At 63.8% G+C, this 68,957-nt stretch overlaps 1 protein-coding gene across 3 annotated transcripts; it reads left to right on the top strand.

The window, feature by feature from the left end:
* Positions 1 to 16,220: 16,220 nt before the first annotated feature.
* Positions 16,221 to 62,376, top strand: EBF4 (EBF family member 4). Of its 3 annotated transcripts, none has more exons than XM_030564384.1 (11): positions 16,221 to 16,299; positions 20,974 to 21,091; positions 28,319 to 28,452; positions 29,036 to 29,162; positions 35,495 to 35,583; positions 47,905 to 47,970; positions 50,757 to 50,934; positions 53,941 to 54,126; positions 55,646 to 55,849; positions 57,993 to 58,063; positions 60,250 to 62,376. In XM_030564384.1, exons 1-11 carry the CDS (start codon positions 16,285 to 16,287, stop codon positions 60,343 to 60,345), a joined length of 1,284 nt encoding a protein of 427 aa, XP_030420244.1. In that variant the 5' UTR covers positions 16,221 to 16,284; the 3' UTR covers positions 60,346 to 62,376. The 3 variants fall into 3 exon arrangements, with proteins under 3 accessions (XP_030420244.1, XP_030420245.1, XP_030420246.1); XM_030564385.1 differs by having other exon boundaries at positions 57,988 to 58,063; positions 60,250 to 60,338; XM_030564386.1 differs by lacking the exon at positions 57,993 to 58,063.
* Positions 62,377 to 68,957: the final 6,581 nt, after the last annotated feature.

Raw genomic sequence — 68,957 nt, 5'->3', positions numbered from 1 at the left:
TGGGCTTGGAGGGGCCCAGGGAGCTTTGCCACTGACGTCAGTGGAGCCCGGCTTTCACCCTGGGGTGCGTCTGGGCGCGGACCATGAGAGGCAGCTGGCTCCTGCTGGCCCCAGGCTGGATGTCTCTTTGGAGTGATCTGTCCAGGCTCCCGCTAGCGTATCCTCTGCTGGGTTCTTCCTGCCCCAACTTGTCCCAGGGAGGGACCTGCCCATCAGTAACGGGGACCAGGCAGTGGAGCACCAGACATGCAGGGAGCAGCCAGGCCGCTGAGCCCCCCCGGGCTGGCACTAGGGAGGGGAGTTGGGGAAGATCTGATGCACCCTCAGATGCCCTGGGGCCGGGCATGGGATGCGGTGCTGGTGCTGTGGGTAGGGGCGAAGCGTCGGACACTCTGGAGTGGTGACTCAGTTCCTAGAACAGCTGCCCCTACAACCTTTCCCAGGCTGGAAGATCAGAACGTCACGCTCCCTGCCCCAGCTGGTGTACGGCCCTCGGGCGCCCAGGGCCCCCAGCCCCATCCAGTGTACGGCCCTCGGGCGCCCAGGGCCCCCAGCCCCGTCCGGTGTACGGCCCTCTGGCACCCAGGGCCCCCAGCCCCGTCCGGTGTACAGCCCTCTGGCGCCCAAGGCCCCCGGTCCCGTCCGGTGTATGGGCCTCGGCACCCAGGGCCCCCAACCCCATCCGGTGTACGGCCCTCGGGCACCCAAGGCCCCCGGCCCCATCCGGTGTATGGCCCTCGGGTGCCAGGGCCTCAGCCTGGGTCCCAGTGAGGCCTCGTGTGCACAGGACAGAAAGCTCCAGGCCTGGCACTGACGCGCCCTCTTAGCAGCAGCCGTGGCCCTGAGGCCAAGGACTGAATGGCCTGAGGAGTCTGAGCTGCTCTCTCGCCCCTGCAGGGCAGGGCTGATGGGTGGCTCTGGGTGTGGCTGGGCGTGCGTCTCCCTGTCCTCCTCACTGTGCTGGGCTCCAGCCTCCAGCACTGTCCACCCTAAACCTCCCGTCAGCCCAGCCTGGGGGCAGGCTGCATGGGAGACCCTCTGAGCCCCTGGCGACCCAGGCGATCCCCGCCCGGCAACACAGGGGAGCAGCCTCATGCTGCTGTCATTGCTGGCGGCTGCTGGGTGACCTGAGCACCCGGTGAGCCACTGCTTTCCTGACACAGACACGTGCGAACGAGACGTGGGCCAGCTGCGGGAGGAGATGGAGTCGAGCGCCTGCCCGCCACAGCCTCCATGGGAAGATGCTCCCAGCTGACTGGAACCAGATTTCTGACTCCCACCCCTCTTCCCCCTATGTTCTGAGTCAAGTGGATGCTGGCGGGTCTCTGGACACCCTGACACACAATAACAGCAGCAGCATCTTCTGCAGAGGAGAGGTTCTGGAGGGGGACTCAGGAATTCAGCATTGGATCCTCAGTTCCCTTGTCACCGTGCTGCAGCTCCCGGTGTCCGGCGGGGTCCTGGCAACCTAGGATGCGGGAAGAGAAAAGCTCAAATGGCTCTGAAGTGCTTGGTACCATGGCAATGGGAGCCGTTGAAGCACGGGATAGACAGATCTGCACCTTCATCCCGGAGGAAGGAGGCTGGTGGTGGATGAGCCGCATCCAGGAACGTCCACGCCAACAGCCAAGCTTCGTGTTCTCGGCCTGTGAGCCTTGGGGTGATGGCATCTGAACCTCACTGGTGCTCTTGGGAGAAAAACTACATGAGAGCCTGCTCACGCTGGCTGGGCTTGCACGCTGGAGCCAGTCCGGGAGTAGAGACAGGGCCTTGTGGTTGTCTGGCCAGTCACAGAGAACCGGTGCAACTCAGATCTGGAAAACTAGAAGTGCCCACGAGAATCCTTGGAGTGAATAAAACCATTCAAAAAGGTGTGTCTGATGAGGAATCAGTGAGAGAGAATTGCACCTTCCCCTTAGGCGTAGCAGGGCCACAGGATCCTCAGGGATCACACCTCTCAGCCACCAGTGAAATGCAGCCACTGCTGGGCTGGAACATGCTATGAAACCACCTCCAACAGGAAAGGAAGAATCCCAAGAAGACAGGAACTGGGTTTTGGCTAAGACATGGGTTGATATCCCTGCTCTTGGGTGGTTGGTGGGATGGTCATTTCCAGCACAACGTCCACCAAACCCCTGCCGGCCTTAGGGAAGTTACTGTGGCTGTGTGCCAGTGGTGGTCCCATGGGAGAGGCTCTGGGATCCCTGACGTGTTATCTTGGCCTTCCGCCTTCCCATTGGAGTAAAGACAAAACCCTCTGCTCTCCCTGGGGGATGCCATCCCATCTTCCCCCCGCTCGCCATCTTCTCCCTCACTCCGCCATCACCACCTCGCCCGTTCCCTCTGGACACTGCTTCCAAGGCATTGGTGACTGGGGACATTTTGGCCTCTCTTGACAGATGAGAGACTCCGTATTGTCTCTTGCATTGAAGATGCTGGGTTCCCTTCGGGGCAGGCCAGGGCAGGGGGAGCCACCTGACCCATCTCTTGTTTTGCGTCGGGCTCTCTCTTCCCGGGTCCAGATTTCTGTGCAATGTTGCTGCATCATTACAGTTCCTCCCCCGCCCCCCATCTTCATCTGGCTGTTCTGGCTTCTCCCCCTTCCTCACCAGCTTCTTCATCTCTGCACCATGCTCTTTGTCCTGCCCCATCCTCTGCACATCCTCACTCCCAGCGAATGAGCGTTGGGTCTGGGGCCAGAAGGGCTCAGTGCATGGGGCCAGGGTTTCCTGGGGGAGACGAGAGCCTCTGGCAGATCTGTAGGGGTCAGGGTCTCGGACCTCTAGGAAGGCCTAACAGCGAAGCAAACTGCTCTCGGCCCAGCAGCGATTCCCCCGTAGCTCGAGGGATCCAGTGGCGAATCCCCCGTAGGCGAGGGGCCCGGCCCGGCCCAGCAGTGATTCCCCTGTAGCTCGAGGGGCCGGCGGTGAATCCCCCGTAGGCGAGGGGCCCGGCCCGGCCCAGCAGTGATTCCCCTGTAGCTCGAGGGGCCGGCGGTGAATCCCCCGTAGGCGAGGGGCCCGGCCCAGCAGTGATTCCCCTGTAGCTCGAGGGGCTGGCGGTGAATCCCCCATAGGCGAGGGGCCTGGCCCGGCCCAGCAGTGATTCCCCTGTAGCTCGAGGGGCCCAGTGGTGAATCCCCCGTAGGCGAGGGGCCCGGCCCAGCAGTGATTCCCCTGTAGCTCGAGGGGCCGGCGGTGAATCCCCCGTAGGCGAGGGGCCCGGCCCGGCCCAGCAGTGATTCCCCTGTAGCTCGAGGGGCCGGCGGTGAATCCCCCGTAGGCGAGGGGCCTGGCCCGGCCCAGCAGCGATTCCCCTGTAGCTCGAGGGGTCCAGTGGCGAATCCCCCGTAGGCGAGGGGCCCGGCCCGGCCCAGCAGCGATTCCCCTGTAGCTCGAGGGGCCGGCGGTGAATCCCCCATAGGCGAGGGGCCCGGCCCGGCCCAGCAGTGATTCCCCTGTAGCTCGAGGGGCCGGCGGTGAATCCCCCATAGGCGAGGGGCCCGGCCCGGCCCGGCCCAGCAGCGATTCCCCTGTAGCTCGAGGGGCCGGCGGTGAATCCCCCATAGGCGAGGGGCCCGGCCCGGCCCAGCAGCTATTCCCCTGTAGCTCGAGGGATCCAGTGGCGAATCCCCCGTAGGCGAGGGGCCTGGCCCGGCCCAGCAGCGATTCCCCTGTAGCTCGAGGGGCCCAGTGGTGAATCCCCCATAGGCGAGGGGCCCGGCCCAGCAGCGGTTCCCATGTGAACCGGATGGGGAAATGTTCCGGCGGCAAGAAGATCTCCTGGCTCTGCCTGCGCCCAGACTCACAGACTCATAGACTTTAAGGTCAGAAGGGACCATTATGATCATTTAGTCCGACCTCCTGCACAACGCAGGCCACAGAATCTCACCCACCCACTCCTGTATCAAACCCCTAACTTATGCCTGAGTTATTGAAGTCTTCAAATTGTGGTTTGAAGACTTCAAGGTGCAGAGACTCCTCCAGCAAGTGACCCATGCCCCATGTTGCAGAGGAAGGCGAAAAACCTCCAGGGCCTCTGCCAATCTGCCCTGGAGGAAAATTCTTCCCAACTGCAAATATGACGATCAGTTAAACCCTGAGCATGTGGGCAAGACTCACCAGCCAGCACTCAGGAAAGAATTCTCTGCAGTAACTCAGATCCCATCCCATCCAACATCCCATCACAGACCACTGGGCATACTTACATGTATCCCCTGCCCCTCTTTGCCCAGCTCCAGCCCCTATGGCCCGGCGGGAGCGACACTCCATGGCCAAAGGGCTGGCGCAGACTTCGGCCTCACATTGCTAGGCCTTCCCCAGGAGGCTGCGGTGTTCCCCAGCAGGGCAGGGCTCCGGGACTCCTCTGGCCACTGGCCCTTCCGGGGTGTCTGACTTGCTGCCCCTTGGGAGGCTGGGGCGCTTCAGTTCCTTCCTCCTCTCCCCACTGCATGCCTCCCTTTTTCCTCCCCTTTGTGCCCCTCACCAGTGCTCAGGCCCTGTGGGGCAGGGATCCCCTCCTGCTGGGCGGACCCCCCGCCCCTTGTTTGGGGGTAACGCTGCGGAGAAGGGCCATGGAAACCACTAACCTGGAGCTTGTGAGCGTGGGGCTGTAGCCTTGGAATGCTGAGTGAAAGGGCATTTCCCTAAAAGGTCCCTTCAATAAAGCCTGGCCCCTTATTTTTTGCGCGAGTTTCCCTTCGTTCCATCCAGCATCAGTGGTCACCATCAATCCTTCCAGCCTCCTGTCTCTCCCCGCCCCTCTCCCTCCATCCCTCCCCCTCAGGTCAGCTGGGGGGCAAGGATCTCCCCAGCCCACCCCCTTCCTCCAGCCTCGCTTCCCCTTTCCGCCCTGCTCCCGCGTTCCCTGATGCCCAGCCCCACTGGTTTAGAGAGCCCGATAAGTGCCCTATCAACATGTTAATCAAATTACTTAGGAGCTAAAATTGACGCTTTTCATTAATTATACAAGATTATTCTAATTGCAAATTCAAATTTATGCGCTCGGAACAGAAGGTGTTCGGCAGCGTTGCTGGGAATTTGCATATTAAATGGGGAGTGCTGTGTATTATAGATGCTAATTTATGCACATTGTCTTTATTTTTAACTCCCGGGCCCATATGTGCGGCTGCCTCTTAAGGAGGTGAAGATGTCCAACATGGTTTTATTATTATTTTCCCCCCCTCTCCTCTTACTCAAAGTCGGCGGTGCCTAGGGGGGTGGGAGCAGCCATGTGGGGATTCATTGGGGGATCAGAGCTCACTTGCTTGCTGTCAATCTTGGATCCTTCCTGGGACAGGGAGGGGGAATAGTGTCCCCCCCCTGCATTTCCACATTCCTTCCTGTCTTTGATTACCACCTGGGACGGTGGCTGGGCCTCCTAGAAACAGAATCCTTACTTAGGTGCCCTTCTCTCTTTCTGTTGCTCTGTCTTCCACGTTCTTGCGTTCTTGGAGGTTATCTCCTGGCCCGATTAGCCTCAAGGCTGTGTTATTCTTTATTTCTTTATTCTGGGAGACACGATGAGAGATTTTCTCTCTTTCCTTCTTTTGATTCCCTGAGACAGTTTTGTATTTTCGACGCATTTAGTTGGACTGATGGACTTTTCCCAGGGAGGAATCGCCCGCTTGCCTGGACCCTGCCTCCCGCTGGCATGGGGGAGAGCCATGCAAGCAGGGCCAGACAGTCCTGATTGAACGCGGGAGGGTGGTTGCAGCTCAGGGAGATGCCATGTGCGTAAGGTTGAGACTTTCTTAGAGGTGCTGTCCAGGCTGGGGGCAGAGCTGAGCCGTTCTAGCGTGTGCACGGAGGAGCTCCAGTACGTGTTTTCATGTGGCTGATATAGGTTCTGGAGCATCTTCTACGGGGTTCTAGAGCAGCAGTGTGTGCTAAGGACTCTAGATCGTGGTTCTAAAGCTGTGGTATGCACCAAGAGTTCTAGAGCACAGTTCTAGAACAGTGGTGCATGGTACGGGTTCTGGAGATGGTTCTAGATCGACAGCATGTGCTCTGGGTTCTAGACCACTCTCTCCAGGAGGCAGATGTAGGACTCCTGCTCTTTGCACTGGGTTTGTCTGAGCTCATTCTGCATGGGAACGTTCTTTGGCACAATGTCCTGGATCAGCAGATGGGGATACAACTCTGCTGTGGCCGGGTCTGGATTAGTGTCTCCGGGTCAGGAAGCCCCTTGACCAGGGAGATATTGAGAAATGCTGAGGGGTCCGAGAAGAGCCACGAACACGCTCGGGGGGCTGGCGGAGCGGAGTTGTTTGACTAAGCAATGACTGAGGAGAGACTGGAGAATTGTCTGCCAGAGCCTGATGGGCAGTAACCCTCGGGGAGAGCTCAGGGTGCAGCTAAGAGGCTTGGGGCAGGTCCCATTGTGCTGAGCACGGCGCAGGGCTAAGCAGAGACATGGTTCGTGCCATGCAGCTCTCATGGCTAATTAAACCCAGCCCCTTAGCTGGTATCGATGGGGGTGGCTGACCCATCACCAGATCACACTTGCTGGCGGATCGGCCCAGGGAGGTGGGCACGGTGTCACAAACCGCAAAGTGACGGGGAAGGGAGGCGGGGTCGTGGTAATGAGCATGCAGGTCTGTCCGCTGCCAATTAATTATTCTTTGTACAGTGGTAGCGCCTAGGAGCCAGAGTCCCAGAGCAGGGCCAGGCGCTGGACAGATAGAGCAGAGAGAGTCCCTGCCCACAGGCCAGGAACCCACAGGAGGATCCAGGTGGATGGGGGGCGACAAGGGAAGGAGGAGCTGATGCTGGGCACTGTGGGCACAGCTTGGTGGTTCCAAGGCATTTCAGAGTGAGGGCGTGGGGGGGGTAAACAGACTAGATAGGGACTGGCAGCCCCCCCACCCCTGGCCGGGATCCCTGCAGCTATGCTGCCCTGCCATGATCATAGCAGCTGGGGGTCTCATCCCAGGGCTTCCCACACTGAGGGAGGTTGAGAACGGGCCACCCTGCCCTTCCCAGCTGGCTAAATGGAGGGGCTTGTTCCTGGCTAACCAGGAGGGGATCACGGGGGGAAGGGTGGCACCCCAGGCTTTGGGAGCAGTGTAGAGGAGCAGAGAGGAGTGGTGTGGTCAGCACTGTGGGCCAGCAGGACGACTGGAGCATGTTGAATGGAGTTGGGGTGAGGCGCAGAGGCCTGGAACCTTCTGCAGCCCCGACGCCAGGTATGCAGCAGCCCCCAGTACCCCGGTGGTGAGACACGACCCCCGCTGGGATGGTCCCGTAGAGAGCGGCCACGCCTGAGCGCTCCGGTGTGGGGTACGCAGGGTGTTGGTGGGACGTTGCTTACGACATAGACTCCCTCTCTCTGCGCTCCGTCCAGCGCTGAGCACACTCAACAAGTCGTAGTAACGACTGCGGGGGCCTGCAAGCACCGTCATCTGCGTAGCGTGCCCACGGGGAATCCGGCAGGCCCTGGGGTTGGGGACGTGGGGTGTGGCAGGGATGGGGGTACTGGAGTGCTGAGTTTGTGGGGAGAGATGGTTGTGAGGCATGGGAAGGCAGGGTGTCGTCGAGGGGGAGGATGGGGGCTGCAGGGTGCAGTGTGTAGAGATGGGGACTGTATTCAAGTGCTGGGGCGGGAGTCCTGCTCCTGCTCCATCCCCAGCAAGCTCTGGGCCACGGGCAAAGGGCAGGGAGGGCGGCTCTGGGACTGTAGCCACATCTCTGTCTCCAGGGTCCTGGCAGATGTGGCAGGGGAGCCCCACAGTAGCAGATGTGGGATAATCTGCCTCCGGCATTCACAGACAGCCTGGGCTGGAAGGGACCTCGAGAGGTATCTCCCCAGCCCCGCGTGCAGAGGCAGGGCCAGGCACAGCTAGACTATCCCTGACAAGTGTCCATCCAACCTGTTCTAAACACCCCCAGTAACGGGGATCCCCAGCCCCCCTTGGATGGCTGCTCCAGAGCTTCCCTCCCCCGAGCGGCTGGCAGCTTTTCCCAGGACCTGACCTGATCTCCCTGGCTGCAGGTTAAGCCCGTTACTTCTTGTCCTGCCTGCAGTGGACACGGAGAACAATGGATCCCCCTCCCCCTAAGAACAGCCCTGCCTGCTGTTATCAAGTCCCCTGTGGGTGTCTTTTCTCAACACTGAACACGCCCCATGTGTTTAACGTTCCCTCTCAGGTCAGGTTTGTGGAATCTTCTCTGTTTTGTTTCTCTTCTCTGGACTCTCCGATTTATCCGCCTCTTTCCTACGTGTGGTGCCCAGAACTGGCTGCGGTGCCAGTGCTGAGATGGGCGAGACAGTCATCTTCTGTGTCTTACTCACGGCGCCCCTGTGACTACACCTCGGAATATTAGCCCTTCTGGGGACTGCATCCCACTGGTGGCTCTTATTCAATTTGTGCTCCACGACAGCCCCCAGAGCCTTGTCGGTGATCTGCCACTAGCCAGCGAGGTCCCAGTTTGTAGCCGGACATTTGATTTGCCCTTCCACACTGAAGTCCCTGTGCACTTGTCTTGGTAGAATTTCATCTTGTTGATTTCAGACCAATTCTTTAATTTGTCTGGGTCCTATTGAATCCTCATCCTGTCCTCCAAAGGGCTTGTAACCCCTCCCAGCTTGGCGTCAGCCACAGATCTGATACACATACTCACTATTCCATTGTCCAGGCGCAGGCCTGAGCCCAGCAGGACCCCACCAGATGTGCCCTTCCAGTCTGACAGCAAACCATTGACAGCTCCTCTTTCATCCAGCTGGGCACCCACTTTACAGTCATTCAATCTAAACCACAGTTCCCTAATGTCCTCAGGAGGATGTCCCCTGGGACTGTGTCAAAAGGACTAAAATCAAGATATATCATGTCTGCTGGTCCCCCCAGTCCACTAGCCCAATAACCTGCCAGAGAAGGAAATTAGGCTGCTTTGGCATGATTTGTTCTTGACAAGTCCGAACTGGCTATTTCTGATTGCTCAATCATTGTCCCAGTATCTTTCCAGGTATCAGAGTTAGTCTGTAATGCCCCAGTTCTTTATCCCCATTTGTAAAGACTGGCACAATGTTTGCCCTTCTCCAGTTCTCTGGGACCTCACCCGTCCTGCCTGAGTTCTCAAAGACCATCTCCAACGCTTCCGAGATTGCATCACCTAGTTCCTGAAGGACCCTTGGGTGGCTTTCCGCAGGCCCTGCCGACGAGAATCCATCGCACTTGAGCACGTGCAGAGCTCAAGTATCCACGGTTGGCCGAGGCCCTGAAGCAGGAGGTGTAATACCCTTCTGAAACTTGGGGGGCTAGTTGGGATCACCCGGGATGTTCTTCTTATCCATGGGAAAGTCCAGTCCCTCTTTGGGTCTTGTCTCCCCGAGAGGAGAGTGGGGAGAGCTGGAGGCCAGCGGACGACCTGAGGTCGTTCCTGTGGGGCACACGCCTTCCTTTCCCGTCGTCGTTCACATGAGCGGTGATACCCTCGGCCCAGCCCCCTCTGATCCTTTGGGGGAGTGTCGCCATTCCAGGGGGCTGCGGGGCCTTGGCACAGATGTGGGGAGAGGAGTGGGGGTAGCGAGGCCTTGGAGAACGGCTGCATTTGCTTTGGGAGCAGGTGGGGGAACCGGTGAGATCTTGGAGAAGGTGCTCTGCTGCGTGCCAAGGCTCTGCTGCGTGCCCAGTCCTGCGTGCCCAGGCTCTGCTGCGTGCCCAGGCCTGCCAGGAAGGGCTCCGGTGAGGGGCGTGGGCCGGACACTGGACAGGGAGGGCCAGGCACCCAGGGGAGCAGCCTGCCAGCGAGGGCTCCTGGACAGGCATCCACAGCGAGAGGGGGAGCGTGCTGGGGGCCGTTACCTGTGTGTGTGGGGAGGAGGGGGTTACTTCTTTACTGAGAGCCTCTCCCTGTGTCCAGTCCTGGGGAAAGGAGCCAGGCTGTCAGGACAGTGGTGGGGCCAGCTCCCCCCACATGCATCCCCAGGGCCTGTCCGGCTGATGGGGGGGCAGGAGGTACCCATGGTCTTTGAGGTGCAGCCGCCCGTCCCATTGGGAGCCAAACTGAGACCTCCCCGCTTGTCTCCTCAGGTGACAGGCCCTGTCCCCTGAGCCATCCAGTCCCCCCAGAGCCTGGTGCAGCCAGCTTGGGGTGCTGGCAGGACCCAGGGGTCTCTGTACCTGGGGGGTAGGGTGGGTACAGGGCTGGCACCAGGCCAGGGAACAGCTGTGCCCTGGCCCCCGCTGCCCCCTGTGACCTGGCCCCGCTGCCCCCTGTGATGCCACCTGGCTCCTGCGGGTGCCTCTCTGGGCCCAGAGACACCCCGATTCTCCAGCTTGCTGCAGTGACCCCCGCTCCTCTGTGCCCCTCCCCTGTACTCCAGACTCGCTGCTCAATCAGCGGCTAATGGGGCTGCTGCTAAGTGGGCTCCTTCCCGCTGCGGCTCCTCTTGGCTGAGTCAACCCCCCACCCCCATCAGCTGCCTTTGCCTCAGCCCCCTTCCCCCATCTGCCCTTCCACCAGCCCCCCCTTCCTGCGCCGTCCCTCGCGGTCCCCTGGCCACATCCCCCTTTCTCTCCTCACTTCCTTCCCCCCAGTCTGCTCTGCTCCCCTGCCCCAGCTCTGCCCCTTCCTGGCAATGGGGCAGGAGCAGGAGGAGGGCTGGGATGGGGTGAGGAAATAGCTAGGGTTGGAGCAAGGTGGGATTGAGGAGCATTAGCAGGGCTGGGGAGGGCAGACGGGCTGGGATAGCGGGAGCTGCGGGTCAGGATTGGGGGGGATCGGCAGGGCTGGGGGCAGACGGGCTGGGATAGCAGGGACTGTGGGTTGGGATGGGGAGGGATTGGCAGGGCTGGGGGCAGACAGGCTGGGATAGCAGGGACTGTGGGTTGGGATGGGGTGGGATTGGCAGGGTTTGGGGGATCCCAGGGATAGAGTAGCAGAGGTTGCAGGTCGGGATTGGAGGGATCAGCAGGGCTGGGGGGGGGGCAGACAGACTGGGATAGCAGGGGCTGCAGGTTGGGATGGGAGGGATTGACAGGGTTTGGGGGATCCCAGGGGAGGGGTAGCAGAGGCTGCGGGTCGGGATTGGGGGGGATCGGCAGGGCTGGGGGCAGACAGGCTGGGATAGCAGGGACTGCGGGTTGGGACGGGGGGGGATTGGCAGAGTTTGGGGGAGACCAGGGGAGGGGTAGCAGAGGCTGCGGGTCGGGATTGGGGGGATCGGCAGGGCTGGGGGGGACAGACAGGCTGGGATAGCAGGGACTGCGGATTGGGATGGGGGGGATTGACAGGGTTTGGGGGATCCCAGGGGTGGGGTAGCAGAGGCTGCAGGTCAGGATTGGGGGGATCGGCAGGGCTGGGGGCAGACAGGCTGGGATAGCAGGGACTGCGGGTTGGGATGGGGGGGATTGACGGTTTGGGAGATCCCAGGGTGGGGTAGCAGAGGCTGCAGGTTGGGATTGGGGGGATCGGCAGGGCTGGGGGCAGACAGGCTGGGATAGCAGGGACTGCGGGTTGGGATGGGGGGGGATTGACAGGGTTTGGGGGATCCCGGGGTGGGGTAGCAGAGGCTGCGGGTTGGGATTGGGGGGATCGGCAGGGTTGGGGGCAGACATGCTCGGATAGCAGGGACTGCGGGTTGGGATGGGGGGGATTGACAGGGTTTGGGGGATCCCGGGGTGGGGTAGCAGAGGCTGCGGGTCGGGATTGGGGGGATTGGCAGGACTGGGGGCAGACAGGCTGGGATAGCAGGGACTGTGGGTTGGGATGGGGGGGATTGACAGGGTTTGGGGGAGCCCAGGGGTGGGGTAGCAGAGGCTGCGGGTCGGGATTGGGGGGATTGGCAGGGCTGGGGGCAGACATGCTGGGATAGCAGGGACTGCGGGTTGGGATGGGGGGGATTGACAGGGTTTGGGGGATCCCGGGGTGGGGTAGCAGAGGCTGCAGGTCAGGATTGGGGGGATCGGCACGGCTGGGGGCAGACATGCTGGGATAGCAGGGACTGCGGGTTGGGATGGGGGGGATTGACAGGGTTTGGGGGATCCCGGGGTGGGGTAGCAGAGGCTGCGGGTCGGGATTGGGGGGATCGGCAGGGCTGGGGGCAGACATGCTGGGATAGCAGGGACTGCGGGTTGGGATGGGGGGGATTGACAGGGTTTGGGGGAGCCCAGGGGTGGGGTAGCAGAGGCTGCGGGTCGGGATTGGGGGGATTGGCAGGGCTGGGGGCAGACATGCTGGGATAGCAGGGACTGCAAGTTGGGATGGGGGGGATTGACAGGGTTTGGGGGATCCCGGGGTGGGGTAGCAGAGGCTGCGGGTCGGGATTGGGGGGATCGGCAGGGCTGGGGGCAGACATGCTGGGATAGCAGGGACTGCGGGTTGGGATGTGGGGGTTGGCAGGGTTTGGGGGAGATAAGGACTGGGGCTGCAGGTCGGGATTGGGGGCACAGCAATGAGGCAGGGATCCCAAGGCTGAAAGCATCGGGGCTGCCAGTGTGGAACGGGGGGAAGCGGGGAGCCGCCCGGGTCCCAGACCTAGCCCTTCCTTCCATGGAAGCTGCTGGGTTTGTGCACATGGGATGGGATAGCAGGGTCCCAGGAGGCACGTCCTGATCAGTGAGCTCCCAGCCTCCGCGCTGCGAAGGGGGGGGGCTGCGCTTCCAGCCTCACATGGCCCAGGCCACGGATAACCCCTTGGAGCGGAGAGCAGAGCCCCGATCCACAGCTCGTGCGCACACACATGCACACACACACGTGCACACCCGCATCCCCCCATGCACGCGTTCCCCCCACATGCGCACAGACACCCATGTGCACGCACACGCACACTCTCATGCATGCACACCCCCATGCACACATGCACATACCCCCATGCATGTGTGCGCACAGACACATACATGCACAAGTGCACACACTCCATATGCATACACACATGCGCACACACACACGTGCACATGCCCCCCATGTGTGCACGCACACACATACGTCCACATGCCAGATCCAGGTGCGCGCACACACACACGTGCACACACACTCCTTTGTGCGCGCACACACACACACAGATATGTGCCCACACATGTGCACCCCCCCATGCACACACTCGCACAGGGCTCCCTCCGGCACACTCCCTGTATGAACACCCGGGTGGTGCCACTGCTGAGCGGAGAGGGGAGCTGGCCCCTGTAGCCAGGCAAAGCTCCTGCTCCCAGCCCTGGCCATGTGTGCCCTCCCGATCCCAGCTGCGGGTGCTGGCAGTGGGCTCCTAATGCCAGCCCCGGGCACTGGCAGGGGCAAACCCCCCTGCAGCCAATCAAGCCTGGAGACGGAGCAGACTTACCAGGCTCATATCCTGGGGCCAAGGGGGGAGTGAGCACCCGGTGTCTCACCTATTGGCTGTGGGGGGGTCTGGAAGGAATCGCTGCCGGGGTCCTGGGCCCCCACTCGCGACTGATCCTCGGGTGAGTGCAGGGGGCTCCAGGGTCCCTGTGCCTCCCCGGATGCAGGGGCTGCTCCCGGCTTGTGTCTGGCTCAGTGAGGTGGCCATGGAGCGGCGGCCGTGACCGGGGGCTGCCTGCAATGGGGGCGCAGTGCCCTGGCTGGGGCGGGTGTGTGCAGATTGATTTATTGGGAGAGCAGGGTTTGGATCCCAGAAGCGTTTAGAGGCCTCCGCTCAGATCAGGGCCTGGTAGGCCAGGCGCTGCGCAGACACATGGTGAGAAACAGGCCCTGCCCCAAAGAGCTCACAGGCTCAACAGAGCAGGCAAAGGGTGAGAGGGGAAACTGAGGCACCGAGCCGGGCTGGGACTGTGTGTTTGTGCAGCTGGCGGTGAGGAGTGATCTAGGACACAGGGTGGCTGGTTCTTTGAGGTGCGGGGGGGGGGGCAGACTCACCTGTGACTGATAGCGAGACAGGTCCTGATAGCCAGTCAAGCGAGGGTAAAAGCCGGGGGGAGCTGCCAGGAGCAGGCAGGAAGCCCCTGAGCCTGGAGGGGCGGATCCCGGCTCTGGGAGAAGCCTGGGTTCACATGTGGAAATTGCACTGAACTGTTTTACCGGAGAGAAAAGCGCTGAGGGTCTGGCCCAGAGCTCGACCTGGGGCTGGGCAGTCAGGTCAGATCACGCAGCGGCTCAGTGGGCCTTAGCTAGAGGTAGCCAGAGCGTGACTTGGGGCGCGTGCCCCTGCTCCAGCCAGATACTCTTACGTCTGATTTTGGGGGCACTGGCTGACAGGAGTGTCCTAAATTCAAAGCCTGGCTCGTTCAGCCATATGTCCCTCCCCCACTCTCTGCCTCAGTGTCCCCATCTGCAAAATGGGGGTGAGAGTCCTGTAAATGGGTAAGTGTATGTGTGTCACTGCTGCCCTCTGCTGGGCGGAATCAGAACTGGCCCACCCTGTCTCATAGGCCCTACGCTGCTAGCAGTGAAGATTCTCCTTTAGCTGCCGTGAAAGGGGCCTGAGCAGTTAGATCAAGGGATTGAAGTTCTATCTCCCCTCCCACCCCCACGGGGTGCAGCATGGGGCCCCCCACATAGGGTATGTCACTCCTGCGGGTCCTTCCACCTCCTTCCTGGTGCCTGCAGCCAGGCAGGCAAGTTCCCCCGTCTGCCATACCCCTGAGTAGGGGGCCAGCTGTGCTAGCAGGGAGCAGGGATGATGAATGATCCCCTCCATGTGTCTGGTTGTTGGTAGGTCCTGGGTTCTCCATCTGTGCATATTTGCAGGTCCCAGAGTATCTGAGTGTCGGTAGGTCCTGGGGTGTCTGGCTGTGCATGTGGGTAGGTCCTGGGGTGTCCAGCTGTGTGCGTGGGTAGGTCCTGGGGCATCCAGCTGTGCATGGTGGTAGGTCCTGGGGTGTCCGGATGTGCGTGTGGGTAGGTCCCGGGTGTCCAGCTGTGCATGGCGGTAGGTCCCAGGCTGTCCAGCTGTGTGTGTGGGTAGGTCCCAGGTGTCCGGCTGTGCATGGCGGTAGGTCCCGGGTGTCTGGCTGTGCATGTGGGTAGGTCCCAGGGTGTCCGGTTGTGTGTGGCAGTAGGTCCTGGGTGTCTGGCTGTGCATGTGAGTAGGTTCCGGGGTATCTGGCTGTGCGTGGCAGTAGGTCCCAGGTGTCTGGCTGTGCGTGTGAGTAGGTCCCGGGTGTCCGGCTGTGTGTGTGGGTAGGTCCCAGGGTGTTCTCCCCCTATGCCAGCCCCTGCACGAACACTGCTGTGGCCATTTAATAATTGATGGTGTGATGGCGATTACGGGGCCTGTACAAGCGTCCTGAATATTTCATCAGGCCGCGATGCTGCTGGGAATGGATTGGGCTCCCTCCTCGTCCGCCTTCTGCAATGGGCTCAGCAAGTGCTCTTTCCTGCTGCTGCCTCGGCTTCTCCCTGGGGGGCCGGCCTGGGCTGCCCCACACTCCTGGACTCCTCTCCCCTTCTCTGGCCCAGCACATGTAGGCCTGGGGCTCTCACCCCCTGCTCTCCAGGCTGCTTCTCCGAGGGGCGTCCTACAGCAGCCGAGGGAAATGGCTGGGCCCCCACAGCCCTCGGCAGCGCTCCCCGCTCTCCCCTCCCCCCGGCGGCTCCTGGATCCCCCGGCTCGGTTTCCCTGATTGATCGGCTCTGCAGCAATGAAACCCATTAGCTGCCAGGGAGGGCTCAGGCGGTGATCGATACCCAGGGCAGCCGGGGAGAAGCCGCCGGCAGAGACGGCTGGAGACGTGTTAGTGGGGACCGACGGGCCGCGGGCGGGCGGGGGCGTCTGCACACGGGAGTTGTGGCAGGGCGCTCTAGCCGGGTGCTGGAGGGCGTGGCTGTGACTGGCGCTGAGGTGGGAGGGGAGCGTGTGGTGGTTCACGCAGCCGCCCATGGGTCTGCCAGCCGGCGCCACCCCCCACTGCCATCTGACCAGCCGCCCGAGCTTGCTGCCCCCCTGGGGGGCGGAGGAGAGACCTGGCATGGCATCCTGCACGGCCCCCACCAGGGAGCCAGGGCCCTGGGAATGGGGCTGGTTCCCCATGTCACCCCAAGGGTGCTGGTCTGGCCCCAGTCGTCTCCCCAGGACATCCCCACCCCACGCCTGGGGGCAGAGACACCCAGAGCTCGGGGGGGGCAGCGGGCTCTGCCCCTGCTCGGTGGGCACGGATCTCCCTAGGGGCCATGTGGGACGGGGCGGGCAGGGTGGGATGGGAGGAGATGTGCTGGGGGGATGGGATGGGGAGCAATGGGGGGGACCAGCAGGACAGCTCCCCCCCCACATTAAATATCTGGATTTCTCCTCTTTTCTCTCAGGTTTTTCCTCAAGTTCTTCCTCAAGTGCAACCAGAACTGCCTGAAGAACGCGGGGAACCCGCGGGACATGCGCCGCTTCCAGGTGAAGCCCCTTCTCCCGGGACGGGCCCCGGCCCAGCACTGGATCTCACCCAAGGTGCCGGGGCTCGGTCAGGCCTCCAGCCAGGCCCCCACTGCCCGCTCTGGCAGTGTCCCCTTATGCCACCCCTGGGTGGGGGGAAAGGGGCCGTCAGGCTGGGGAAGGGCCCCCCGAGCCCCCCAGCAGGTAACTACGAGCGCAGCCCGGGGTGGGCCTGGCGGGGAAGGGTACAGCCCCGGGGTGTTCCTGGCACTGAGATCGGGGGTGTGGAGGGGAGGGGAGGGTTGGGGGGTCCATCGCTCTGGCCATGGCTGGACCAGGTCTGGCGGAGGAGCAGTGCCCTGGCTCGCAGGGGCAGGTGGCCTGGCTGCCTTCTCCATCTCCGGTTGCCTTGGGGGCGGCTGGCTGGCTGGCTCAGCCCGTGCCCCGCGTGGGAGCTCCGGGGCCTGAGGGAGACCAGTCCTGTCTGTGGGCAGTAACCACTGAGGGGGGCCACATCTGAGCCCCCGGCTGCTCAGCCTCCTCTCGGCCCGCAGCGAGGGGAGAACCCGCTCCCCAGGGGATCCCCCCAGGTCTGACGTGGCCAGGGGGCAGGGGCAGCCTGTGTCCTCACTCATTGCAGAGCCTGCAGCCAGGCCTGCGCGGGGACCCCCGGAGAGCCGGCACATGTGGGGCTAGGAGTGATGAGTCCTCTGCTCTCTGGGCCACAGCCGGCTCCTCTCGCCAGCATGAAACCCACCAACAGAGCCACGCAGCGACGGCTCCCGGCCCTGCACGCGGCCTGGGGCAGGGAGGGGGTTAAAGCCCAAACCCCATCAGGGCCATTTCCTCCTTCCCCGGCCAGCTGGGACGCTGCGGCCCCGGTAACCCCTGGCCGAGGTGGATTCCTGGGGCTTGGGGGGCAGGACATCAGCTCTGACTCTAAGCGGGCTCGTTAAGCCCCAGTTGCTGCGGAGGGAGCAAAGCGAAGCGAGATACAGCGCCCTCTCGCGGGTCTCCCCCATTGCTGGCTGTGTGCACCGGGCGCAGCCCCAGGGGACACGCTGGCGGGCCGAGAGCCCCACCGGAGCGGGATTCGGTTCTCCACTCTCTGGGGGGTTGGTCACCATGACATCTGAACACCTGAGAGCTGTAGGAGTTTCTGAAGGGCCTAGGGGAGTTAGGAGCAATCCCATCCCGGGGTGACTCCACTGCCTGATCTGGCTGGATTCTGGCACCGTTGCTCTCCTTGGAGCTGATGACCTGCTCCCTCACCCAAGCCCAGATGGGAGCCAAAAAGTGGCACCTTCCCCCTTCCATTAGCGCCTTGGGCTGTCTGCTGGGGGTATGGTTTGGGGACGTCTCTGTCTCTGCTGGCGTTGCGTGGGGTTGGAGGGCAGCATTGTGGTGTTGGAGGCAGAGGCAGTTGCCGCTGCACCAGTGGGCCGTTCTCCGGGGTGGGGAGGGGGTTTGTCTGTCTGCCTGTCCCCTCTGAGGAGTGCCATAGTGATTGTGACATTGGAGACCTTGTGACTACCAGCCTGGCACCATCGCCAGCTCCTGCGGGCATCGGGGGGCCTGCCAGCCCAGGGCACCTCAGGGTCTTGGGAACCATGTGTCCAAGGCCCCAGCTGTGCTACCAAGCTCACCGGACTGAGCCGCCTTGTGCCGAGTGGCTGTGGCCCAGCCTGCAGGAATGGGGCAGCCAGGAAGCTGGGTTCTGGAGGGACCAGGGCTTTGGCCCAGGCAGGCTGTGGTTCATTGGGTAGGACTGGGGCAGGCAATTGTATCGGACACCCTGGAGCAGCTGTTCCTGTTCTACCATCCCCACTGTGTCAGGCAGCCAGGGAGCTGTAACCCCGAAGTGTTTGCTGGTATTGCTCGTCCTTCGGTCTTCTGCAGTTCTCACATTTCACAGATGGGGAAACTGAGGCATGGACAGTTAAGTGACTTACAGTCGCCCACAGTCCAGTGGCAGAGCCGGGCCCACTGTACGTAGTGTCACCGTTCCCAGAGGGGCACAAACCCTCATCACAGCATCCCCCATTGTATCACAGGGCGAGGACTCGTTAGCAGGAGAACAGCCCTGCATCTCTCCCAGGTACGCCAGCCCTGCCTCTGCCTGCCCCCTGCATCGTTTCACAAGCCCCCTCTGGCGTGCTGTGCCCAGCTCCCCCGTGGCGCTTGGCAGCTCTGGCCCATCTCCCCAGCTCACACCCAGCGCGGTGCCTTCATTAGGGCCTCTCAGAAAGATATGATAATTGTGACATTTTTACATGATTAACAACCCATCCAATTTGCATAGCTCCACAGCTCCTGGGAGAGCAGCCAAGCCCGCCACCCCGACAAACCAGCGAGCAGGTGGGGGCAGGGAGGAGACCTGGCAACCAGGCTGGGGGCTGGGGCTGAGCCAGCCCCCTTAGCCCCTTGAACGCTGACCCTGGTGTAACGAAACAGCCTTTGCTCAGACACTCCTGAGAATATCAATTCAGGACAAATTGCTCAGAGCAGGGCAGTTACAGCCCAAGGCTGAGGTTCCTTTGCACACCAAACCAGCCAGACAGAAAGGACTTTGGTCTCACCCCACTGGCTAACCACAAGTCACACAAGCAATTTCCATAGACACTCCATTTTCCCAGTATCACCACCAGCGCCACTCGTCCTGGGGATGAATGGTTATGAAAACCAACACCCCAGTAAAAGAAAAAGGTTCTCCCGATCCCAAAGGACCAAGCCCCAGACCCAGGTCAATATACACATCAGATCTTACCCACAAATCACGCTGTTGCCAATCCTTTAGAATCTAAAATCTAAAGGTTTATTCATAAAAGGAAAAAGGTAGAGATGAGAGCTAGAATTGGTTAAATGGAATCAATTCCATACAGTAATGGCAAAGTTCTTAGTTCAGGCTTGTAGCAGTGATGGAGTAAACTGCAGGTTCAAATCAAGTCTCTGGAGAACATCCCCCGCTGGGATGGGTCATCAGTCCTTTGTGTAGAGCTTCCATTTGTAGCAAAGTCCCTCCAGAGGTAAGAAGCAGGATCAAAGAGAAAATAGAGGGTCTTCCCAGGCCTTTTCTATTCTCTGCCATGTGGAAGGACCCCTTAGTTCTTACTGTGGGAAATCACAGCAGCAAGGTGGAGTTTGGAGTCAGCTGGGCAAGTCACATGTCCATGCATGACTCAGTTCTTTACAGGTAGAGCAGCCATTGCTCACATGCTGCCTTGAATGTTCCCAGGAAAGCTCCTTGGATGTGGATTGGAGTCTCCCAAGGTCTGTTATCCATTAAGTGTTTCTTGACTGGGCACTTAATCTGAAAATTCCTTTCTGAAGAAGCTGACCTAATGCTTCACTGGTGCTAGTTAGAATCAAACACATTGAGATACAAGTACATAGATAATATTCATAACTTCAAATACAAAACTGATACACACATGCAGACAGCATAATCGTAACAAGCAAACTACAACCTTTTCAAAGACACCTCACTTGACTTCCCTTGTACAAGATTTGGTGCCACGACAGGACCTTTTCTGCAACAATGATCTGTACAGTCCCAGCTCATGTGAATAACGTCAAGTCTGGCTCTGCAGGGCGCATGGAGCAGGGGGTGGCTGTGGCTCGGGGTTCAGGGCTGAGAAGGTCCTGTGTCCCCAGAACCTCCCTGCTCAACTTTCCCACAATGCACCTGTGCATGACATGGGCCATCACCTAAGTAGCGTCAGACCTAGTAATGGCACAACGCCTCCCACCCCCCGAGAGGGCTGGGCCACGGCTGGCATTCAGGGGCCTTGCATTGGAGGGTGGTTTCAATGGACTCTGCGATGCAATGGGCTGCCCCATTGGGGTGGTTCTAAGGACTCTGCGATGCAATGGGCTGCCCCATTGGGGTGGTTCTAAGGACTCTGCAGTGGGATGGGCTGTCCCATTTGGGGGCGGGTTCCAAGGACTCTATGGTACAATGGCCTGTCCCGTTCTGGGGGGTTTCCAAGGACTCTGCAGTGAGATGGACTGTCCCATTTTGGGAGGGACTCTACCCCTGCCCTGACCAGCCTGTGCCCTGTAGTTTGCACTCTGGGGGTACAGGCAATGTACCAAACTGGGGATGGGTTCCTGAGAGGTGCCGTGGGAGACCCGTGCTCATAGAATCATAGACCCTAGGACTGGAAGGGACCTCGAGAGGTCATCGAGCCCAGTCCCCTGCCCTCATGCCAGGACCAAATACTGTCTAGACCATCCCGGATAGACATTTATCTAACCTACTCTTAAATATCTCCAGAGATGGAGATTCCACAACCTCCCTAGGCAATCTATTCCAGTGTTTAACTACCCTGACAGTTAGGAACTTTTTCCTAATGTCCAACCTAAATCTCCCTTGCTGCAGTTTAAGCCCATTGCTTCTTGTTCTGTCATTAGAGGCTAAGGTGAACAAGTTTTCTCCCTCCTCCTGATGACACCCTTAAAGATCCCTGAGAACTGCTATCATGTCCCCTCTCAGTCTTCTCTTTTCCAAACTAAATAAACCCAATTCCTTCAGCCTTCCTTCATAGGTCATGTTCTCAAGACCTTTAATCATTCTTGTTGCTCTTCTCTGGACCCTCTCCCTGCTGCCCAGTGCACCAGGATGCCGGGGTCTCCCTCTGGCCTGGCTCCCCTGCCGCGCGGCTGGCCTAATGCTGAGATGCTCTTGGCCCCCAGGTGGTGGTGTCAACGACGGTGAATGTCGACGGGCACGTCCTGGCGGTGTCTGATAACATGTTCGTCCACAACAACTCGAAGCACGGGCGCCGGGCGCGACGGCTGGACCCCTCCGAAGGTGAGCGCCCCCTGGCTCTGCCAGAGCATCCAGCTGTAACGATGCTGGTTCTGATGGGACCCAACTCAGAGCACCAGTGTAGGACAAATCGCTTGGAGCAGGGCAGTCACAGCCCAAGGCTGAAGTTTTTCCACCTCTACGGCAAACCAAACCACCCAGACAAAGAGAACTTTGGTCTCACCCCACTGGCTAACCACAAGTCACACAAGCAATTCCCTTAGACACTCCAGTTTCCCAGTATCTCCACCAGTGCCACCCATCCTGGGGATGACAGGTTATGAAAACCAACACCCCAGTAAAAGGAAAAGGTTCCCCCGATCCCAAAGGACCAAGCCCCAGACCCAGGTCAATATACCCATCAGATCTTACCCACAAATCGTGCTGTTGCCAATCCTTTAGAATCTAAAATCTACAGGTTTATTCATAAAAAGAAAGAAATATAAATGAGAGCTAGAATTGGTTAAATGGAATCAGTTACATCCAGTGATGGCAAAGTTCTTGGTTCAGGCTTGTAGCAGTGATGGAGTAAACTGCAGGTTCAAATCAAGTCTCTGGAGAACATCCCCCCTGGGATGGGTCATCAGTCCTTTGTGCAGAGCAGGGGTTTGCAAATGGGGGGTCAGACCTCCTCAGGGGGTCACAAGGTTATTACATGGGGTTGTGAGCTGTCAAACTCCACCCCAGAGCCCGCTTTGCCTCCAGCATTTATAATGGTGTTAAATATATTTAAAGGTGTTTTTAATTTATTGGGCGGGGGGGTTGCACTCAGAGACTTGCTGTGTGAAAGGGGTCACCAAGACAAAAGTTTGAGAACCTCTGGTGCAGAGCTTCCGTTTGTAGCCAAGTCCCTCCAGAGGTAAGAACCAGGACTGAAAACAAGATGGAGGAGCTGCAGCAGCTTTTTATAGTCCCTTGCCATGTGTCTTTCTTTCTTTGTCCCAAAGTCAAGCAGTCCAGCACGTGGCATGGAAAAACCTCAGAGTTCTGTCCGTAGGCAGGTCCCTGCCGGCCCTGCTGAGTCACAAGGTGTATCTGCCTCCTCTCAATGGGTCAGTTGTGTAGCTGATGGTCCTTAATGGGTCATCAAGCAGGCTAGGCAGAGCCAACACCAACTTGTCTGGAATGTCACTCTGGGCTTGTCTACATCAGAAAGTTGCAGCGCTGGTGAGGGAGTTACAGCGCTGCAACTTTGAAGGTGTACACATCTGCAGGGCACCACCAGCGCTGCAACTCCCTGTTTGCAGCGCTGGCCGTACTCCCGTTTTGTCTCGGGTGTAGAGGATCCAGCGCTGGTGATCCAGCGCTGGTAATCCAATGTAGACAGTTACCAGCGCTTTTTTTGACCTCCGTGGAAGGAGGAAGCCTCTGGTAATCAAGCTGGTTTCCTTTCCCGGTTTGCTCTCTCGGTCCCGGAGCCACCCAGCAAACCGCAGGGAAGGAGACCTGCTTGCTCGGGGTTCCGGGACCGAGAGAGCAAACCGGGAAAGGAGACCAGCTTCGCCGGGGTTTGCTCTCGCGTTCCCGGAGCCAGCCAGCAAACCGCAGGGAAGGAGACCTGCTTGCTCGGGGTTCCGGGACCGAGAGAGCAAACCGGGAAAGGAGACCAGCTTCGCCGGGGTTTGCTCTCGCGTTCCCGGAGCCAGCCAGCAAACCGCAGGGAAGGAGACCTGCTTGCTCGGGGTTCCGGGACCGAGAGAGCAAACCGGGAACGCCGCGGTTTGCTCTCTCGGTCCCGGAGCCAGCCAGCAAACCGCAGGGAAGGAGACCTGCTTGCTCGGGGTTCCGGGACCGAGAGAGCAAACCGGGAACGCCGCGGTTTGCTCTCTCGGTCCCGGAGCCAGCCAGCAAACCGCAGGGAAGGAGACCTGCTTGCTCGGGGTTCAGGGACCGAGAGAGCAAACTGGGAAAGGAAACCAGCTTCGCCGCGGTTTGCTCTCTCGGTCCCGGAACCCCGAGCAAGCAGGTCTCCTTCCCTGCGGTTTGCTGGCTGGCTCCGGACCGAGAGAGCAAACCGCGGCGTTCCCGGTTTGCTCTCTCGGTCCCGGAACCCCGAGCAAGCAGGTCTCCTTCCCTGCGGTTTGCTGGCTGGCTCCGGGACCGAGAGAGCAAACCGCGGCGTTCCCGGTTTGCTCTCTCGGTCCCGGAACCCCGAGCAAGCAGGTCTCCTTCCCTGCGGTTTGCTGGCTGGCTCCGGGACCGAGAGAGCAAACCGCGGCGTTCCCGGTTTGCTCTCTCGGTCCCGGAACCCCGAGCAAGCAGGTCTCCTTCCCTGCGGTTTGCTGGCTGGCTCCGGGACCGAGAGAGCAAACCGCGGCGTTCCCGGTTTGCTCTCTCGGTCCCGGAACCCCGAGCAAGCAGGTCTCCTTCCCTGCGGTTTGCTGGCTGGCTCCAGGACCGAGAGAGCAAACCGCGGCGAAGCTGGTCTCCTTTCCCGGTTTGCTCTCGCGTTCCCCGAACCCCCCTTGAAGCCGCCCAACAGCGCTGCAGTGTGGCCACATCTAACACCACTTGCAGCGCTGGTTGCTGTAAGTGTGGCCACTCTGCAGCGCTGGCCCTATACAGCTGTACTAATACAGCTGTAACAACCAGCGCTGCAAAATTTTAGATGTAGACATGGCCTCAGAAGCAGAGCACAAGTATGAAATCCAGACAGTACAGAGCCAATATTCATAACTTTAAATACAAAAATGATCCATGCACCCAGATAGCACAGTCATAACCAGCAAACCATAACCTTGTCTTAGACACCCTGTTTGACCCCCTTTGTACAAGATTTGGTGCCACTACAGGACCTTGGTTGCAACAGTGACCCATGTGGTCCCAGTTCATGTCCATAACGTCACACCAGCCCTCTGCCGCATGCAGGTTGCCGGGAGCGGGGGGCTCAGAATGAGCAGTTGCTTTGGGAAATTGCAGGGGGTGGGCCCCAGCTAAGCGTGCAGGGGGTCTCTGGGCATGGAGTGCCAGGAAACGGCCTCAGAGAGCAGCCCTGAGCACAGCCCATGGGCAATGGAGCAGCCATGCCAGAGCACACGGGGTCTCGCTCTGCCCAGCATGTTCCCCAGGCCCCGAGGGGCAGGGCGGCCCCAAGAGATACAACCCGCCCAGCAGCCCCGTGAGCGCTCCCCTCGCACGGGCCTCCCCGGCATTGCACAGCTGTGATCTCCATTTCCCCTTGTGATCGCCTGAGCCAGAAACCAGCACCCCACCCCAAAATAAAAGCAACGTGAGCCCTCCCCAAGACCCAGCCCCTGCGTGCTCCCTGTGGGCGGCTGGACCCCGGCTAAGGCCCGTACCCCAGAAGCAGCCAGCCGGCTCTGCGGGCACGATGCCCGGCATTACAGAGGATCCGACAGGCGCCAGGCATCCTGGAGACGACCTGGCACCAAATCCCGCAGCACTGCCCTGTGAACGACCCTGTCAGCCCCCTGAGGGCTTGCTGCTTCCTGCCCCAAACCTGCTGCGGCCCAGCTGCCCAAGGGCGTGATGCTTCAAACGGGGCAGCCCCAAGTGCCCGGCTAGCGGCCAGCACGTCCCACCACAGGCTCCATCGGAGCAGGGCGACGTGCCCTGTTGATGGCAGTTGCCCAGCGCAGGCTGTTCTGGGACAGATGCGGGGGACCTGTACATCACCCCAAACACACCGCTCCCTGTACAGCACTCCCTGTCGGCGCTACCGGCCCTGGGGGTGTCTCTGCTCTGGGCTGCTGGTAACACTGAGTGACCCCAGAACCCCAAGCCCAGACCCACAGGACACCCCAAGCCCAGGACACCCCAGGCCTAGACCCACAGGACATGGCCCGCAGGACACCCTGTTCCCAGGACACCCCAGCCCCGGGCCCCCTTTCTAAGCCGGGAGGTAGATGATCGTTTCCTCACTGCCCCACAGTACATGGGGGGCTGAGCCCTTCAGGGGGTGCTGCCGTCTCAGGGGGTGGGTGCACAGAAGCTAGACAGTGCCCCCCGCAGGGGGCCAGCGTGTTCTGATTGGCTGCTGCCGCCGGGGCCTGACACCCATGCTCCTGGCCTGCTTCCATGTAATGTGTGTGGCTGAGACGCCAGCTACCCCCCACCCCTGCCCCAGCAGCCCCCAGACCCTCCGATCTCCACCATCCAGGCTACCCGGGGCAAGAAACGCCACCAGCTCCTGCTTAGCCCCTGCTGCTACTGAATACAGCTGGGGGGTGGAGATGGCGAGGGGCAGGGCCTGGCACTTGGCTCTGGGGCCTGCTGTGTGGCAGTGCCATCGGCGGGGCACAGGTGCAGCCGACCCACACATCACGCTCCCTGGACCCGCACCCCGCGGCATGGCATCTGTGGCAGCACCGACGCAGACCTGGCCAGGGGTCTGTCTCCTGGCACGACTCTGCCAGTGCTGCCACTGGCCATCCTCAAGGGGGGCTCTCCTGAGCCTGGCAAGCCGGACCCAAGGACCACTGATGGCACCCCGAGGCTTCCTAAGGATCTCACAGGGGTTCGGGTCCTCGCACCCTCCCTCGCAGCCTGCCAGGGCTGGTACCAGGAGCCCTTCGCACGCTCCCCGATGCTGGCCCTTGCACAGGTCCCTGGGGAAGTGTGTGCCCCCCGCCTCCACCCCGCACAAACCTCCACTCCCCTGCTGGGCCCTGGGATCTCTCCCCGCTGCAGCTGCTGTGACGCTGCACAAGTCCACCCTCTGTTCCTTCCCCACCTGCCCCCGCTGGCATTAGGGGCCAGGCCCCCCAGCCGTGCTATGTTACAGCCTCTGTGGAACTGCTGGTCCCAGCTGGCAAACCCCCGGCCTCACCCCCGCCCTGTGCCCTGCGGGCTAGACCCTGTCTGGGGCCGGAAGTGCCCTGCAGCCCCATGCCCTGCTTCCCCCACTAAGTCCATCTGCCCCCTCCCTCCATCCATTCATCCCCTACACACACCCCTCCCTCTGTCCTTCCATCCTTCCTCCATCCCTCTGTCTCCCTACACACCCCTCCATCCATCCTTCCATCCCTCCCTCCCTCCATCCATCCATCCGTCCCCCTTCACACCCCTCCCTCCATCCATCCATCCTCCTACACACCCCTCCCTCCCTCCCTCCATCCCTCCCTACACACCCCTCCCTCCATCCATCCCTCCCTACACACCCCTCTCTCTGTCCTTCCCTCCTTCCCTCCCTCCCTCCATCCATTCGTCCCCTACACACACCCCTTCCTCCATCCCTCCGTCTCCCTACACACCCCTCCATCCATCCTTCCATCCCTCCCTCCCTCCATCCATCCATCCGTCCCCCTTCACACCCCTCCCTCCCTCCATCCGTCCTCCTACACACCCCTCCATCCATCCTTCCATCCCTCCCTCCCTCCATCCATCCATCCGTCCCCCTTCACACCCCTCCCTCCATCCATCCGTCCTCCTACACACCCCTCCCTCCCTCCCTCCATCCCTCCCTACACACCCCTCCCTCCATCCATCCCTCCCTACACACCCCTCTCTCTGTTCTTCCCTCCTTCCCTCCCTCCCTCCATCCATTCGTCCCCTACACACACCCCTTCCTCCATCCCTCCGTCTCCCTACACACCCCTCCATCCATCCTTCCATCCCTCCCTCCCTCCATCCATCCATCCGTCCCCCTTCACACCCCTCCCTCCATCCATTCGTCCCCTACACACACCCCTTCCTCCATCCCTCCATCCCCTTACACACCCCTCCATCCATCCTTCCATCCCTCCCTCCCTCCCTCCATCTATCCGTCCCCCTACACACCCCTCCCTCCATCCATCCCCATACACACCCCTCCATCCATCCTTCCATCCATCCCCCCTCCCTCCATCCATCCGTCCCCCTACACACCCCTCCCTCCATCCATCCCCCCAAACACCCCCTCCCTCTATCCCCCTACACACCCCTCTCTCCTTCCTTCCCTTCCCTCCATCCCTCCATCTCCCTGCACACCCCTCCATCCGTCCTTCCATCCTTCCCTCCCTCCCTCCATCCATCTGTCCCCATACATACTCCTCCATCTGTCCTTCTATCCCATCCCTCCCTTGCACTCCATCCATCCCCCTGCACACCCCTCCTTCCCTCCCTCCATCCCCCTACACACCTCCATTCATCCCTCCCCTACACACCCCTCTCTCCCTCCATCCATGTCCCTATACACCCTCCATCCTCCTGTCCACCCCTCCCTCCCTCCCTCCATCCATCCCCCTACACACTTCTCCCTCCATCCATCCCTCCCCATACATACCCCTCCATCCACCCCTCCCTCCATCCCTCCATCCATCCCTCTCCCTACACACCCCTCCCTCCGTCCTTCCATCCTTCCCTCCCTCCCTCCATCCATCCGCCCCCCTACACACCCCTCCATCCATCCTTCCATCCACCCCTCCCTCCATCCATCCCCCTACACACCCCTCCCTCCGTCCTTCCATCCCTCCCTCCCTCCATCCATCTGTCCCCCTACACACCCTCCATCCTTCCACGTCCATATACACCCCTCCCTCCATCCATGTCTCCCCATTTTCACCCCTCTATCACACCCCTCTGTCCATCCACCCCCATATACACCCCTCAGCCCGTCCTTCCATCCATCCCTCCCCATACACACCCCTCCCTCCATCCTTCCGTCCCTCCATCCGTCTGCCCCCATACACGCCCCTCTGCCTGTCCTTCCACCTCTATCACACCCCTGCATTCACCCGTCCCCCTGCACACCCCTCTGTCTGTCCCTCCATCCATCTGCCCCCCATACACACCCCTCCGCCTGTCCGTCCACCCCCATACACACCCCTGCATCCATCCATCCCCCTACACACCCCTCTGTCTGTCCCTCCATCCCTCCTTCCATCCACCCCTCCCTCCATCCATCCGCCCCCATACACGCCCCTCCGCCTGTCCTTCCACCTCTATCACACCCCTGCATCCATCCGTCCCCCTACACACCCTCTGTCTGTCCCTCCATCCATCTACCCCCCATACACACCCCTCCGCCTGTCTGTCCACCCCCATACACACCCCTGCATCCATCCATCCCCCTACACACCCTTCTGTCTGTCCCTCCATTCATCCGTCCCCGTTCTCACCCCTCCCTCTGTCCTTCCATCCCCATTCACACCCCTCCTATCTGCCTGTCTGTCTGTCTCCCATCCCAGCCCTGCTCTCTCCTCTCACCTGCTTTCTCCCCCCCGGTTCTCCCTGTGCTCCCCGCTCCCTGACACCCCCTGATACCCCCTGTCTCTCTCTCCCTGCCTGCAGCAGCCACCCCCTGCATCAAGGCCATCAGCCCCAGCGAAGGGTGGACAACGGGCGGCGCCACCGTCATCGTCATCGGCGACAACTTCTTTGACGGGCTGCAGGTCGTCTTCGGCACCATGCTGGTGTGGAGCGAGGTGGGCGAGCGGGGGGCCCCCTCCCCCAGTGCCTCTCTGCCCCCCACGCCTCTGTCCCTGCTGAGGCCTCCCGCCACTGCGCCAGGCAGAGCCCTTCGGGCTGGGTCGGGGCAGCTGTGGGTCAAGGCCAAGGGGCCCTGCCTTGTGCTGTGCAGCTCCCTTCAGAGCTCCAGCCCCACCCGATGCCATCTCCGCGGGTGCCATGCCGGATCCCTCCCGCCTGTCTCCCAGCGCTAGGCCACCCCTGGGCCCAGCCAGAGCTCAGCTCGGCAGCCCCTGCCCCGGAGGGAGCCCCGGCCCAGCCTGGCCTGGGGGGGGTTCCAGGGGCACAGCAGGCCCTTGGGGGCTCCCCACAAGGAGGGGCCGTGATGGAGGCTGGTCATGCTGCTGGCTGGCCAGCACAGGGTCCTTGCACTGGCTAGTCTGTGAGCTTGAGAAGCTGGGCTCTACCCGGGGGGTGCGGAGGGAGGAGAGTGAATCTGCACCTGATCGGGGCCTTAATCGCCCCCGCATTGCCCCCCGTCATCATTTCCCCCCCCCCACTGCACATGGGCTCAGCCCCCCTCTCTCCTGCCCCTTGCAGCTGATCACCCCTCACGCCATCCGGGTGCAGACGCCGCCCCGCCACATCCCCGGCGTGGTGGAGGTGACGCTCTCCTACAAGTCGAAGCAGTTCTGCAAAGGAGCGCCCGGCCGCTTTGTTTACACAGGTGAGGGGCGCGTCGGGCAGGGCAGCTCCGCCCTCAGTGCCCTGCACTCCCAGCCGCGCTCACCTGCTCCGCCACTGCTCAGCCACGGTGGCAGGGGGGACAAGTGACGTGCCCAGGGCCAGAGAGCGAGCGGGTGGCAGAGGTGGGAGTGGAACCCCAGAGTCCTGCACCGCTGGTGTAACTGCTAGGCAGCACTGCCTCTCCCCGCCCCGGGGGATTCTGGGAGTTACTGGGGCTCTGGGTGGCCAGGGACTGGTGGGTGATCGGCCGTCCCCGAGGCATTGAGCCCACTGGATGGCCAGGAAATCATCCTTGGTGGCCCTTGTCTCGTTGGGATGCCATTCCCTCCTCCCCCACGGCGGAAGGCCTGTGGGACAGCCCTGGGCCGGCGTGCTGTGTCCTGCCCAGACTTCTGCCCCCAGTGGCCCACCGACTGCTGCGGCGAGGCCTCCTGCCCGCAGAGACCAGGTCCCTGCTCTGAGGGGCACCCGCAGCCTGGGCACCGTGGAGCTATCCCGGAGGGGCAGGACAGCAAGGACCTGCTGCCCCTGACCCCGTGGGAATGCAGGAGTGGGAGGGGGCCAGGTGAGCTCTGAATCGCCCCCCGCCCCAGGCTAGGCCCGGGGGGGTGGAGAGCAGGAGAAGGGAGAGAGGACAGTGAGGGGGCAGGTGGCTAGAGAGTTGTGTGTATGGAGAGGGGCGGAGGGGTAAATGGAGGAAGGGAGGTAGGTAGGGGTACATGGGGGTAGATTATAGAGGGTTGGTTTGGTGATAGGATGGGTAGGTAGCTGGTTGGGGTAGGTGGATGGAGGGACATGGATGGAGGGAGGGAGGCAGAGGGTCGGTGGGGGCTGGATGCAAGCGGGGAATGGGTAGGTGGGGGTTAGATGGAGGGATGATTGGAAGGAGGCTGCGGGTCGGTGGGGGGTTGATGGATGGATGGGTAGGTAGGGGATGGAGGAAGGTCATGGGGGGTAGATGCAGGTGGGAGATAGGTAGGTGGGGTTAGATGAATGGAGGGATGGGGATGGAGGGAGAGTTGGAGTTTTGGTGGGGGGTAGATGGATGGAGGGATGGGGTTGAAGGGAGGGTCGTGGGGGGTAGCTGCAGGTGGGGGATGGGTAAGGTGGGGGGTAAATGGATGGATGGAGGGTTGGAGGGTCGTGGGGGGTTGATGCAGGCAGGGGAAGAGGCAGTGGAGGGTAGATGGATGGAGGGAGGGTCGGAGAGTTGGTAGGGGGTAGCTGCAGGCACGGGATGGGTAGGTGGGGGTAGAAGGATGGAGGGAGGGTCGGTGGGGGGTAGCTGCAGGCGGGGGATGGGTAGGCGGGGGTAGATGGATGGAGGGTCGGTGGGGGGTAGCTGCAGGCGGGGGATGGGTCGGTGGGGGGTAGATGGACGGATGGAAGGTCGGTGGGGGACAGCTGCAGGTGGGGGATGGGTCGGTGGGGGGGTAGATGGATGGATGGAGGGTCAGTGGGGGGTAGATGGATGGATGGAGGGTCGTGGGGGGTAGCTGCAGGCAGGGGATGGGTCGGTGGGGGGTGGATGGGCGGAGGGAGGGTCGGTGGGGGGTAGCTGCAGGTGGGGGATGGGTCGGTGGGGGGTAGATGGATGGATGGAGGGTCGTGGGGGGTTTGCTGCAGGCAGGGGATGGGTCGGTGGGGGGTGGATGGATGGATGGAGGGTCGGTGGGGGGTAGATGGATGGAGGGTCAGTGGGGGGTAGCTGCAGGCGGGGGATGGGTCGGCGGGGGGTAGATGGATGGATGGAGAGTCGGTGGGGGGTAGCTGCAGGCGGGGGATGGGTCGCTGGGGGGTGGATGGATGGAGGGTCGGTGCGGGGTAGCTGCAGGTGGGGGATGGGTCGGTGGGGGGTGGATGGATGGAGGGAGGGTCGGTGGGGGGTAGCTGCAGGCGGGGGATGGGTCGGTGGGGGGTAGATGGACGGATGGAAGGTCGGTGGGGGACAGCTGCAGGCGGGGATGGGTCGGTGGGGGGTAGATGGATGGATGGAGGGTCGTGGGGGGTAGCTGCAGGCAGGGGATGGGTCGGTGGGGGGTGGATGGATGGATGGAGGGTCGCTGGGGGGTAGATGGATGAAGGGTTAGTGGGGGGTAGCTGCAGGCGGGGGATGGGTCGGCGGGGGGTAGATGGATGGATGGAGGGTCGCTGGGGGGTAGATGGATGGATGGAGGGTCGGTGGGGGTAGATGGATGGAGGATCAGTGGGGGGTAGCTGCAGGCGGGGGATGGGTCGGTGGGGGGTAGATGGATGGATGGAGGGTCGGTGGGGGGTAGATAGATGGAGGGTCAGTGGGGGGTAGCTGCAGGCGGGGGATGGGTCGGTGGGGGGTAGATGGAAGGATGGAGGTCAGTGGGGGGTAGCTGCAGGTGGGGGATGGGTTGGTGGGGGGTCGATGGATGGATGGAGGGTCAGTGGGGGGTAGCTGCAGGCGGGGGATGGGTCGGCGGGGGTAGATGGAGGGAGGGTCAGTGGGGGGTAACTGCAGGCGGGGGATGGGTCGCTGGCGGGTAGATGGATTGATGGAGGGTCAGTGGGGGGTAGCTGCAGGCGGGGGATGGGTCGGTGGGGGGTAGATGGAAGGATGGAGGTCAGTGGGGGGTAGCTGCAGGTGGGGGATGGGTTGGTGGGGGGTCGATGGATGGATGGAGGGTCAGTGGGGGGTAGCTGCAGGCGGGGGATGGGTCGGTGGGGGTAGATGGAGGGAGGGTCAGTGGGGGGTAACTGCAGGCGGGGGATGGGTCGCTGGCGGGTAGATGGATTGATGGAGGGTCAGTGGGGGGTAGCTGCACGCGGGGGATGGGTCGCTGGCGGGTAGATGGATGGATGGAGGGTCAGTGGGGGGTAGCCGCAGGCGGGGGATGGGTCGCTGGCGGGTAGATGGATGGATGGAGGGTCGGTGGGGGTAGATGGAGGGAGGGTCGGTGGGGGGTAGCTGCAGGCGGGGGATGGGTCGCTGGCGGGTAGATGGAGGGATGGAGGGTCTGTGGGGGGTAGATGGAAGGAGGGTCAGTGGGGGGTAGCTGCAGGCGGGGGATGGGTCGCTGGCGGGTAGATGGATGGATGGAGGGTCGGTGGGGGGTAGATGGATGGAGGGTCAGTGGGGGGTAGATGGATGGAGGGAGGGTCGGTGGGGGGTAGATGGATGGAGGGTCAGTGGGGGGTAGCTGCAGGCGGGGGATGGGTAGGCGGGGGTAGATGGAGGGATGGAGGGTCTGTTGGGGGTAGATGGATGGAGGGTCAGTGGGGGGTAGCTGCAGGCGGGGGATGGGTCGGTGGGGGTAGATGGAGGGAGGGTCAGTGGGGGGTAACTGCAGGCGGGGGATGGGTCGCTGGCGGGTAGATGGATTGATGGAGGGTCAGTGGGGGGTAGCTGCACGCGGGGGATGGGTCGCTGGCGGGTAGATGGATGGATGGAGGGTCAGTGGGGGGTAGCTGCAGGCGGGGGATGGGTCGCTGGCGGGTAGATGGATGGATGGAGGGTCGGTGGGGGTAGATGGAGGGAGGGTCGGTGGGGGGTAGCTGCAGGCGGGGGATGGGTCGCTGGCGGGTAGATGGATGGATGGAGGGTCGGTGGGGGGTAGATGGATGGATGGAGGGTCTGTGGGGGGTAGATGGAAGGAGGGTCAGTGGGGGGTAGCTGCAGGCGGGGGATGGGTCGCTGGCGGGTAGATGGATGGATGGAGGGTCGGTGGGGGGTAGATGGATGGAGGGTCAGTGGGGGGTAGCTGCAGGCGGGGGATGGGTCGCTGGCGGGTAGATGGATGGATGGAGGGTCGGTGGGGGGTAGATGGATGGAGGGTCAGTGGGGGGTAGATGGATGGAGGGAGGGTCGGTGGGGGGTAGATGGATGGAGGGTCAGTGGGGGGTAGCTGCAGGCGGGGGATGGGTAGGCGGGGGTAGATGGAGGGATGGAGGGTCTGTGGGGGGTAGATGGATGGAGGGTCAGTGGGGGGTAGCTGCAGGCGGGGGATGGGTCGGTGGGGGGTAGATGGAGGGATGGAGGGTCGGTGGGGGGTAGATGGATGGGGGGTCGCTGCAGAGGGGACGGATGGGGAGAGCCAGGGGGACAGACAGCCGATGCTCCGGGTTCTCCATTTCTTGGGCACTAATCAGGGCTCCCCGACTCCCCCTCCTGCTGTGCGGGGGTCCGAGGGGACGGGGGGGTCCCGGCACTCAGCCCCCCTGCTCTGTGCGTATCACCAGCTGAGGCGCTGGGGGGGTTGATTTGGCCCCCGCTCCACGAGCCAGGTCCCAATTTCCAGCATCTCTGGCTTTGCCCAGCCATGACAGATGGAGGAGGTGCGGGGGGGGGAATGGAGATCAATACATGTGTGTTCCTGGGAGGGGCACTGCTGTGTGTTCGACCCTGTGTGTGTAACAGTGTCTGAGACCCTGTGTGTGACATGACACCGTGTGTGTGTGACACCACGTGTGTGTTAGACCCTGTGTGAGTAACACCGTGTCTGAGACCCTGTGTGTGACATGACATCGTGTGTGTGTGACACCACGTGTGTGTTAGACCCTGTGTGTGTAACACCGTGTCTGAGACCCTGTGTGTGACATGACACCGTGTGTGTGTGACACCACGTGTGTGTTAGACCCTGTGTGTGTAACACCGTGTCTGAGACCCTGTGTGTGTGACATGACACAATGCGTGTGTAATACCACGTGTGTGTTAGACTCTGTGTGTGTAACACCGTGTCTGAGACCCTGTGTGTGACATGACACCATGTGTGTAATACCACTTGTGTGTTAGACCCTGTGTGAGTAACACCGTGTCTGAGACCCTGTGTGTGTGACATGACCCCGTATGTGTGTGACACCCCGTGTGTTAGACCCTGTGTGTGTAACACCGTGTCTGAAACCCTGTATGTGACATGACACTGTGTGTGCAATGCCGCATGTGTGAGACCCTGCATGTGATGCTGTGTGTGCGGCAGTCTGTGCATGTCACACAGTGTGTGTGTGTCACAGGGATTCTGCCCCTGCTGGCATGTGCTCTGGGTGTGCCGCGGCTGCTGAGCGGCAGCTTCCCGTGCCAGGCGGTTTGGGCCCCTCCCCGGCCCGGTGCCATGCTGCCCACTGCGGGGTCGAGCGCTGGCGAGTGCTCCCAGCACACAGGCGCCGGGTGGCTCCTGCCCAGAGCATGGGGCGACGGGTGGGGAGCGGCCCGTCTAGCCGGGAAAGCCTGCCTGTCCCCAAGCCTTCCCTGGGACCCAGCCCGTCCCGCCCGGGGGCTCCTGCTGCCAGCCTGCAGTTCCCGTTCTCTCACTGCGCCCAGCACCCCGCTGGCTGGCTGGCTGGCTCGCTGTCCGTCCCGGCTCTGCCCCTCTGGCCTGGTGGCAGCCCTGGGTCTGGCCATGCAGCTGCAGGGGTTGGGGGAGAGACAGGGGCATCCCGGCCCCTGGATAGACTCCATGTCACTAACGCTAGGAGGCCCGAGCGGAGCATGTGGCTGGGCCAAGGGGTCACGGATCCACGGGCTTGGGGCAATGCCCCACCTCTTAAACAGTCCCTGGGAGCCCCCCTCCGTATGCCAGGCCCCCACTGGGTCCCACTCTTCCTCGCCTGGGCCCCACTGCCTAGATGGAGCTCTGGGCTCCAGCACCGTTTCACACGAGTGGCATGGGGCCAGCCCCCCGGGAGAGCCTCGCCCCCTGCATGGAGCAGTGCACCCCCAGGATCATGCAGTGACACCTGGCTGCATTCGCAGACCGAGCCGGGTTTGTCGGGCACCTGGACGCAGCCCCGAGATGTAGGGGTGACAGGGGTGACGCTGCCCCCAGCAAAGCACCAGTCAGGGGCAGCGGGGTCACCTCTGGCTCTGGCTCTCTCTGGCCTGTGCCCGGAGCCGGCCCCTTATCCCCACCGGTCCCATCCCAGCTCACAGTCCCAGGGTCATGGATCAGCGTTCTGGCCTCGGGATTGTCCATCGTCATGTCGGGTTCTTGTGCCTTTGGGGCAGACTCGGCCGCTCTTTAGCCCGACAGCTCAGCGACACGCATGCCTCCCGGCCCACCCTGAGAGCGAATGTCATCCTTTCCTCCCACTGGGAGCCAGGCAAGGCTGGGGGGAAACTGAGGCACACACCAGGGTCACTGAATTATTACAAAACATTCCCACTTTGTCACCTCAGGACTCCTGGATTCTGTGGCCTGGCTCTCTGCTCATGGGTAGGTCATCCCCCTGCACCATGCCTCAGTTCCCCCCATGAGGACAGTGCCAGCCCCTCCCCTCAGGCAGATGGGGTTTAGAGGGAGCTCTGGCCCATGGCACCTGACCCTCGCTGTCTCCCTCCATTCCCAGCACTGAACGAGCCGACCATTGACTACGGGTTCCAGCGGCTGCAGAAGGTGATCCCCCGACACCCCGGAGACCCCGAGCGCTTACCCAAGGTAGGGATGCTTCCCCAGAGGGCACGGAGAGAGCGCGGGTCAGGGGGGACAGCCCCATGGCGGTCAGGTTCCCGTGCCGCCAGCCCAGCCACGATGGGCTCCACAGCACTGCCAGCGAACAGCTGCCCAGCTCTGGCCCCATGCTCCCCGTGCCCGGATAGCACGCTGGCATCTGGGCTGAGGCGGCAGGGGAGGGGAAATGGCGCGTCATGGCTGAGTGTCTTTCCTCCCATTCTGCTGCCACCCTGCCCTGGCCCTGCCTCCCGAGGGGGAAACTGAGGCACAAGTGGCAGGGAAGTCCCTGGGGCCTCCCCGCTGCCAGGGCCGCCCGGCTCGGTCTGCTCGCAGGATCGAGGCCACCGTGATCGATGGGAATCTGGGTTTTGTTTCCCAAGGTGCTTTCCCAACATACAAAGACACCCCAGCACTGGCCGGGAGAGTCCAGCCCGACCGACCGGCCCAGGGGGCACAACGGGGAGGGGACGTCGGGCTGGCTGGGGACTCCAGGCCTGGCGCGTCGCACCCCTGAAAGACCGGGTGCCACTTCTGGCATCCCTCCCTGTGCCCCCCTCAGCGCCCCTTGCTCCGGAAGGGGACAGTGGTTTGCTGGTGCCAGGCCAGGCAGCCGAGATGGGGGCACAGCCAGCGTTGGGCTGTGTGAGGGGTGGGGGCCTTGGAGCACTGCAGGGAGCGAGGCCTAGATGGGCCTGTCCTTCTCCCTCCCCACCCCCCGCACCGTGACACTAATGGCTCCAGGCAGGGCCAGGGCCGCCTGATGAGAAGTGACAGGCCGAAGCTGCTGACAAATTGGAGCCATTCATCAGCCGCCCGCACTGTGCTCACTGCTGCCCCTGTGGGGGTAGGGGGACAGGGACCCCCCGTTCCAGCGTACACATGGGGGCTGCAAGGGGGAACCACCTGCCCTAGGGCCCAGAGGCCATCGGCATCAGACGCAGGATTAGAACCCAAGTCCTGTGCTCCAGCCATACGGGGCAGCGGCCCCTCTACCAGGAGTGGGGGAACAGCATGGCATCTCTGTGCCACCCACTGTCAAATAGAGGGGGGTCCGCTCAGCAGAGCAGGGGTGAGCCTCAGGACTCCTGGGTTCCATTCCTGGCTCTGGGAGGGGAGTGGGGTCGAGTGGGTGAGAGCCAGGACTTCTCCCCCAGGCCTGCACTGCTCCCCAGTTTCTCCCACCAGCTGTGACAGGCGTGGGCGTGAGGCACGGGGGGCGGTGCTGATTGGGTGTCCAGGCGGCCAGGGCTGTACCAGGACCACTCACCGCTCCCCACGGCCCGGCTTAGCACTGGCTGGGGCTGCTGTTCGAAGGGCACTGTGTCCAGGCCAGATGAGGGCCCCCTGCCATGGCACACACACACACACACACACACACACACACACACACACACACACACACACCCGTGGCTGGGAGGCTTGGTGCCCCCAGCCCATGCCCATAGCTGAGACATGTGGTGGGCACGGGAGTTTGGCTGCATTAGGCCCCAGCCGTAACCCAGCTGCCTGGTTTGGTGTAGCCAGAGTAGCCGGCCCGGGCCAGGGGCCAGGTGTGCCCGGAGAAGGACAGGCACTGCCCCCTCACCACCTGCCCGCACCCCAGCAATCCGAGGGCCAGTGCCGCCCGTGCTGGTGATCAGCCTAAGCAGGCAGGCGGCGGGCGCAGGCTGCAGCCGGGCCTTCTCCATGGCGGCATTGATCGGACAGAGGTTACAGACGGCCGGCAAGCGCGTGGCCGCGATTGCCCGTGCTTAGCTTGACAGTGAGTCAATACTGCGGGTCTCAGTGGCGGGGGGGCTGGACGGACGGGTGCTGCCTGCCTCCCCCCCGCGCACGCCATTGCTGCCTGCCGGGGGCCCTGGACAAACAGCTGGGAACCAGGCAGGGGGCCAAGGCCTGGCAGACTGCTTCTCAGTGCCTGTCCCCCCCACAGGGACGGCTCTAGACATTTCGCCGCCCCAAGCATGGCGGCATGCTGCGGGGGGCGCTCTGCCGGTAGCCAGGAGGGCGGCAGGCGGCTCTGGTGGACCTCCGGCAGGTGTGCCGCCCCAAGCATGGCGGCATGCCGCGGGGGGCGCTCTGCCGGTAGCCAGGAGAGCGGCAGGCGGCTCCGGTGGACCTCCGGCAGGTGTGCCGCCCCAAGCATGGCGGCATGCCACAGGGGGCGCTCTGCCGGTAGCCAGGAGAGCGGCAGGCGGCTCCGGTGGACCTCCGGCAGGTGTGCCGTCCCAAGCATGGCGGCATGCTGCGGGGGGCGCTCTGCCGGTAGCCAGGAGAGCGGCAGGCGGCTCCGGTGGACCTCCGGCAGGTGTGCCGTCCCAAGCATGGCGGCATGCTGCGGGGGGCGCTCTGCTGGTAGCCAGGAGGGCAGCAGGCGGCTCTGGTGGACCTCTGGCAGGTGTGCCGTCCCAAGCATGGCGGCATGCTGCGGGGGGCGCTCTGCCGGTAGCCAGGAGAGCGGCAGGCGGCTCCGGTGGACCTCCGGCAGGTGTGCCGCCCCAAGCATGGTGGCATGCTGCGGGGGGCGCTCTGCCGGTAGCCAGGAGAGCAGCAGGCGGCTCCGGTGGACCTCCGGCAGGTGTGCCGCCCCAAGCACGCACTTGGCTTGCTGGGGCCTGGAGCCGCCCCTGCCCCCCCAACACCAGCTTTCCATGGAGGGGCCTGGGCTGGGGGGTATCTCTTTGTGTGTGTGTGCATTGTGTATTGGGGTGTGTGTATTGGGGGTGCTGTGTGTGTGTGTGTTGTATACCAGTGTGGGTGAGTGTGTGTTGTGTATCTCTGGGTGAATGTGTGTGTTGTATATCAGGGGTGTGTCTGTGTATTGGGGTGGGTGCACTGTATATCGGTGTGTGTGGTGTGTATCTGAGGGTGTATTGTGTATTGGGGTGTGTGTGTTGCATATCGGGGATATGGATGTGTGTGTGTATCGGGGGTGCTGTATACTGGGGATGAGGGGGAGATGTGTGAATGAGTTGTGTATCGTGATGTGAGTGGGTCTGTGTTGTATATCGGGGCAGGTATGTTGTGTATTGGGATGTGAGTGTGTGTGTTGTGTATCAATGTGGGTGGGTGTGTTGTATATTGGAGGAGGGGTGTATCGAGTGTGCTGCGTATTGGGGTGTGTGTTGTATATCGGGGCACGTATGTTGTGTATCGGGATGTGAGTGTGTGTGTTGTGAACCAGTGAATGTGTGTGTGTTGTGTATTGGGGATGTTGGGGGGATGTGAGTGTTTCTGTTGTGTATCGAGATGTGAGTGTGTGTGTTGTGTATCAGTGTGGGTGAGTGTGTTGTGTACATGTGTGTGTTGTGTATTGGGGTGTGGGTGTTTTATATCGGGTGGGTGGGTGTGTATTGGGGCATGTGTGTTGTGTATCAGGATGTGAGTGTGTGTGTTGTATACCAGTGCGTGTGTGTGTGGTGTGTGTGTTGTGTATTGGGGGGGTGTATCCAGGGGAGGGTGCACCCTCTAGTGGCGGACCCCAGTTACGACAGGGCCCAGGTCAGGTTGCTGTCCGGTGTCTGTTTTGGCAGAGGCCTGCAGGGTGGGGCTGACAGGAAGCTGGGGCAGGGGGGAGAGGGACTGGCGAGAGGGGACGGGGGCCCCCATACCTCCAGCTGTGGCTTTATGGTTGACTCTTGGGGGTAAAATCGTGCCAGATGTGCCCTCTCCTGATCTCCGTCCTCTCCCCCCGGCTCCAGAGAGAGCCCCCAGCGCCCCTCCCTGCTCATCCTTCATCACCCCTCCTGTCCCCCCTTACGGCCCCAGGGCTGGGGAGCCAGGTGCATCCGGCTGCCTGCTCTGGGCCCGAGGGAGCCAGGGGTCTGCCCTGCACCTGACACGGGGCTTGTCCCCTGGGATCGAGTACGAGTGTGCATGCCTGGCTCACCAGGAGCGGCTGCTGCCCTGCCAGCTCCGCCCCACCCGCCGGGTTACCGCGCTCGCCCACAGGCGCGCAGAGGGTCCTGCGTCCAGCCACGGCCAATCAACCAGCGCTGGCCCCAATGCCCAGTACAGCACTAGGGGGCGCTGTGCTGCCAGAAGCGGGGAGGGGCTCAGCAGGGGGCGCTGTTCCCAGTCCCCAGCATGGTGCCAGGGGGCGCAGTGCTGTGGTTGGGGCTCAGTAGGGGGCGCTCTCCCTAGTCCCCAGCATGGTGTTAGGGGGCGCTGTGCTGTGGGGAGGGGCTCAGCAGGGGGCGCTGTTCCCAGTCCCCAGCATGGTGCTAGGGGGCGCAGTGCTGTGGGTGGGGCTCAGCAGGGGGCGCTGTTCCCAGTCCCCAGCATGGTGCCAGGGGGCACAGTGCTGTGGGGAGGGGGTCAGCAGGGGGCGCTGTTTCCAGTCCCCAGCATGGTGCCAGGGGGCGCAGTGCTGTGGGTGGGGCTCAGTAGGGGGCGCTCTCCCTAGTCCCCAGCATGGTGTTAGGGGGCGCTGTGCTGTGGGGAGGGGCTCAGCAGGGGGCGCTCTCCCCAGTCCCCAGCATGGTGCTAGGGGGCTCTGTGCTGTGGGTGGGGCTCAGTAGGGGGTGCTCACCCCAGTCCCCAGCATGGTGCTAGGGGGCGCTGTGCTGTGGGGAGGGGCTCAGCAGGGGGCGCTCTCCCCAGTCCCCAGCATGGTGCTAGGGGGCTCTGTGCTGTGGGGAGGGGCTCAGTAGGGGGCGCTCTCCCCAGTCCCCAGCATGGTGCTAGGGGGCGCTGTGCTGTGGGGAGGGGCTCAGTAGGGGGCGCTCACCCCAGTCCCCAGCATAGTGCTAGGGGGCTCAGTGCTGTGGGGAGGGGCTCAGCAGGGGGTGCTCTCCCCAGTCCCCAGCATAGTGCTAAGGGGCACAGTGCTGTGGGGAGGGGCTCAGCAGGGGGTGCCCAACCCAGTCCCCAGCATGGTGCGGGGGGGCACAGTGCTGTGGGGAGGGGCTCAGTAGGGGGCACTATCCCCAGTCCCCAGCATGGTGCTAGGGGGCGCAGTGCTGTGGGTGGGGCTCAGTAGGGGGCGCTCACCCCAGTCCCCAGCATGGTGCTAGGGGGCTCTGTGCTGTGGGGAGGGGCTCAGTAGGGGGTGCCCACCCCAGTCCCCATCATGATGCTAGGGGGCTCTGTGCTGTAGGGAGGGGCTCAGTAGGGGGCGCTCTCCCAGGTCCCAGCATGGTGCTAGGGGCTCTGTGCTGTAGGGAGGGGCTCAGTAGGGGGCGCTCTCCCCAGTCCCCAGCATGGTGCTAGGGGGCGCAGTGCTGTGGGTGGGGCTCAGCAGGGGGCGCTCTCCCCAGTCCCCATCATGATGCTAGGGGGCTCTGTGCTGTAGGGAGGGGCTCAGTAGGGGGCGCTCTCCCCAGTCCCCAGCATGGTGCTAGGGGGCGCAGTGCTGTGGGTGGGGCTCAGTAGGGGGCGCTCTCCCCAGTCTCCAGTCCTGTGTCTCTGGCTAGTGGTTGCCAGGTTCTCTGGGAATCCTGCAGTGGGGCCAACTGGTTCTCCTCCTTCTCGGGGTGTGTATTGCCCCGACCAGGGCTCCTCCTGGCCCCCCTCCCGGTCCTGGTACCCCTCCCCTTCCTCAGGCCTCCTGGGCATGCCAATGTCTTAGCCGCAACCCCCGCGCCCCCCCCCCCGAAGGGCGAGATGGGGAGCCGAGCCCAGCCAGTGCACCGGCAGTACCCGCTGAATCCTGTGTACGCCAGCGGCTCCCGAGGCCTTTAACAGTCCTGCAACCCTCCCCTGGCCGCACTCGCCCTAGCAGGGCAGCGCCACCTCCCAGCGGGCTGGGGCACGGGCAGGGAACAAGGGGCAGGCAGCCCCAGCTGGACCCAGACTCCCCCCTCCCTGGGGGAACAGGCCCTTCTTCAACTCTGCCAGGCGCACGCAGCCCCGGGGAGCACCCCCACTCCACGTCCAGCCCACACCCCCATCCCTGAGCCCCAGCCATGAGCCGACACCCGGGGCAAACAGGACGTCATGGATCCCCAGAGAGCTCCCCATGCCAGAAGGAGCTGAGGGACAAGAAGCTAGTGTAGGGTTTGGGGGTGGGGTTGTTGATGGGCCTCTTTGGGGGTACGCTAACCCTCTGGACACTGCGCTGCGGGTCTGGGAGGTGCATGGAGTGGGTGCGAGCTCATGCTAAGGGCCCCATGTCTCAACTGAACACTGACAAATGTGTAGCTGGGATCCGCCTGGCCCTGTTAGTGCTGGTAAAACAGGGTTCGGGTGAGGAGGATGTTTGTGGTGTTGAGACTTGGCGGCACTCTTGTGGGTTGCTGCCGGCATTAATCTCACGTGCTGCCCCTGCGTCCCGGCCTGTGCGGTACTGTTTGAGCGGCTGTACTGTCAGCCTGTCTGACACTGTAACCCACCAGACAGGAGAGGCAGGAACTGGTGGGAAGTGCTGCTCTCCAACAGCAGGCGTTACTCCTGGCCCACAGGGAAGGGCCAGCGACACTGGGGCACAGGGTGGGCAGCGGGTTGGGTCACCCCGACCCGTCGAAGGTAGAAGCCATGCGGAGCTCGCCTGCCTCACAACCAAGCAGCAGGTCCAGTTCTTGGTCAGCCTGGCCAGCTATCACCAGAAGTTTGCAAAGGGGTTTAGTGACATTGTGACCCCAGAACAGACCTTACAAAGAAGGGGAACCGGAGCAGAGGCCTGGGCCCAGGCCTGGGAGAAAGGTTTTGTCTAAAGAGCCAGTTTCAGCCAGCCCTGATCTCAGCAAACCCTTTGCTCCGTGCCCTGATGCTGCTAACACTGGGCTTTCGCAGTGCTTGTGCGGGCTGTGAAAACCTGACCCCACTGCGCAGAGCTAGGCTGGCATGGGGCAGGGGTCCTGTGCCATCGCTGGAGCTGGAAAGCAGCTTCAGCCTCATCTGTGACATAGTGGATGTAAGGGTCGACCAGACCTCTCCCCGCTAGTATGGTAGCCCCAGGCCACAGGGCCTACTGGGGGCTGCCCTGCTGGAGCCTGGCGCAGCAGGAGGGGCACATGGAAATAGCCTGTAACGAGGGGAAAGATGGCATAGGATAGAGGAACCTAAAAGCCCTGGCTGGGATGATTTAGTTGGAGCTGGTCCTGCTTTGAGCAGGGGGTTGGACTAGATACCTCCTGAGGTCCCTCCCAACCCTGAGATTCTAGGATTCTATGAACCCTGGGGCGTGTTCAGGAGCGTTGGTGACACTTGGATATTGGAGGTCGCATCAGGCTGCCCTGTTGGAGCTCAGGAGCGTGAGAACCAATCTCAGGACAGGCTGCCAGGACCCAGGGCACATGCCCCACATTGGCTGGGAGATCTGTGCTCAGATTTCACCAACCAATTACCAAGTGCAAAGTCCTCAGACCCCGTAACAGCCTGACCATGGAGTCACAGCCGTCCCCTTGGGCGCTCCGGTCTGTCTCACCACCCAGCTGAGCTGCCTGTGGGACAGTAACATTCGGGTTCCTGCCAGTGCCCAAGGTCCAGTCACGCTGCCCCAGGTGGTTGCACACCACAGAGAACCCTGTAGCCCAGCTTGTAATAAACTCTCTGTAGATGTGTGAATAGGAAAAGGCGACAAGAGAGTTATTTACAGGGCTAATGTAGGGAAACTTAGGCCTGGTCTGCACTACGTGTTTATACTGAATTTAGCAGCGTTAAACCGATTTAACCCTGCACCCGTCCAACACAACGAGGCCCTTTATATCGATATAAAGGGCTCTTAAAACCGGTTTCTGTACTCCTCCCCGACGAGAGGAGTAGCGCTCAAATCGGTATTGCCGTGTCGGATTAGGGTTAGTGAGGTCGCAATTTGACGGTGTTGGCCTCCGGGCGGTATCCCACAGTGCACCATTGTGACCACTCTGGACAGCAATCTGAACTCGGATGCACTGGTCAGGTAGACAGGAAAAGCCCCGCGAACTTTTGAATTTCATTTCCCGTTCACCCAGCGTGGAGAGCTCACCAGCACAGGTGACCACGCAGAGCTCACCAGCACAGGTAGCAATGCAGTCTCCTGAGAATCGGAAAAGAGCTCCAGCAGGGACTGCACGGGAGGTACTGGATCTGATCGCTGCATGGGGAGAGGATCCGTGCTAACAGAACTCCCTTCCAAAAGACGAAGTGAAAAAACATTTGAAAAAATCTCCAAGGCCATGATGCAGAGAGGCCACGCCAGGGACTCAGTGCCGTGCAGAGTGAAAGTTAAGGAGCTCAGACAAGGCCACCAGGAAACCAAAGAAGCAAACGGAAGGTCCGGGGCAGGGCCGAAAACATGCCGCTTCTACGCTGAGTTGCATGCAATTCTAGGGGGGTCCGTCACCGCTACCCCACCTGTCCGTGGATTCCGAGGTGGGGGTGGTAATCGCAGCCATGGCTGAGGATTCTGCGGACGGGGAAGATGAGGAGGAGGAAGAGGAGGACGAGCTTGCAGAGAGCACACAGCACTCCGTTCTCCCCAGCAGCCAGGAGCTTTTTCTCACCCAGACGGAATTACCCTCCCAGCCCTCCCAAGCAACTATCCCAGACAGTGAAACCATGGAAGGGACCTCTGGTGAGTGTACCTTATAAATATAAGACATGGTTTAAAAGCAAGCTTTTTTTAATGATTAATTTGCCCTGAGGACTTGGGATGCATTCCCGGCCAGTACAGTTACTGGAAAAGTCTGTTAATAAGTCTGGGAATGGAACGGAAATCCTCCAGGGACATCTCCATGAAGCTCTCCTGGAGGTACTCCAAAAGCCTTTGCAGAAGGTTTCTGGGCAGCGCTGCTTTATTCCGTCCTCCATGGTAGGACCCTTGACCACACCATGCATGTAGCAAGTAACCTGGTATCATTGCATGACAAAGCCTAGCTGTGTATGGTCCCGGTGATTGCTGGCATTCAAGCAACATCCGTTCTTTATCTCGCTGTGTTATCCTCAGGAGAGAGATATCATTCATGGTAACCTGGTTGAAATTCGGGAATTTAAGTAAGGGGACAGAGATGGCCATTCCTACTGGGCTGTTTGCCTATGGCTTAAAAGAAATCCTTCCCTGCAGGTAGCCAAGCGGGGGGGACAGAGGGACGATTGGCGCTGAGCTTTTCCGCGTTTGGCTAGCAGAGATCTTCCCTGCTACCAGCCACACGGTTGGGGAGGGGAGGAAAGAGGAGTGTTTAGCAGTGATCCTCCATGATACCAGCCACGGGGTGGTTTCTGCTGCTGCACGTTAACAGGAAAGAAGCAGCACTCAACGGGCTTTGCTTGGTATTTGGGAAAGGAGGGCACTGGATAGATGAAGGCTGCAGAAGACGAAAGACAATGGCTTACCATGGCCGCATGCAAGCCGAATTCTGCTGCCCAGTCCTGCGTCTGTGAGATCTGTAACACCAAAGCCGCAGGCACTCGATATTAAGATGCAAAATGCGACCTTGTAGTGAAAACACATGTGCTATGTAAGGTGAATAGTGTTGTTCACTGTGAAAGAGATAAGCATGGTTCTGTAAAATGTATCTTTTTAAATACTCCTCTCTCTTTTTTCCCTCCCTCATGCAGCTGCAAATTTTTCAAGCCTCCCTACTCCATCCCGAAGGCTAGCTCAGATAAGGCGGTGGAAAAAAAAGACGCGAGAAGAAATGTTTTCAGAAATCATGAAAGTGACCCATAATGAAAGAGCTCATCTGAATGAGTGGAAGGACGTGGTAGCAAAGTACAGGAAAGATGCTAGTGACCGTGAGGACAGGAGGGACCAACGTGAGGACACGAGAGACGCTCGAGATGAGAGGTGGCGGCAGGAAGATCAGCGGTGGCAGGATGCTACTCAGGGGCTGCTGCGTGATCAAACTGACATCCTCTGACGTCTGGTGGAGCTTCAGGAATGGCAGCAGGGTCACAGAGTGCCGCTGCAGCCCCTGTGTCACCACCCTCCCCCCTCACCATGTTCCTTAGCCTCCTCACCTGCCAGATGCGTAAGAACTCATGGGGGTAGGCTCCGTGCACCCACCCACTCCACCCCAGTGGACAGCCCAACCAAAAGGCTCTCATTATTATGAAAAATTTTAGTGTCCTTTTCCTTCCCTCCTATCCTCCTACCAAACCCCACCCGGGCTACCTTGTCAATTCTCTCCCTCTTTTTATAATTAAGTAATAAAGAATACATGATTTTTAAACGAGAGTGACTTTATTTCCTTAGAAAGCAAGCTGTGATCGAGGGGGGGGTGGCTTACAGGGAACAAGTCAATCAAGGGCTGGAGGGGTTTCATCAAGGAGAAACAAACACAACAGTCACACCGTACCCTGGCCAGTGATGAAACTGGTTTTCAAAGCTTCTCTGATGCGCACCACTTCCTGGTGTGCTCTTCTAATCGCCCTGGTGTCTGGCTGCGCGTAATCAGCGGCCAGGTGATTTGCCTCAGCCTCCCACCCCGCCATAAAGGTCTCTCCCTTACTCTCTCACAGAGATTGTGGAGCACACAGCAAGCAGCAATAACAATGGGGACATTGGTTTGGCTGAGGTCTGAGTGAGTCAGTAATGTGCGCCAGCGCGCCTTTAAACAGCCAAATGCACATTCTACCACCATTCTGCACTTGCTCAGCCTGTAGTTGAACAACTCCTGACCACTGTCCAGGCTGCCTGCATATGGCTTCATGAGCCATGGCATCAAGGGGTAGGCTGGGTCCCCCAGGATAACGACAGGCATTTCAACATCCCCAACTGTTATTTTCTGGTCTGGGAAGTAATTCCCTTGCTGCAGCCGTTTAAACAGAGCAGTGCTTCTGAAGATGCGAGTGTCATGAACCCTTCCTGGCCATCCCACGTGGATGTTGGTGAAACGTCCTTTGTGATCCACCAGTGCTTGCAGCACCATTGAAAAGTACCCCTTGCGGTTTATGTACTGGGCGCCCTGGTGCTCCAGTGCGAAGATAGGGATATGGGTTCCATCTGTCACCCCCACACAGTTAGGGAATCCCATTGCAGCAAAGCCATCCACTATGACCTGCACGTTTCCCAGAGTCACAACCTTTCGTAGCAGCAGCTTAGTGATTGCTTTGGCTACTTGCATCACAGCAGCCCCCACAGTAGATTTGCCCACTCCAAATTGATTCCTGACTGACCGGTAGCTGTCTGGCGTTGCAAGCTTCCAGAGGGCTATTGCCACTCGCTTCTCAACTGTGAGGGCTGCTCTCATCTTGGTATTCTGGCGTTTCAGGGCAGGGGAAAGCAAGTCACAAAGTTCAAAGAAAGTGCCCTTACGCATGCAGAAGTTTCGCAGCCACTGAGAATCGTCCCACACCTACAAAACTATGCAGTCCCACCAGTCTGTGCTTGTTTCCCGGGCCCAAAATCGGCATTCAATGGCTAGAACCTGCCCCATTACCAGCAGGACCTCCAAAGCGCAGGGGCCCGCGGTTTGAGAGAATTCTGTGTCCATGTCCTCATCACTCTCGTCGCCGCTCTGCCGTAGCCACCGCCTCCTCGCCTGGCTTTGCAGGTCCTGATTCAGCATTGACTGCACGAGAATTCGCGAGGTGTTTAAAACGTCCCTGATTGCTGTCTTGAGCTCAGCAGGGTCCATGCTTGTCGTGGAATGGCGTCTGCACAGTTCACCCAGGAAAAAAGGTGCGAAACGGTTGGCTGCTGCTGCTTTCCCAGAGGGAGTAGTGAGGCTGTATCCAGAAGCACCCGCGACAATGTTTTTTGCCCCATCAGGCACTGGGATCTCAACCCAGCATTTCAATGGGCAGGGGAGACTGCAGGAACTATGGGATAGCTACCCACAGTGCAATGCTCTGGAAATCGACGCTAGCCTTGGTACATGGACGCACACCGCCGAACTAATGTGCTTAGTGTGGCCGCGTGCACTCGTCTTTATACAATCAGTTTTTAAAAAACGGTTTCTGTAAAATCGGAATAATCCCGTAGTGTAGACATATCCACAGATACACGCGTGAGGTGCAGACTTAAGCTTCAAAGGTCAGAGACGCTTCTATACTTAGCAAGGCTCTATATGTCCTTAGGGCTAACCCAGGCTGAGCACCGGGGATCTCTTGCTTATGCCTAGAAAATCTTGCCCCCGAGAGTCCAAGCTGTGTAGAGATCCAGTTCCTTCTTCTTAGGGGTTTTATCCCCCTCTCCATGTGCTCTGACCTGTGAACTCAGCCAGCGGGAGGAATCCGCTTGCAGGGCTTGTGTTGGGCAGGACACAGCACCTGTTGGAGACCAGCACTTCCCCCACTAATGTGCCTCTCCTGTCGGGTGAGTTACGCAGCCACAGGCGCCATTGAGAGGCGACAGGAGAACTCGCCTTCTGCGGAGTGTTACCAGCCTGGGGAGGCCAGGTGGAGCCCCCGCCGACCGCCTCTGAGCCCCCTCTCTCCCTCCAGGAAGTCCTGCTGAAGAGGGCGGCAGACCTGGTGGAGGCCCTGTACGGGATGCCACACAATAACCAGGTACCGCAGAACTGGCACCCGGCTGGACTGGCTGGGACGAGGCGGGTGGGAGAATGTCTCGTCTGCCTGCCCGTCACCAGGGCATTAGACCCCCTTCCTGGGCATTGGCCCAGCCGGTGCTGCCTGACCTGGCCTGGGGACCAAAGCCTGTGACGGCGCGACAGCCCCGCCCCGGCACTCAGGCAGGAGACGGGACACGGGTCCTGCCACTGCCTGGCCAGAGCCTGGTGCCTGGGAAGGCTGGGAGCAGTGACAGTCTCCTGCCAGAGGGACGTGTCCCATCTGCCCCATGACCCTCACTCTGTGACTGGCTCCTGCCCCAGAGCGTGAGCTGGGACCCAGAGGGGCCATCTGGTGTCAGCGCCTGCGTCCCAGAGCCCAGTCTGGCACCGGCAGACAGAGATTGGGTCAGATAACACCCCGTGCACAGCCCTACCCCCTCCGTGCCCTACTACCCCCACCCCTGTACTGCCCCGTCCATCCCCCTCCTCTCCCTGCCCCCCACTACCCCTCCATGCCCTCCCATCACCCCCTTCACTGCCCCATCCATCCCCCTCCTCTCCCTGCCCCCCACTACCCCACCATGCCCTCCCATCACCCCCTTCACTGCCCCATCCATCCCCCTCCTCTCCCTGCCCCCCACTACCCCTCCATGCCCTCCCACCACCCCCTTCACTGCCCCGTCCATCCCCCTCCTCTCCCTGCCCCCCATACCCCTCCATGCCCTCCCATCACCCCCTTCACTGCCCCGTCCATCCCCCTCCTCTCCCTGCCCCCCACTACCCCTCCATGCCCTCCCATCACCCCCTTCACTGCCCCGTCCATCCCCCTCCTCTCCCTGCCCCCCACTACCCCACCATGCCCTCCCATCACCCCCTTCACTGCCCCGTCCATCCCCCTCCTCTCCCTGCCCCCCACTACCCCTCCATGCCCTCCCATCACCCCCTTCACTGCCCCGTCCATCCCCCTCCTCTCCCTGCCCCCCACTACCCCTCCATGCCCTCCCATCACCCCCTTCACTGCCCCGTCCATCCCCCCCTTCTCCCTGCCCCCCCACACTCCTCCATGCCCTCCCATCACCCCCTTCACTGCCCCATCCATCCTCCCCTTCTCCCTGCCCCCCCCACACCTCCATGCCCTCCCATCACCCCCTTCACTGCCCCGTCCATCCCCCCCTTCTCCCTGCCCCCCCACACCACTCCATGCCCTCCCATCACCCCCTTCACTGCCCCATCCATCCCCCTCCTCTCCCTGCCCTCCCACACCCCTCCATGCCCTCCCATCACCCCCTTCACTGCCCCGTCCATCCCCCCTTCTCCCTGCCCCCCCACACCCCTCCATGCCCTCCCATCACCCCCTTCACTGCCCCGTCCATCCCCCTCCTCTCCCTGCCCCCCACACCCCTCCATGCCCTCCCATCACCCCCTTCACTGCCCCGTCCATCCCCCTCCTCTCCCTGCCCCCCACTACCCCTCCATGCCCTCCCATCACCCCCTTCACGGCCCCATCCATCCCCCCCTTCTCCCTGCCCCCCACTACCCCTCCATGCCCTCCCATCACCCCCTTCACTGCCCCATCCATCCCCCCCTTCTCCCTGCCCCCCCACTACCACTCCATGCCCTCCCATCACCCCCTTCACTGCCCCGTCCATCCCCCCCTTCTCCCTGCCCCCCACTACCCCTCCATGCCCTCCCATCACCCCCTTCACTGCCCCATCCATCCCCCTCCTCTCCCTGCCCCCCACTACCCCTCCATGCCCTCCCATCACCCCCTTCACGGCCCCATCCATCCCCCTCCTCTCCCTGCCCCCCCCCCACCCCTCCATGCCCTCCCATCACCCCCTTCACTGCCCCGTCCATCCCCCCCTTCTCCCTGCCCCCCACTACCCCTCCATGCCCTCCCATCACCCCCTTCACTGCCCCATCCATCCCCCTCCTCTCCCTGCCCCCCACTACCCCTCCATGCCCTCCCATCACCCCCTTCACTGCCCCATCCATCCTCCTCCTCTCCCTGCCCCCCACTACCCCTCCATGCCCTCCCATCACCCCCTTCACTGCCCCATCCATCCCCCCCTTCTCCCTGCCCCCCACACCCCTCCATGCCCTCCCATCACCCCCTTCACTGCCCCATCCATCCCCCTCCACTCCCTGCCCCCTTCACTGCCCTGTCTGTCCCCGTCCATTCCCTGCCCCCCCTCCCCACACTTCCTCCATGCCTTCACACCCTTCACCCTCCCGTCCATCCCCCTCCACTCCCTGTCCCCTCCCTCTCTCCCACACCCCCTCTATGCCCTTCCACCCCCCCATTCACTGCCCCATCCCCCTGCCACCTCTGTTCCCTGCCCCCCGTTCCGTCCCCCCCCTTGGGGAAGGCAGGGGCGGTGGAGCTGGCTGGGCCCAGCCCCACATCTGCTTCACATCAGGAATTCCAGGGCCATTGAGTAAGGTGCTCCGGGAGCTGCCTCCGCCCGCCCGCGTGCAGGGGCTGCCACTTCCCCTGGCCCCCGCCCAGCTCTGCTGCCTACCCCCTGGGCGGACATTGCTCCAGCCCAGCCGACTGAACCCCCAGGAGCCCCTGTGGGTCTCAGCTCCCTGCACCCAGGACTCTGGCTATGTTAAGCCCCTTTGGTGCCAAGCCCGTCCCAGGCCTGCATGACACAAGTTTGGGAGCCCTCAGCCCTCATCCTCCCCGGCCAGCAGGAAGGGTCTGAACGGGCTGTGGGGGGCCACACTGGCCCCTGGCCCGGGCGAGTGGCCGGGGGTGACGGGCAGCTCCTGTCTCTGCAGGACGTCATCCTGAAGCGAGCGGCAGACATCGCCGAGGCCCTGTACAGCGTCCCGCGCACCCCCAGCCAGCTGGCATCGCTGGCCGGGAACCACGCCCACGCCGGCATGCTGGGCGGCAACTCCTTCGGGAGCCAGCTGGCCATCAACATCAGCGACTCAGCCCCGGGCACCGAGCAAGGTGTGTGCGGGGGGGGGGGCAGCGCTCACCCTGTGGCCAAGCCCCGAGCCGTGGGGGGGCGACACTCACCCTATGGCAAGGCCCCAAGCTGTGGGGGGGGGGCAGCACTCACCCTATGGCAAAGCCCCAAGCCGTGGGGGGGGGGCAGCGCTCACCCTATGGCAAAGCCCCAAGCCGTGGGGGGGCAGCGCTCACCCTATGGCAAAGCCCCAAGCTGTGGGGGGGCAGCGCTCACCCTATGGCAAGGCCCCAAGCCGTGGGGGGGGGGCAGCGCTCACCCTCTGGCAAAGCCCCAAGCCGTGGGGGGGGGCAGCGCTCACCCTATGGCAAAGCCCCAAGCCGTGGGGGGGCAGCGCTCACCCTATGGCAAGGCCCCAAGCCGTGGGGGGGCAGCACTCACACTACAGCAAGGCCCCAAGCCGCGGGGGGGCAGCACTCACCCTATGGCAAAGCCCCAAGCCGTGGGGAGGCGGGCAGCACTCACCCTATGGCAAAGCCCCAAGCCGCGGGTGGGGGGGGCAGCACTCACCCTATGGCAAGGCCCCAAGCCGTGGGGGGGCGACACTCACCCTATGGCAAGGCCCCAAGCCGTGGGGGGGCGACACTCACCCTATGGCAAGGCCCCAAGCCGTGGGGGGGCGACACTCACCCTATGGCAAGGCCCCAAGCCGTGGGGGGGCGACACTCATCCTATGGCAAGGCCCCAAGCCGTGGGGGGGCGACACTCACCCTATGGCAAGGCCCCAAGCCGTGGGGGGGCGACACTCATCCTATGGCAAGGCCCCAAGCCGTGGGGGGGCAGCACTCACCGTATGGCAAGGCCCCAAGCCGTGGGGGGGCGACACTCACCCTATGGCAAGGCCCCAAGCCATGGGTGGCGGGGGGGCAGCACTCACCCTGTGGCAAAGCCCCAAGCCGTGGGAGGGCGACACTCATCCTATGGCAAGGCCCCAAGCCGTGGGGGGGCGACACTCACCCTATGGCAAGGCCCCAAGCCGTGGGGGGGCAACACTCACCCTGTGGCAAAGCCCCAAGCCGTGGGGGGGCAGCACTCACCCTATGGCAAGGCCCCAAGCCGTGGGGGGGCGACACTCACCCTATGGCAAGGCCCCAAGCCATGGGGGGTGGGGGGGCAGCACTCACCCTGTGGCAAAGCCCCAAGCCGTGGGGAGGCGGGCAGCACTCACCCTATGGCAAGGCCCCAAGCCGTGGGGGGGCGACACTCACCCTATGGCAAGGCCCCAAGCCATGGGGGGCGGGGGGGCAGCACTCACCCTGTGGCAAAGCCCCAAGCCGTGGGGAGGCGGGCAGCACTCACCCTATGGCAAGGCCCCAAGCCGTGGGGGGGCGACACTCACCCTATGGCAAGGCCCCAAGCCATGGGGGGCGGGGGGGCAGCACTCACCCTGTGGCAAAGCCCCAAGCCGTGGGGGGGCAGCGCTCACCCTATGGCAAAGCCCCACACCGGGGGGGGAGGGCAGCGCTCACCCTATGGCAAAGCCCCAAGCTGTGGGGTGCGGGGGGGCAGCGCTCACCCTATGGCAAAGCCCCAAGCCGTGGGGGGCGGGGGGGCAGCGCTCACCCTATGGCAAAGCCCCAAGCCGCAGAGGGTGGGGGGGCAGCACTCACCCTATGGCAAAGCCCCAAGCCACGGGGGGGGAAGGGCAGCGCTCACCCTATGGCAAAGCCCCAAGCCGTGGGGTGCGGGGGGGCAGCACTCACCCTATGGCAAAGCCCCACGCCGGGGGGGGAGGGCAGCGCTCACCCTATGGCAAAGCCCCAAGCCGTGGGGGGCGGGGGGGCAGCGCTCACCCTATGGCAAAGCCCCAAGCCGTGGGGGGGCAGCACTCACCCTATGGCAAAGCCCCAAGCCGCAGGGCCCTAGGGCCGTGAGTACCAGGGGCAGGGGCTCTCCAGCCTGTACTCACCGGCGGCGCTCTGGGTCTTTGGCGGCACTGAAGGACCCGCCGCTGAAGTGCCGCTGAAGACCCGGAGTGAGTGAAGGCCCCGCCACCGAAATGCCGCCGAAGACCCGGAGCGCCGCCTGGTGAGTACAAGGGCTGCAGTGGATGGCGCCTTTTTTTACGTCCACCCTCCCTGTTCAAAGTAAAAATTAAAAAGGTGCCTAAAAATTAAAAAGGTGCCACTTATGCACAGTGGGAGAGCAGCTGCTCCCCTGCTCCCCCCCAGCTACGCTACTGCCTTGGGGGTGCAAGTGTCCAGGGGAGAGAGGAGCCTTTGGCAGTCTGGGGCACCGTGCTGGCAGAGGAGCCTCGCTGGCTCTTGGCGGGGAAAGCTCCCGATGCGCTCGCAGCAGCAACATCAGTGCCAGGGGAGCTTGCGCCTGAGTGGCTGTTCCACAGCCGCCGCACCCTCCCCAGAGGTGGCTGCACTGCAGTGCTGAGGTGCGTGGCCCTCGGCCTGATGCTCTGTGCAGAGGGCTCTTTGTGTCACACTGGGGGGCTCCGGCAGACTGGGCAGCGAGGGGGCAGGTTCTGTGCCAGGTCTGTGGGTGGCCGAGAGCTGCACAGTGATTTGGGCAGACGGGACGGTTGTGCTGCTGCTTGGAGCCTGTCAGACTGAGCCGGCGCCCTCAGCGAGGCCACCCTCCAGGAACGTAGGGCATGGTCCAGCCCCCAGGGCATCGCGCTGCCTGTTCGGACCAGACCAGCCCTCGGTGCCACCAGCTGGTCCTGGGGAGCGAGTGGGTCCCCCCCAGCCTGGGCCGGGCCCTAGAGACTCTGCAGAGCCCCTGCCTGGCCCTGGTCCTGCCAGCTGCCCTCGGGGCTGGGGCTCTGGTGCAGGGGGTGGTCTGAGGTGAACCCGGGTCAGGGAGGGGAGAGGACTAGGGGTGGGGGGGTCTGGTGCCGTGTCCTACCCAGGGAGCACAGTCCCATAATGCACCTGGCCGGGGGGGGTTCCTTCCTCTCCTGTTACCAGGTAGCAGGGTCGGTGGGAGCAGCCCCCCCAAGCCATCCCGCCAACACTGCCCCTTGTCGCCCGCAGGCTATGCCCGCAACACGAGCAGCGTCTCGCCGCGAGGCTACGCGCCCAGCTCCACCCCGCAGCAGAGCGGCTACAACACCATCACGTCCAGCATGAATGGCTACGGGGGGGCGGCCATGACCGGCCTCGGGGTGCCCGGCTCCCCCAGCTTCCTCAACGGCTCCACCGCCAACTCCCCCTATGCCAGTGAGTCGCAGAAGGGCACAGGCAGGCACTGCCAACCTGTGCAGGGGGAACCTCCTGCCATGCGGCCATGGGGGCTGCATGGGGGGCTCCCTGGGCAAGGGTGACTCCAGCAGCACCCCTTACCCCCCGGCTCTGCCGCCAGAGAGTGCAGATGGGCGCTGGACCCACAGTTTGTCCTATAACCCCATTGGAATGGCTCCCTTCTGCGGGGGGGGGAAGGTCCCATGTCACCAGGGCCCCTTGCCCAATACAGCCCTGACCCACAGCATCACGGAGCCCCCAACCCTGACCAGCGCCCGGCCCCTCTGCTCAGCCTGCCCTGCTGTGTGCCAGGGGCCCCTGCTGTGCACATGCTCTCAGGGTCTTCCTCGCATGACACCACCATACATCCTGTGCTGGGTGGGGCAGGGTGTGCCCCTCATGAGCCCCAGCACTAGGTGATGGCAAGGTGTGCCCCCATGCCCCCCAGCACTGGGTGATGGCAGGGTGTGCCCCCCATGACTCCCCAGCGCTGGGTGGTGGCAGGGTGTGCCCCCCCATGACCCCCCAGTGCTGGGTGGTGGCAGTGTGTGCCCCCACCATGACCCCCCAGTGCTGGGTGGGGCTGGGTGTCCCCCCCAATGACCCCACAGTGCTGGGTGGTGGCAGGGTGTGCCCCCCATCACCCCACAGCGCTGGGTGGTGGCAGGGTGTGCCCCCCAATGACCCCACAGCACTGGGTGGTGGCTGGGTGTCCCCCCCATGATCCCCCAGTGCTGGGTGGTGGCAGAGTTTGCCCCCCAATGACCCCACAGCACTGGGTGGTGGCAGGGTGTGCCCCCCAATGACCCCCCAGTGCTGCGTGGGGCTGGGTGTCCCCCCCATGACCCCCCAGTGCTGGGTGGTGGCAGAGTTTGCCCCCCAATGACCCCACAGCACTGGGTGGTGGCAGGGTGTGCCCCCCCATGACCCCCCAGTGCTGCGTGGGGCTGGGTGTGCCCCACCATGACCCCCCAGTGCTGGGTGGGGCTGGGTTTGCCCCACCATGACCCCCCAGTGCTGGGTGGTGGCAGGGTGTGCCCCCCATGACCCCCCAGCGCTGGGTGGTGGCAGGGTGTGCCCCCCGATGACCCCACAGCACTGGGTGGTGGCAGAGTGTGCCCCCCAATGACCCCACAGCACTGGGTGGTGGCAGGGTGTGCCCCCCCATGACCCCCCAGCGCTGGGTGGTGGCAGGGTGTGCCCCCCAATGACCCCACAGCACTGGGTGGTGGCAGGGTGTGCCCCCCCATGACCCCCCAGCGCTGGGTGGTGGCAGGGTGTGCCCCCCAATGACCCCACAGCGCTGGGTGGTGGCAGGGTGTGCCCCCACCATGACCCCCCAGTGCTGGGTGGGGTTAGGTGTCCCCCCCCTTGGAGCTTCTGGTGCTGGGTAGGGCAGGGGGTGCCCCCCAGAGTCCCCTGCCCAGACCACATCCTGAACCCGACTGCTCCCCAGGCCCCTGCCACCCTGTCTGACTGTCTCCTCTGCCTGCTGCAGTCATGCCCTCCAGCCCCCCGCTGGGCGCCTCCTCCATCACTCTCCCATCCGGCGCCAGCTCCTCCACCCCCGCCGGCGTCTTCTCCTTCTCCCCGGTCAACATGATCTCCGCCGTCAAGCAGAAGAGCGCCTTCGCCCCCGTGGTGCGGCCGCCCACCTCCCCCACCCCCACCTGCACCAGCACCAACGGGAACGGCCTGCAGGGTGAGTCAGCTGCACCCCGGGGGGCTGGGAGGCCGTGTGAGTCGCCGTGCACCCCCTCTGCATCCGTGGGCAGCGGGGGCCCAGCAGGGCCTTGGCCTGGATTCCCACGGGGCTGATGGACTGGCACAGCTAGGAATTCACCCAGGGGCTGCCCTGCCCGCCAAGGTGCCGAACTCCTCTCCCTCCCACTCTGCTCCCAGCCCTGGAGCCAAGCAGGGAGCCAGGCCAGGCCCAGATCCATCTCTCCCCCTCACTTTTTGCCTGCACTTTTTTTAGAGGCATCTAAGTCCTTCCCCACTCTCCCGCCCTGCGGCAGCCAGTCCCGCAAGTTAACAGTGCACCGCTCCTGCCTGCTGTAGCACGCGTTCCCTTCGGCTCACACGGCATTCCCGCTGCTCCTGCCTTGGGGCACCTCCTCGCAAGCGCCGGCACCTTCTAGGGACCAAGATGGGAGGCCTGACTCTGGCCAGAGACCGGGCGGAGCGGACCCCACTATGGCTGGGCGGGGATCCCAAACAGTGTCCAGGTGGAGTGGATCCCAGCTTGGCCGGGTGGGGAGCCCCTGCAGAGATCTGGCAGAGCAGATCCCGCTGTGGCCGGGTGGGGAGCCCCTGCAGAGATCTGGCAGAGCGGATCCCGCTGTGGCTGGGTGGGGATCCCCTGTGGAGATGGGGTGGAGCAGACCCTGCTATGGTTGGGTGGGGATCCCCTGCAGAGATGGGGCGCAGACCCCACTGTGGCTGGGTGGGGATCCCCTGCAGAGATGGGGCGGAGCACACCCCGCTATGGCTGAGCGGGGATCCCCTGTGGAGATGGGGTGGAGCAGACCCTGCTATGGCTGGGTGGGGATCCCCTGCAGAGATGGGGTGCAGACCCCGCTGTGGCTGGGTGGGGATCCCCTGCAGAGATGGGGCAGAGCGGACCCCGCTGTGGCTGGGTGGGGATCCCCTGCAGAGATTGGACAGAGCGGACCCTGCTGTGTCTGGCTGGGGCTCCCAAGCAGTGCCCAGGTGGAGTGGATCCCAGCTTGACCAGGCAGGGATCCCCCACAGAGATGGGGCGCAGACCCTGCCATGGCCAGGTGGGGATCCCCTGCAGAGATGGGGCGCAGACCCTGCCATGGCCAGGTGGGGATCCCCTGCAGAGATGGGGCGCAGACCCCGCCGTGGCCAGGCAGGGATCCCCTGCAGAGATGGGGCGCAGACCCTGCCATGGCCGGGTGGGGATCTCCTGCAGAGATGGAGCGCAAACCCCGCCGTGGCCAGGCAGGGATCCCCTGCAGAGATGGGGCGCAGACCCTGCCATGGCCAGGTGGGGATCCCCTGCAGAGATGGGGCGCAGACCCTGCCATGGCCGGGTGGGGCTCCCCTGCAGAGATGGGGCGCAGACCCTGCCATGGCCGGGTGGGGATCCCCTGCAGAGATGGGGCGCAGACCCCGCCGTGGCCGGGCAGGGATCCCCTGCAGAGATGGAGCGCAGACCCTGCCATGGCCGGGTGGGGATCTCCTGCAGAGATGGAGCGCAAACCCCGCCGTGGCCGGGCGGGGATCCCCTGCAGAGATGGGGCGCAGACCCTGTCATGGCCGGGTGGGGATCCCCTGCAGAGATGGGGCGCAGACCCCGCCGTGGCCGGGCGGGGATCCCCTGCAGAGATGGGGCGCAGACCCTGCCATGGCCAGGTGGGGCTCCCCTGCAGAGATGGAGCGCAGACCCCTCCGTGGCCGGGCAGGGATCCCCTGCAGAGATGGGCACAGACCCCGCCGTGGCCAGGCAGGGCTCCCCTGCAGAGATGGGGCGCAGACCCTGCCATGGCCGGGTGGGGATCCCCTGCAGAGATGGAGCGCAGACCCCGCCGTGGCCGGGCAGGGATCCCCTGCAGAGATGGGGCGCAGACCCCGCCGTGGCTGGGCAGGGATCCCCTGCAGAGATGGGGCGGAGCAGACCCCACCGTGGCGGGGTGGGATCTCATGCAGGGGCATGTAATTCCTGGGGGCCGGGCGCGGATTGGCCAGTAGGCTAGGGGGTAAAGTGGCTGTGCTGGCTCCAGCTCCCCCCCTTGATTCTCTCTCGCCCTCCCTCCTGCGCTGACACTTTCCCTCTCTTTTTCCCTCCCCGCTGCGCTTTGCTCCGCTGCCCAGACCAGTCTTTCGAGGACTCCGACAAGTTTCACCCCCCAGCTCGGTCACTCCAAGGACTGGCCTATTCCTAAACACAGTAGGTCTCTCCACGGCTCCCCTGCCCCTGCGTGAGGAGGGGGCCGTCCCCCCAGGGCTCTGGGCAGGTCCCCTGCTCCTTGTGGGGACGGGAAGCTTTCGCGTTGCAAGCCGGGCTGGCTGGGACCCCGGCTCGCCCAGGGGCCTCTCCCCATCGCTGACGGGAGGGGCCCGGTCGGGTGACTAGGGCCACTGCCAGGGCCGGGGCAACCATTTAGGCAAACGAGGCGGCCGCCTAGGGCACCGAGTGGTTGGGGGCGCCTAAAACCCCCCCAGGCGAGGCGGTGGAGTGGAGGTGAGCTGGGTGGGGGAGCACGGGGGGGCATGCAGAGAGGGCTGCCCGCAGTAACGGGGGGGCGCACAGGGGAACAGCTCCCCGCCCCAGCTCACCTCCGCTGAGCACACAGCCCAGCTCGAAGTCTCCTCCAGTCAGCGCCGCACGCCTGGGCGGGGGGAGAATCAGAGCGACGCCGGCGCGCTCAGCGGAGGCAGAGCCGAGGTGAGCTGGGGCAGGCTCCCCAGGCAGGGTTAGCTGCCGCGGGGGGGGGAGTGTTCCCTGGGCAGGGTTAGCTGCCGTGGGGGGTGAGGGGAGGTCTCCCCAGGCAGGGTTAGCTGCGGGGGGGCGTGTTCCCTGGGCAGGGTTAGCTGCCGCGGGGGGGGGGTGTTCCCCCCAGGCAGGGTTAGGTTCCACAGGGGGATGGGGGAGGTCTCCCCAGGCAGGGTTAGCTGCCGCGGGGGGTGGGGGGAGGTCTCCCCAGGTAGGGTTAGCTGCCGCGGGGGGGGGTGTTCCCTGGGCAGGGTTAGCTGCCGGGGGTGGGGGGAGGTCTCCCCAGGCAGGGTTAGGTTCCACGGGGGGACGGGGGAGTGTCTCCCCAGGCAGGGTTAGGTTCCACGGGGGATGGGGGAGGTCTCCCCAAGCAGGGTTAGGTTCCACGGGGGGTGGGGGGAGGTCTCCCCAGGCAGGGTTAGCTGCCGTGGGGGGGGGGAGGTCTCCCCAGGCAGGGTTAGCTGCCGCGGGGGGATGGGGGAGGTCTCCCCAGGCAGGGTTAGCTGCTGCGGGGGGGGGAGGTCTCCCCGGGCAGGGTTAGGTTCCACGGGGGGTGGGGGGAGGTCTCCCCAGGCAGGGTTAGCTGCTGCGGGGGGGGGGGGGTCTCCCCAGGCAGGGTTAGCTGCCGCGGGGGGTGGGGGGAGGTCTCCCCAGGCAGGGTTAGCTGCCGCGGGGGGTGGGGGGAGGTCTCCCCAGGCAGGGTTAGCTGCCGCGGGGGGTGGGGGAGTGTCTCCCCAGGCAGGGTTAGCTGCCGTGGGGGGTGGGGGGAGGTCTCCCCAGGCAGGGTTAGCTGCCGTGGGGGGTGGGGGGAGGTCTCCCCAGGCAGGGTTAGCTTCCACGGGGGGATGGGGGAGTGTCTCCCCAGGCAGGGCTAGCTGCCGCGGGGGGTGGGGGGAGGTCTCCCCAGGCAGGGCTAGGCTCCACGGGGGAGAGTCTCCCTGGGCGGGGTTAGTTGCCGTGGGGAGACGGGGGGGAGAGGGGTTAGCTGTCGCAGTGGGGGGGTAGCTGCTGTGGGGGGGGAGCTCCCCGGGTGGGGGGCTGAGTTAGCTGCTGTGGCGGGGCAGGGTTAGCTGGGTGGGGGTGCAAGGTGGAACTTCCTTGCACCGGCCCTGGGCTCTGAGAGCCTGTGACTGCCCCAGGCCGCCGGTCTGCACTGCCTGGGCACCCCACAGCGCAGCATCCCCTGAGCTGGGCCGGACACGCCGGGCTGAGACTCTGCTGGGGCCGCCCCTGCCCCGGGGATGGGAAGGTGGCAGGACGTCCCGGGGCAGCAGGGCCAGGCCCCAGCGAGTCCTTGGTTCCTGGCCCTGCCCAGCACTCTGAAGGGGTGAGACGCTCAGGACGGCTGCTGGGCATCCTGGCGCTCCTGCCTGCCTCTCTCCATGCACTGGCGGGCAGCGCTGAGCTACAAGCCCCCCGGGTGGGAGAGGGCAGCAGGGCGCTGTTGTGGGAGGTTCCCAGGTGCCCAGCTTTGCCACCGCCCGCCCCCCCCCCAGCTCCATTCTTCTCCCCCACACGATGCCCTGCCAGTGGGGCTAGCACTTCCTGCTCTCCTCGGCTGCATGCAGCACCCGAATGCTTCCCCCCCCCATGGTCCCTGCGCCAGGGACGCCAGCCAACACCTTCTCCTTCTCTTGCAGCTCTGTCGGGTCTCATTGTGCCACCCATGTGACCCAGGACTGGACCAGGACCCCGGAGGGAGCAGACCACACACGGGGACCGAACCTCACCATTGACTCTGGGGCCCCCAGGGGCTGCAGGGGGGCTCATGACCACAGCTCCCCCGCTCCAAAGGACGCTGCTGCTGTGGCGGCTTGGTGGGAAGGCAGGCTGCGGCTGGAGGGGAAGCCGTGCCCTCTAGCCAGGGGCAGTTCTCCTGCCAAGCTCCCCCCAGGACCTGGCTGCACGGACCGCAGGCTGGATCCCTCCACGGGGTCGTGCAAAGGAGTGGGGTCTGGCTGGGGGCAGGGGGTCTCTGACTGCACCTTGCCCTCCTTCTTGCGGGGGGCTCCCCCCGGCTGCCCCAGCCTGGCACAGGAATGCCGATCCCAGCCGCCCCAGGTGGAGAGCTCCCGGTAACACCCCCCCCAGCGGCACGAGGCTAGATGAGGGGCACTGCTGTGGGGGGAAGGGCCCCTGCTGGGGACCTCTGCCCCATGGCTCTGCTCTGGGGCTTGAGACGGGAGCTCAGAGAGGGCAGCAGCCCAAGCACAGGTTCTGGGGCCAGGACTCTTGGGTTCTGATCCCGGCTCTGCCCGACTCCCGCTGTAGCCTTGGCGACGTGCTGCCCTTCTTCGGCCCTGTCTGGAAAGGGGGCGGGCAGGGGGTCGAGGGTGATGTAGTGGCTGGGCCGGATTCTGGTCCCTGGAGCGCTGGCACCACCAGGGCTGACCAGAGCCTGGCCCAGCTCGGGGGGCCCAGGGGTGACAGCCCCCTGCGGGAGCTGACAACGTGTCCTGCGCCCCCCAGCATCTGAACTAGCTGCCCAGGGTCCAGGGAATCCCAGAGACCTGGAGGTGGGAACTGACCATTCCCACAGTAACCAAACTTTGTTATTTTAACGTCAAAACCCCAAAGCCCAGCTCAGGGCCGGGCTGGAGTTTGGGGGCAGAGGGTCAGGGCTATTCGTGCCTTTCGCCCTGGCCGGGCCCCTTCTACATGCTGGGCAAACCCTAGGCAGAGTCGCTCCCGGCTCACCCGCTTGGTTTCCCTCCTGCCTGGCCCCGCATCTCTGGAAGGGTCACCTGAGCAGGGGGCAGGGGCAACGCGGGAGGGGCGCACGGCACAGACCCCGGCACAACCCAGAGCCCGCAGCGTTCAGACCCCGGGGCTAGAACCGCAGCTGCTTGGTTGGCAGCGCACGCCCCTGCCCCTCCCTTCCCAGCTCGGCTCGTGGGCTGGACGCTCAGCACCGGGACATTCCCAGATGTTCCCAGCCAGCTGTGGAGCCGCCCACCCCCAGACTCCCCACAGGCCGCTGGGTCCATGGCAGCCAGCACCGGACGCTGGAGTCCCCAGTGCGGAACAGCCTCATAAGCCCTGGCCTCTGCGCTGGGCGGGGTTGTTTGGTGTGGAGCTCAGCCAGGCCTGGCCGGGCCAAGCAGAGGAGGAACCGGAGCCCAGGCCAGCTGCTGCTTTGCTCTCCGAGGGCCGCCTCTAACGCCCACCGGGGTCCCTGGGCCCCCTGGGCCGGGGTCCGGCCTCTGCCCTTCCCCTGGCCCGGGGCAGGAATTAACAAAGCGTGAGAGGCCCAGGCCAGCTCCACCGAAAGGCAGCACCTGAGGCCGCACGCACGGCCCTGCCGCGCTGGGAGAAACGCGGGGTAAAAACCCAGCGCTGGCCTGTTCCTTTCGGCTCCGGTTTCACCCCGCAGAGCCAGGCCCCTGGGCGCAGACCCGAGCCAGAGCTGACAGCTTTGAGATGTACTAAACGCCCCCAGCGCCAGCACCAGCCCCACGCCCGGGGGCAGGATGGGTTTAGGGCTCGTTCGCCCCAGGCGGCAGCGTGGGCCCAGACTGTGTAAATAACGAAAGGGGAAGGCCCTGGCGCCGGCTGGGCCCCCGGCTTCTCCGTGTGGCTCGTTGCCAGGCGAGCGCCTCCCCCACGCTGAGGTTTTCACTCTGTCCGTCCTGTGTCTGTGACGCCTGTACAGTAGCCCTGGCACTACCTTCATGCACTGTGTAGCTGTAAGCACATGTAAAGGAATATTAGCCTCGTTACCCCCACTAGGCGCTGGGGCTGGAATATACTGCCTGACGCTGCCTTCCCAGGGTGTCCGTGTGCCCCTCTCTGCCCCGCGCCGGGCCGGGGAAGCCCCAGAGGCCCGGCTTTGCCCAGCCGCCCTCCCCACTGGGGCTTGCTCGGCGCCAGAGCCTCAGGGCTGGCTCAGCGCTTGGTTACCCTGGTGGCAATCCAGAGCCACCGCTGGTGGTGGATTTGCACCCACGTGGCTCCCCGCATTCCTGGGGGTCAGAGAGCTGCTGGGGGGGAGGGGGGCTATGGCCATGGATTCCCAGCTGCAAAACTTGTCCTCAGGGCAGAGATCCGAAGGCCAGAAAAGGCACCCAGCCAGGCTGCCCTCCTGCCTAGCCCTGGGCAGTGCCCCCTGACCCGCCCATAACGGCTGGCGAAGCCCAAGGCACTTTGTAGCCAGATGTCCCATCGTGAGCCTGGACACCAAGTATGGGAGCCTCCCTGTGCCCCTTGGAGAGTGCTTCCAGGGCCAGCACCCCCTGCCTGCCCCACCTCGCACCAGCTCCCTGCAGCACCGCCCCCCCCGCCTGCCCCACCTCGCTCCAGCTCCCCACGGCTGCGCCCCCCCTGCCACCACCTGCCCGCACCACCTTGCGCCGGCTCCCCGCAGCACCGCTCCCCCCCCACCAGCCCCACCTCGCTCCGGCTCCCTACAGCTGCACCCCCCCGCCACCACCTGCCCGCATCACCTCGCACCAGCTCCCTGCGGCAGCACCCCCCACCCACACCACCTCGCACCAGCTCCCTGCGGCAGTGCCCCCCACCACCACCCGCCCACACCACCTCGCGCCGGCTCCCCATGGCACTGGCCCCCCGCCCGCACCACCTCGCGCCGGCTCTGCGTGGCACTGGCCCCCCCGCCTGCACCACCTCGTGCCAGCTCCCCGCGGCAGCGCCTCTCGCCACCACCCGCCCACACCACCTTGCGCCGGCACCCCGTGGCACTGCCCCCCCCGCCCACACCACCTTGCTCCAGCTCCCCACAGCTGCACCCCCCCTGCCACCACCTGCCCGCACCACCTTGCGCCGGCTCCCCGCTGCAGCACCTCCCCCACACACCACCTTGTGCCAGCTCCCGACGGCAGCGCCCCCTGCCCGCACCACCTCATGCCGGCTCCCCGCGGCAGCGCCCCCCCACACGCACCACCTTGTGCCGGCTCCCCGCGGGAGCGCCCCCCCGCCCGCACCACCTCGTGCCGGCTCCCCGCGGCAGCGCCCCTCGCCACTACCTGCCCGCACCACCTCATGCCGGGTCCCCACGGCAGCGCCCCCCACACGCACCACCTTGTGCCAGCTCCCCACTGCAGCGCCCCCCCGCCTGCACCACCTCGTGCCGGCTCCCCGCAGCAGCACCCCCTGCCCACACCACCTCGTGCTGGCTCCCTGCGGCAGCGCCCCACACCGCCACCTGCTCGCACCACCTCATGCAAGCTCCCCACAGCAGCGCCCCCCACACGCACCACCTCATGCCGGCTCCCCGCGGCAGCGCCCCACACTGCCACCCGCCCGCAGCACCTCGTGCCAGCACTCTCCAGCCTTGTGCCCCACAGGCAGCACTGGGCCCAGCTCCCCACAGGACCCAGGCTGAAGGCCTCTGTAGCAGGGCAGGGAGCCCAAGGGGCCAGTGGGTTTCGCAGGCTTGGCCCGGGAGGGGGACTCCAGCCCATGAGGGGGTTGGCTCAGGCTGGCAGGCAGCAGTTGGGAGAAACCCCCTTTGCTGCCCAGCCGGGCACCCCAGCCCTGGCACAGCCGCCTTCACCCAGCCACCGCCTGGTTCTGGGAGAGCGATGCCCAGAAATGCCAGGGCCTGCTCCCCCCCCCGCCCCTCACTGAGGCTGCAGAGCCGTGGCCAGCGGCCTGGGCTCCCTGTTTGGGGGGGGTCAGCCCCCCAGAATCTGATCCATGCTGGGAGACAGGGTAACACACACACCCTGGCCAGGGGACTCGGGGGCCAGGCTTGTGCCGCATACAGGCCCCCCAGCTTGGAGTGAAGTGGGGGGAGAGGCCGGGCGCACAGGGCTAGTGGTAGCCCAGGCTGATGGGCCTCGAGGGGGTTGGGGGGTCTGAGACCAGGCTAGTGGGGGGGTGGAGCATGAGGCCAGGCTAGCGGGGGTGGGGCGGGGTAGGAGGCCGGGCTAGTGGGGTCAGGACGGAGTATGAGGCCAGACTAGTGGGGGCGGGGGCAGGGGGAGGTATTAGGCCAAGCTAACGGGGATGGGGGAGGGATGAGGCTAGGCTAGCAGGGGCGGGGGGTTATGAGGCCAGGCTAATGGGGGCGGGGGGAGGGGTTGAGGCCAGGCTAGCGGGGGTGGAGTGGGGTAGGAGGCCAGGCTAACAGGGACGTGGTGGGGTATGAGGCCAGGCTAGCGGGGGCGGGGGTGGGGTGGGGTGGGGTGGGGTGGGGTATGAGGCCAGGCTAACAGGGCCGGGTCGAGTGGCTGAGGCCAGGCTAACGGGGGCGGGGGGGTGCATGGCTGAGGCCAGGCTAGCGGGGGTGTGGGTGGGGTGGGGTGGGATATGAGGCCAGGCTAGCGGGGGCGGGGGTGGGGTGGGGTAGGGTGGGGTATGAGGCCAGGCTAGCGGGGGCGGGGGGGGGGCGTGGCTGAGGCCAGGCTAGCAGGGGTGGGGGTGGGGTGGGGTATGAGGCCAGGCTAGCGGGGGTGGGGGTGGGGTGGGGTGGGGTAGGGTGGGGTATGAGGCCAGGCTAGCGGGGGCGGGGGGGGGGGCGTGGCTGAGGCCAGGCTAGCAGGGGTGGGGTGGGGTATGAGGCCAGGCTAGCGGGGGCAGACGGGTTTAGCAGGCTGCGGGGAGGCTCCCTGGCCTGGCCCAGCCCTGCAATGGGCCGTGGACACAGGCTGGATCAAAGGGGACCCCCCCCCCGCCCCAGCACTGTGTCCCTCCTCCCTGGCTCACGGCCCCATTCGAAGCCCCTGCCAAGCCTGGGGCCGTGCACGTGCCTGATGTCACCCCTGGGGGAGGGGCACCCACTGGCCGCAGGGCTCCCCAGGAGCCCCCCTTCCCTCTGTCACGCAGTGTGGGGAGCCCGGCTCTGCACCCCCCTTCCCGGGACCCACCGGGACTCAGCCAGCCAGGAACCCAGAAGGGTTATTGGACAGCAGGAACCCAGTCCCAAGCAGGGCTTGTGGGTACAACCAGGACCCCTCAGCCAGGTCCCTCTGGGGGGCAAGGAGCTTAGACCCCAGACGTGGGGTTCCTGCCTCTTCCCAGCCAGCCCCAAACCGAAACTAAAAACCTCTCCAGCCGCTCCCACCCCCTGCCTGGCCCAGGTCCTGTCCCTCACCTAAAGTCACCCCCTGCTCTCCCCTCCCCCATGCAGACAGCCCCTCCTGCAGCACAGCCTCCCCGTGCCAGGGCCATCCCCGGCCAGCCCAGCTCACCCCCTGCCCGGCTCCAAAACCAGCCCCTCCTGACCAGGCCCAGCACCTTGGAACCACCCCCCCCCCCCCCCCGCGCTACAAAGCCAGGCTCTGGAGCTGCTCTGGGAAGAGGCTGACCCCCGTCCCCGCTTAGCCCCACTGAGGCAGCCACTCAGGGCCCCAGTCACCCCCTATAGGCCCATGGGGCGGCCTCAGCTGAGCCAGGCTCTGCTGCCCACACGCGGGGGGCTGGGTCAGTGCCCCCTTCCTGCCCTCCACCTCCCAGCCAGGCTGAGCAAGGAACGGGCCAGGGTGCGTCAGCGTACTGTGCCAACGGCAGGCCTGGGTGGCACCCCCCACACACACTGGTTAGACCCCCACGGGGACGGGGGGCTTTTAACCCTGCTGTGTGCACAGGCGTCTATGGGGGCTGGGCAGTGGGGGGGGGGCTGTCAGAGCTGGGGATGGGGGGCAGGGTGGCTTTGCAGCACAGCAGGGCTGGGGGGCAGGGAAGGGGGTGTCTGGCCCTTGCTCTGCTCCGAAGCCCTCTGGCTGGTGCTGCTTTCCCTGCGCTGAGCCGTGCCGGGGAGGGGGGGGGGGGGGCGAGCCAAGGCAAATATCCTGCCTCTGCAAACCACAGCACGGCCCAGAGGAAGCAGGTGCGAGCCCCACAGCCTCCAGCGCAGGCGGCAGGGCCAGATCAGCCCCCCCTCACGCCAGATCAGCCCCACCCCACGCCAGAGCAGCCCCCCGTGCCAGATCAGCCCCCCTCACGCCGGGTCAGCCCCGCCCCACGCCAGAGCAGCCCCCCGTGCCAGATCAGTCCCCCCTCATGCCGGATCAGCCCCCCCCACGCCAGAGCAGAGCTCCCCCCCGCACCAGAGCAGCCCCCCGTGCCAGATCAGTCCCCCCCAACCACGGATCAGCCCCCCGTGCCAGATCAGTCCCCCCCCACGCCGGATCAGCCCCGCCCCCGCCACAGCACCCCCGTGCCAGATCAGTCCTCCCCGCGCCAGAGCAGACCCCTCCCTGCACCAGAGCACCCCCCCATGCCAGATCAGTCCCCCCTCACGCCAGATCAACCCTGCCCCACGCCAGATCAACATCGCCCCAGAGCAGCCCCTCCGTGCCAGATCAACCCTGCCCCACGCCACAGCAGCCCTCCCCCCCGCACCAGAGCAGACCTCTCCCCCTGTGCCAGATCAGTCCCCCTCATGCCAGGTCAGCCCCGCCCCACGCCACAGCCCCCCCCCCCCGTGCCAGATCAGTCCCCCTCACACCAGAGCAGCCCCCCTGTGCCGGATCAGCCCCGCCCCATGCCAGAGCAGCTCCTCGTGCCAGATCAGTCCCCCCTCATGCCAGGTCAACCCCACCCCGCGCCAGAGCAGACCCCCCTGCGCCAGAGCAGACCCCCCCATGCCAGATCAGTCCCCCCTCATGCCGGATCAGCCCAGCCCCATGCCAGATCAGTCCCCCCTCATGCCAGGTCAGCCCCGCCCCATGCCAGAGCAGCCCTCCCCCCGCGCCAGAACAGCCCCCCCGTGCCGGATCAGTCCCCCCTCACGCCAGGTCAGCCCCGCCCCACGCCAGAGCAGACCTACCCCCCCGCACCAGAACAGCTGCCCCGCGCCAGATCAGTCCCCCCTCACGCCAGGTCAGCCCCGCCCCACGCCACAGCACCCCCGTGCCGGATCAGTCCTCCCAGTGCCAGATAAGCCCCACCCCACACCAGAGCAGACCTCCCCCCCTGCACCAGAGCAGCCCCCCCGTGCCAGATCAGTCCACCCTCACGCCAGAGCAAACCTCCCCCGCACACCAGAGCAGACTTCCCCCCCAGCACCAGAACAGCCCCGTGCCAGATCAACCCCGCCCCACGCCAGAGCAGCCCTCCCCCCTGCGCCAGAGCAGCCCTCCCCCCTGCGCCAGAGCAGCCCCCCCGTGCCAGAGCAGCCCTCCCTATGCCAGAGCAGCCCTCCCCCCTGCGCCAGAGCAGCCCCCCGTGCCAGATCAGCCCCACCCCACACCAGAGCAGACCTCCCCCTCGTGCCAGAGCAGCCCCCCATGCTAGATCAACCCTGCCCCAAGCCAGAGCAGCCCCCCCATGCCAGATCAGTCCTCCCCGTGCCAGATCATCCCTGCCCCACACCAGAGCAGACCTCTCCCCCTGCGCCAGAGCAGCCCCCCCGTGCCAGATCAGTCCTCCTCGTGCCAGATCAATCCCCCCTCACGCCAGATCAGCCCGCCCCACGCCAGAGCAGACCTCCCCCCTGCGCCAGAGCAGCACCCCGTGCCAGATCAGCCCCGCCCTACGTCAAAGCACATCTCTCCCCCTGCGCCAGAGCAGCCCCTCGTGCCAGATCAGTCCCCCCTCACTCCAGATCAGCCCCGCCCCACGCCAGAGCAGCCCCCACCGTGCAGTCCTGCAGCCGCTGCACCTGGTCGCCAAGGGCTTCGAGGTCCCCATTCCGGCTCAGCTCCCTGGGATTGCAGCCCCTTGGAGGGGCTGGGCCTGCCTTTAAACCCAAAGCACACGGGGGGAGACACGGGCGCAGCCCCCCAGCGCAATGGGCACTGGCTACCCCCGGCTGGCAGCCGCAGCAGAGGGCCATGGCAGAAGCAGAGGCTGGAGCCCCGGGACCATCCCCCAGCGCCCACTTCCCTGCACACAGGCCGAGGCGCCCAGCAGCGACTACAGCCTGGCGTCCCCGGGCCCTGCCGCTGGCGGGTGGAGTGAGCCAGGCCAGGCGGCTGCTGCTGGGCGTTACAGGCCAGCTGGTCTCTACATTGGCCAGGCCCCTCGCCCACATGACACAGGGCCCAGTCGCCAAGCAAGGAAAAGGCAGCTCCCCGTAGTGGCCCAGCAGCTCCATGCGATGGCCCTACCTGGAGCTAGCCTGGCCGAACCCGCCCTGGGACAGGAGCCCACATGACTCAAGCCCTGGCCCGGGGAGGACGGGGCTGAAAGCGTTGTGGGGGTGCAGCCCCCGAGGCTAGGAGGGCGGGAGGAACGGGGGCCAGAAGGAAGCAGTGGAACAATGAATAGGAGCACCGCTGAGCCCCACCCCAGGTGCATCTGCTGGGCCCTGGGGAGCCATTCGCTGGCCAGCGCTGAGAGCAGGGCCCTGTGCCAGGGGGCTAATGGAAGCCAGATCCATCCCTCCCAGCCTCCTGGCTCGTGCTGCGTGAGGGGGAGGGAGGGAACCTCACGTGCTGCCTGC

The sequence above is a fragment of the Gopherus evgoodei genome, chromosome 5 (genome assembly GCF_007399415.2).
Source record: "Gopherus evgoodei ecotype Sinaloan lineage chromosome 5, rGopEvg1_v1.p, whole genome shotgun sequence".
NCBI lineage: Eukaryota > Metazoa > Chordata > Testudines > Testudinidae > Gopherus > Gopherus evgoodei.
The sequence above is the reverse complement of the archived record's forward strand: the minus strand, read 5'-3'. Positions and strand labels throughout refer to the sequence as shown.

What these genes read in the sequence shown, in the direction of transcription:
- EBF4 (XM_030564384.1), top strand. An exon ending in AGCCCCGGGCACCGAGCAAG is followed by an intron (nt 50,935 to 53,940) that starts GTGTGTGCGGGG and finishes TGTCGCCCGCAG; the next exon opens with GCTATGCCCGCAACACGAGC. An exon ending in CAACGGGAACGGCCTGCAGG is followed by an intron (nt 55,850 to 57,992) that starts GTGAGTCAGCTG and finishes TGCCCAGACCAG; the next exon opens with TCTTTCGAGGACTCCGACAA.